Source organism: Amborella trichopoda, chromosome 7 (assembly GCF_054954075.1).
Source record: "Amborella trichopoda isolate Santa Cruz 75 chromosome 7, AtrichopodaSantaCruz75HAP2 v2.0, whole genome shotgun sequence".
In the NCBI taxonomy this organism is placed as follows: Eukaryota; Viridiplantae; Streptophyta; class Magnoliopsida; order Amborellales; family Amborellaceae; genus Amborella; species Amborella trichopoda.
The window spans coordinates 17,146,210-17,218,298 of NC_142342.1; the positions used below are offsets into that span (position 1 = coordinate 17,146,210).

General features: G+C 35.9%; 1 protein-coding gene and 1 long non-coding RNA gene across 9 annotated transcripts; one reads left to right on the forward strand and one right to left on the reverse strand.

Annotated features, from left to right (window-relative positions):
- The first annotated feature begins 5,515 nt into the window (after nt 1-5,515).
- On the forward strand, nt 5,516-36,944 carry LOC18441175 (Peptidase S41 family protein). Of its 8 annotated transcripts, none has more exons than XM_020671559.2 (13): nt 5,516-5,684; nt 14,175-14,523; nt 19,625-19,774; nt 21,144-21,226; nt 21,351-21,559; nt 23,546-23,617; nt 23,753-23,880; nt 24,594-24,669; nt 24,759-24,800; nt 30,253-30,361; nt 35,698-35,795; nt 36,445-36,538; nt 36,632-36,944. In XM_020671559.2, the coding sequence occupies exons 1-13, from the start codon at nt 5,565-5,567 to the stop codon at nt 36,755-36,757; spliced, it is 1,656 nt and encodes a 551-aa protein (XP_020527218.1). In that variant the 5' UTR covers nt 5,516-5,564; the 3' UTR covers nt 36,758-36,944. The 8 variants fall into 8 exon arrangements, with proteins under 8 accessions (XP_020527218.1, XP_011625922.2, XP_088728969.1 ...); XM_011627620.3 differs by having other exon boundaries at nt 5,517-5,684; nt 23,762-23,880; XM_088872843.1 differs by having other exon boundaries at nt 5,519-5,684; nt 21,347-21,559; nt 23,762-23,880.
- Nucleotides 36,945-67,340: 30,396 nt separating this feature from the next.
- LOC148781285 (uncharacterized) lies at nt 67,341-69,762 on the reverse strand. Its single transcript, XR_016059980.1, has 2 exons — nt 67,530-69,762; nt 67,341-67,414 (listed from the first exon to the last, which is right to left on the reverse strand). It is a non-coding gene; the product is annotated as an uncharacterized LOC148781285 (long non-coding RNA).
- Between the last annotated feature and the right edge of the window lie 2,327 nt (nt 69,763-72,089).

The window sequence follows — 72,089 nt, forward strand, 5'->3', positions numbered from 1 at the left end:
TCGCAACATCCTCATATGGTGTCCCGTACCCCATCACAGCACTTTTGGGGTCGGAGCCCAAGTAGAGAAATGACAGGAGTGTGCACCGAGGCGAACCTAAGTTCAGACACCCCTAGCTTCGAAGAGGGGTGGAAGTTTGATGAGTGGAGGTGTAATGGGGGCAAGCAAACTTGCAGCACCAGCATTTCCCCTTAGAACTAAAGCTGTCATTGGCACATTCGTGTTTGCACAATGCAAAGGTGTGGTGAGGGTGGCTTTGGGGCAGACCCGAGTGGGTGAGATGATTTAGCAGGGGAGGTGCCAACCTCTCGATGTGGTCCACGTGGTGGGGTGGCTTTGAGGCCACCATTCATGATGTGCATGAGTTGGTGTGATCGATAACTAGGCCATCGATGATGTGTTTGTGAGTGGGGGCCGGCTGTAGGGCTGCCCCGAGCAAAGCGACTAGTGGGTAAACCAGTGGTGGTAAGCGGTGTGAGTCGAGTGGCCTTTGGGCCACCCTTGTGCATGGGATTGGGGCCTAGGAAGCCTGGCGAGTGAAAGTGAGAAGGGGTGGCTTTTGGGCTACCGCTAAGTGGGAGATTGGCCCCTAGGGGTGCCGATTCGGTTGAATGGGTGAGTGGGGCTGGCCTTGGGGCCACCCTTGTGTGGGAGACCGGCAGCCAGGGCACTTGTCTGAGTGTGGGTGGGGAGATCAATGGCCATGCCACTAGTGTGAGTGGTGCTAGTGTGGGGGGTGGCCTTGTGGCCACCCAAGTGAGAGTAATGTTTAAAAAATGGATATGTGACTCGAATCGTCCACACCATACTTTTGTCGGATCGGTGAATCAAATCAGAGAATCGGACGAGTCGACAAATTTTGTCTCAATTTTTTTCAAAAAATCAATATAAATCTCTAAAAATAGTGTTCTTTTAGTTTTTGAAAGAAATTAAGAGTAGTGCATTATGCACTCTCATTACTTTGTAAAAATAAGTGAATAGTAAGATGTTGTTTCATGTCTGGATGCCTATATAATTATTAAGGATTATGTTAGGGTGCTCATACTATGGAGTAATTTATCCTCATACACAACAAATTTTAGACACTTTTATACCCTTATTTTGCATATGGAGTATTTTTTTAATATGGGTATTTTTTGTCATTAGGATAGGTAACTAGTACAGATAATATACTAAGAGTTAATAATAGTGAAGAAAGCAATAATAAATAATGTAGAAAAACATATTCAAGACTAGAACATTCCAAAGGTCTCAGTTTATGATGTAGATATAAGAAAGGATCTTGTGATTTTAAAAGTGATTATTCTATTAAAACAGTGGAAAAAAACAAATTTTGTCATGGAAATACATGATAAATTTCATTTTCTATCCAAATCCACTTTGGAAGAACATAAAAGAAAAAAGTTTAACTATTTACATATCCCGGTAGTCATAAAACATCTTACTAGGACAAGATTAAATAATTATGTTCTATTATGCCTTAGGGATAGTAGACATAAAAGGTTCACATATTCCTTATTAGGAATTGTACAATCCAGTTTATGTGAATGACCAATATACTTTGATTGCTATCCAAATTTTTCTGTAGCCCTCTCCGATCCATATATATTAAAAGCCCTAGCCTTAAACCTCAAGACTGAAGGGTTTGACATGGAACATGGATCACAGAATTTGGTTATAATTTATAGAATATGCTATAAAGTAATGACTACTTTATGTCCTGATGCTAAAAGAATAGACAATAGGGGACAAACAATATTTTTTTAGACAAATAATGAAAAATCATATCTAGTGATACCTAAAATGGTATCAGAACAGTACACTCTACGGTTCAACCTAAACCCCTAGAGAATAAAGATGTAGGACAAATAATAGAATATTCGTACGGAGAAGTTAAAATCCAATTTTTAACTGCTAGGAAAACAAGAATAAGCATAGCTAGAAACCCTCATAGGATACTAGCAAGAAATTCATATTCTTCCATTCTTCAGATGAAATATGAGAAGGATCATGAAAGAATAATATTAGAAGGATCGAGAAAACCCACTGAACAGGTAAGGCAACCTTATTATAGGGTTGATACCCTAGGCTCTTCCCATAGAACAAATCAAGAACTTATGGAATCTACCTTCTCGGATGTAGAATTCCAAATGAATGTCATGCAAGAAGATAAAGAATTTATAATAGATAAGGAAGGTCTTAAAAGAGACTTTTACTCTGATCAAAATAACGAATTAAGAGAATGGTTTATGAATGAATTTAATGAAAAACTATGGATAAAATTCTATAAAAAATATTATGATTTTATATTAAAAAATAAATTTAATATTCGATTTTTAAATGGTTTGAGTGGTTCTGCAAAATGTATAAAATTACATTCTGGACTTTTCTAGAAAAGAAAAGGAAATAAATACGGTTGAAAATGCTTTTCAAACTTTTACAACTAAAGAGGGGAAATGTATTCAGTCTATACATCTACCTGAGATTGATGTGGATGTAAAAGGCGTAAAAGTATCTCCTTATAAAATTGAACCCAAAATGTTAGACTCACTTGTTAATATTGAAAGTATAAGCCATCTTATAACTTATATCTATAATCCCTAGGTAGATAGACAACAAGGACTAAAAACCTCCTTAATAAGAAGAATACTAAAAAAGAAATGGGAAAAGAACCCGTAATGTTCAAACCTCTCCCGAGTATGAATAAATACACTTTTAAACTACATCCTGACAATAAACAAAATAATGAATTTATAGATGACCTGGTCAGTAGGTTAGCTAAGATGAACCTTTAAAAAGACCCAACAACTTCTGGAAAATGCAAACGCCAAGTTAATATACTCTGAAAGGATGGCCATAGTTATTCGAAAGAAGAATTAAACCAGTTAGAACAAATTTTTAGTAATACTGAAGTACATGATTTCAAGATAAATAGGATTTCCTATAGGAGAAAGACGATTCCGACGGCCCCTACAAAAATGTGTTATACTAGACCAACCCCAATAGACTTTTAGATTGAAGGAAATTATATAAATAAGGTAGCCCAATATGGCGGTAGATCTATTGTTGAATGAAATATAGACGGAATGTCTGAATACCAGGTAATCGCCCTGATGAAGCATATGATAATGTATGCTACAACTTCAAAACAAAATGATAATAAAGACTCTAACATTGCCAAAGCTATAGTCTGTAGTTTTACAGACTAATTAAGAGGTGGGTGAGACTTCTACTTAGGAGATAATGATAAAAACCAATTTATAAGAGCCAAGAAAAAATATAGTGTATGGATTGAAACTAGCCCAGAGGTTAAATATGAAGTTCCAATAGAAGAAGAGGATGCAATTAATACCCTAATCTATACTATCACCCTACATTTTATAGGAAGTACCATATTACAGATGGACAGATCCAAGGAATTACTTACAAATTTAAGGTGTCCAACCCTGTCATTTTAAGTGGTACAAAGATGTATTTTGGTCAAAACTCTTAACTAGAGAAGACTCTAAGGCAAATTATTGGAAAGAAAAATTTATCGAATGTCTCCCTTACCTATTTTCTGAAAAGGTAAAAACCATATTTAAAAACAAAAATAATGGAGTAATACCCCACTATGCAACACTTTATGGTGAGTTAGTAGCATAAAGTTTTGTAGAAGGCTTAGCCTTGTGTACAAATTTAAGATTAAAGAGACAATCAGAAAAAGAAAAAATGTCTGGGAAAAAAGAGTTCAGAGATTTCTGCAAACAATTTGGATATAATGCTTTATCGTCTTCCCAGCCTAAAAAAAAATTACATGCGAAAGAGAAGATTTATATGAAAAGGAAATATTTTGGCAAGAAAACACAAAATCCTTTTAATGAGAATAAAATGAATAAATATTATAAAAGAAATAAAAAGAAAATCCCAATATATTTCAATTGTGGAAAAGTAGGGCATTATAAAAATAAATGCCGCACTAAGAAACAAGTTAATGCTCTAGATATAGAGGAAGATTTAAAGAAGCATTCATGTCAAATCTTCTTAAAAAATCCAGACAGTTCCTCTGAAGAATCCTCGGATGATGATAAAAATGAATTGTTTATAGGAACCATTGAAGACGAACATTTAGTAATGACCAGTTCCCATTCTGACTCTGATTCTGATTTAGAATAAGTGAAGATTAATAAAAATCAATGTAAATGTGACCATTATAAATGAATCCTAACTATGCGTGGGTTAGGAGTAAAAGTTATTACTAGAGAAGAAAATCTTATCTTAAACTGATTGACAAAATTGAAGATCAGCACACAAAAAAAGAAGCATTGTACCAATATATTAATATGACAAAAGAAAACCCTCAAACTAGGGAAATAAAAAATTTCAATAAGCCTTCTCAAGAGACATATAGTTTTAAAACCATAATGCAAAGAATACAAGATAAAACCTAAGTAAGAATACTATACTTTTTAAATTTCATTTCACTTAAGTACCTTATTAAAAAATATTTTAAAAATAATCAAATTGTCTTTATTCAAGATTGGAAACTCTGATCAACTAGGGGACTTTTAATAATTTGAACCACCTTGAACAAGCCCATGCACTCCCATCATTTGGTTGGAGCCTCTTAGGTGAGTCAACTACCCCAATGCCTTCACTTGTTTAGGGTTCCCAACCTTTTACACCGGCATTTAAGCATTTTTAAAACATATATTTTTTGAAAAAGTACCTGAAATAAAAAATTGAAAGCAAGCACTCCTTTGTAAATTGAGATTCTTTGATCCCTTTTACGATTTTATAAGGGTTTGACCTCATATTTTTCTTTTCCAAGACACTTTATTTGCACTTCTAACATTATTTTATAACGAACCTGGAAACTCAAATCTGATAGAAATAGCGGATGTTATTTATTATGCAAAGTCCTTTTGTTGCCATGACTCCCTCTACCTTTATAAAAAGCCAAGGCCATAGGATTATGGTAGCTGTTATCACGTTATAACGGCTGGTCTAAACTCTAAACCATTATAACTGAAAATAATGGTCGTTACAAAGGAAACTTAACCCTGCCCATGATGTATATAAACTAAAGGGTCGCGTTAGTCATATAAAACACGTTCTGTGATAACTGATGCCATTTTCGATATAACAGTTTTTATATAACAGCATACCTTTCCTTGCATTGAATTCTAACTTTCAACAGAACAATAATCTTGAAACATCAATAAAGTAAATAACAGCCTTGATAAAGAAAAGAAAATATCCCTTTTGCAAAAAAATAATATTATTTTACATATTACTCCATGTTTTCAGTTTTTTTGTTTCATTACTTTCCCTATTTTGCAGTTTTCTTCGATTTCAAATCATTTTCCGTTTTTGGAAATTTTTTTTTTTTTCATAACCGCCCTTGCTGTTATAAAATGTTAAGGATGAATCCCGTTTTCTTGTGCTCAAAGCCGTTACCGTTATTTGACTTAGGTCCCTGGCAAATATCGTAACGGTCTTTTCAAACTTGATAGATATGGTCCAATTCTTGAATCCTGAAAAAACAAAGACCTGTGGCGCGCGGTTTGGTAGTGGATACGGTAATGGCGTCCATGGGCTGCATTCTCTCTCCTACTCTTCTCTCTCTAAAAACCCTAAAAACCACCTGCTCTGCTCCCTCTCTCCTCCTCACTTTCCGTGCTCGCAAGCCTCTGAAAACCAAGGTATGACAACCCATTGATAAACTCTCTCACTTTTTCGTGGAGAAATGTCTGTTTGTATTAATGTTAATATCTTGTTAATGGGCAAAAACCAGAACCTCGGAGGATTGGCAACAATTTCCTTGAAAAATGACTTTATGTGTTTGTGGTAGTATCTTCTTAGTGGGTGAAAACGAAAACCTCGGAGGGTTGGCAACACTTCTGACTGGTGTGTACGTAGTTTTCGCAGAATTGGATCCTGGGGAGTTTTGTTTTCAAAATTGCTCGCCTGAGGATTGAGTTTTGAGTCTCGCGCAAATGTGTTTGATGGAAACTTGGTGTGTTTGAGAAATTTAAAAAATCTGGTGAAAAATAGGTATCAATTTCCTGGATGAACTGATTCTAGTTTTTGCTCAGTTAATGGTTTTTAGTAACTCCCTTTTGAACGAGCCCTAAATTCTGTTGAACTCTTGTAGTCCGACCAACAGGGCCTTAGCCTTAGCTTCAGTGGCATTGTTCACCAGAATGTTGGCTTTTGAAAGATGTCTGCAATGCCGGCCAGGCCTCCTTTGCCAATGGTGCCGCCATCAAAATTTGGTCGACAGCTAGGAGGAGGACTTAAGATTTTTGTGGTCTGTAGTCCAAAATAGGGCAGTGGCCTTCATGTGTAGGGGACCAGATCATCTGGTCTTGCCCTACTCTGGGAATGAAGTGCGAATCTAGCTGGTTTCGCAAGGACAACATTCTGAATCTAGGAGTTAAAGATTCCTTCTATAACCAGGGGGCACCAAATGGTGTGTCCTCCAATTTCTTCACAATTACTCGATACTAGAACTTCCTCGTTTTTAGTAATGATGAAGAGATTAGAGAGGACAAGTACTATGGTTTTGTTTCCCACCTGCAAGTCCTTTCAAAGCCTAATTTCATCACTCATTATAACTTGGAATCGAATTTGGGAAGAGAAATCAGTACATGTACTAGCAATGGCTTTACAGGTCCTAGAGGCATGTGGATCGGCTGAACCCCTTGGGAGTCAACCAGAACATCTGAACATACCTGTGCCTAATCTCCTGCTGCAGCAGGTGGCCTTCTTGAGTGGCGTAGTGCCACCACTTCTGATACGCTTGCCTTGTTCCATATTTTGAATATGTAAGAAGTTGTTCAGGTGAATATCTTGCTTGGTGTCAGGAGATATTCAATTTGAATAAGTACATTCAAATGTTTGAATAAGTAGATTCACATTCTCAAAAGAAAAATAAGTAGATTCAAATGTTTGAATAAGTAGAGGCCGTTAGGTGAATAAGATAATTTTGTCATATTTTCTTCTAAGGTCCCTCATTGTCTTGTAGTCTTTGGAAAAATATTGGAGATTTTTCTGATTTTCTGTGACAGTAGAAGAAACACCAACCAATGGGACTAATAATGGAAGTGCTGACCAGATGAAGACAGTGTGAGTAGATTTTCCCCGTTTTGATGGTGAAGATCCTACCGGCTAGATTTGTTGAGCCGAGTAATTTGGTGAACATAACAATATTCAAGAAGAACAAAAGGTTTTAGTGGCATTTTTTCATCCCGAAAAAGAGGCCATACAATGGTATCATTGGCTAAAAAGGGCCAAGGGACCATCATCTTGGGAGTAATTTGCAAAGGCATTATGTTCATGATTTGGACCGTCTTAGTTTGAAGATTTTGGTGGTGCAAACCACATTGGTTTGCGAGTATCATACACGATTTGGGAGGCTACCTAATCGGACCTTTTGGTTGTTAGAGGAGTTTCTCATCAGTGATGAGGTCCAGTATGACGTTCATATGCTAAAGCCTCAAACATTGGTCACAGCTATGGGTCTTGGGCGATTGCAAGACAATAAGTTGGAATACCAATGGGTATCCCAGCAAGGGCAGAATAAAGTCACCGCCAGACAACTTACAAATTTTAGCTTGGCCTCAACACCTAAGTCCAGAATCCCACCCCTTAGGTATCTTACTCTAGTGGAGATGAAACAACGACATGACAAGGGTTTATTTTACAACTGCGATGAGAAGTACAACGCATGACATCATTGCAAATCCCAACAATTATTTTTGATGGAGGAGAATTGGTTGGATGAAGGGGAAAAATTAAGGGGAGATAGTTGTGGAGTTAGGAAATTAGTATGGCTTCAAGGATGCAACTTGGTAGCATCTCTATTAAGCTAGAATAATAATCTCTACACAACCTTGAGGACGAGGTCGATTTTATTTGGGGGGGGGGGGGGGAATAATGTGGTTGCATTGTTCCATATTTTGAATATGTAATAAATTTGTTAGGGGAAATCTTGCTAGATGTTAGGAGATATTTAGTTTGAATAAGTAGATTCAATTTTTTGAATAAGTAGATTCAAATGATTTGAGTAAGTAGAGGTTGTTAGAAGAATAAGATATCCTAACATTTAGTTTGAATAAGTAGATTCAAATGATTTGAGTAAGTAGAGGTTTTTAGGAGAATAAGATATTTGGTTTATATTTTCTATTAAGGTTAAGTTTATATTTCTATTAAGGTCCCTTATTAGTGGGAAAATAAGAGAATAAGAGGTGTCTTGTAGTTATTGGAAAAATAATGATGGTTTTTATTATTTGGGGCAACCTGAAGAAGGCCTTCTTCCTCCCTTGAAGTGGGCTTTTATCTCTTTTTCTTCCGGTTTTATCTCTGATTTTCTGTGGAAAATCTCTGTTCTTATCAACTTTCCAATGTGTGTTGAGCTGCAGTCCTTGACATTTTTGATCCCTAAGTCCCACATTCTTACCTGTTTGTAGATGGTCTTGTATTTGATCATCTATGCTACATGTGTTCCACTAGCACAATTTCACTCAGTTCATCATGAGGCTTTCGAGTTTATTTTCTATGGATATCAGCATCCATAAAATGGACATTTGAAATGACGAGGTGTTTGAGAAGGTGGATTTGATTAGTGTTTTGTGCCCTCCAAAAGACAAGAATTTTCCCTTTTACTTCGCTGGTCTATTATCAAAGCTCTCTATCACCCTGTCCCCTTGGTGTTTGCTAGGTTTTCCAAGATTCAGAGGATGCCCCATGTATTTTTCATAGGATATTAATCATACACCCCCACCTTTGGCTAGGAGGACACTTGAAAGGGGCATGGCCACCTCAATTAATATTTTGAGGTTGGCTGCCAGTTCGAGTCACCTAGGAAACAACCATAGGGTATTGACCATAGTTGTTGGGATCGGAAGCGGGAATGGTACCGGGATCGGGATAGAGAGCGAGGGATCGTGAAATGCTAGAAGATCCCTATGGTTGGGATTTGGGAACACTGTCCGTACAATACACATGTTAGGGATCGAGATTCCCAAATGTTAGGGATCGAGATTCCAACCTTTTGGGGATCTTGATCCCAACTTTTGGGGATCTTGTTACCATCCTTAAAGTGTATGATAATCAAGGATTATGTATACTCTTTAAAGTAAGGATCTCATTATTTATAGCAAGCAAGCAATATTTGTGTTGCTAGTTGGCTATGAACAAAGAAAATCATCAGTTTGGTTGTTGTCTCAGTCTTTAAGGTTGTGATCGAGATCCCTAACAACAAGAATCGGGATCCTTATCTTTGGGTTACGAGATCCCAAAATTTAAAATTCGAGATCCCTTAGAGATCCATTCCAGGAGCGACAGAATCGAGATTCTAGAAGGGATCGCCTGCCAGGAGATCCCGGTAGCTATGGTATTGACTTGAGATGTGTCTGCATCCCAGAAGACAAGCATGTCATCTTCAATACGCAGATGAGTAATTGGAGGACTACTTCTTATTGAGAAGCTTGAGCCAACATTGATTGTACAATCTACTGAAGATCTTTGTTAAGATGGCGAAAGAGGAAGAAGGATAAGTGGTCTCTTTGGCCTAGGTCTCTCATTTCCTTTTTTTTGTTTTTTTGGGTGGCGGGAGGGGGAGTTTGTGTGGGGAGAAAATCATTAGGACGACTGTTATTAGGATAGAGAAGTAGGGGGATGATATGTAGCCTTTGATTCTCCTTTTGTCCCAAATCTGATGATACCCGTGACCTCCTCGAGGATCCTCTAATCCACATGATCATAAGCTTTCTCTAAGCTGAACTTAAGGATAGGCCAGGGATAAATTGCTTGGTATTTAGTGTGGGTGCACTCGTGTGTACTCACGGCTTGAACAAACACACCTTGTGGGGTCAAGATAGCATGGTTCAATATTTGAAGTGATCATGATAAGCTCTTTCACAATAATTTTGAAGAGTTATTTATAAGGCCTATCTGGTCTAGATCCTTTAACTCTTATGCTCCCGGCTTTGGGATTAGTGTGAGGAAGGTAGCATTCATCCCCCTGTGGATGATTCCTTATGACTCTGTCAGCTGGACATCTGGGGCAAGGGAGTCCAAGAATTTGTGGAAAGAGGGCAAACAGAAAGCTGCGATCCAGGAGCTTTCTCATGCTGGAGATTGGTCATGAGTCATGACCTTCTGAATTTTGAATTATGAGAAAGGGCATTCTGGCCTGCTGTACTCCTTATTGATGCGTTTGGAAATTTAGGCTGTCAATCTTCGATCTGGATTAAAGCTTTAGTGATAACCATATTTTTGAGGTAGGCACTTATGATTTGGTTTACACCTCCAACACTTTGAAGATTTGTATGAAGAATGGTGCTGTTTCGTTGCCGACAGTTTGCTGTCTTGTTAAATAAGGCGGTGTTATAATTGCCTTCAATCATTTACTTCATCTGTCCTTGGACCGAGAGGAATTCGGTCTCCTTCTCTCATTGGGTATTAGATATGCATGCTGTTTCTGCAGTTAGGTTGAGATTCATAATTTCCTTGAGAAAGCATCCTTTTTCATCATGAGATGCCCAAACTCCTGTTGATTCCATTGCTTTAGCTTGTTCTTGTGTAGTTGGAGCTTCTTATAGAGTGTGAAGCCGGCCCTCACTGAGGCAAATAATCACCGAAGGGGTATTAGTCGGTTGTGGTCACCATGTTCCAAATACATTTGTATGAGGCAAAAAGGCCGTGGTCTGACAGCGATGGTTTTGATATCAAGGAGAATGGGGTTTGTGTGAAGACCTAGGAGAATATTGTTCTTCTCAAAGGAAATTAGAAATTATCTAGTTTAGTGAGGGTGGGGGAGTCTTAAGGATTTGAATAAGAGAAGGTGTCACCGTTTTGGGGAAGATCAGAAAGGTGGACATGTTGGCCATGATACGGCTGCCTTCGTGTTTCATGAAAGACTGTTTGGTGATATTGAAGTCTCCTATGATGCACATAGGGGTTGGTTTAGGGCCATGATGTGGTCATGCTGGGCCCAAAACTAGGTCTCAGTTATAGTTGTTGGAAATGCCTGTGATTTCGAATTGTTTCAGGGATCGAAACTACGGAATTGCAGGTGGACAAATGATTTCTTTTGTTGAAGTCATCGTCCAAACAATGCATGAAGCATGATTCCTACCATTTGGGAATCACGCTTTGATCCAATAGGAATCGAGATTCTTACATTGTTGGAGTCATGGTCCCATCAACTTGAAATTGAGAATCCTTAAAAAAAAAATAAAGGGAGTCAGTGGGGATTTGGGCCCCTACCGTTTGGTGAGAATAGAGTCAGAGACTTCATCATAGGGCTCCATGGTACTACCGCCAAGGCCTTAGCCCATTCTCTAAAATTGAGAATCCTATTTATAGGAATCACGGACTAAACCACTCAGAACTAGACTAGAATTTTTTAAGAAAAGAGCTCTGAAAAGGCAAAAGACTTAAGATTTTAGGTTATTTATACGCGAGAATTCCTTAATATTGGACTCCATATATTTTTCTTCTATAATTGGACTTGATGTCTTTGACAGCCCTCTCCTTTATTGGGTCGCCTTTATCACATTTCTCCATGAGTATTAGGAACAAGGCTGAGTACCCTTAACTAAGTACTTTCCCAGCATTTTTAGATTGAATAAAAAAATAAATTACTTTATTTATTAATAATGCATTTGTAAAAAAATATGACATTTATTACAAATTCTTGAAATTTTGGAATTATGTAAACTAGAGTTTGTTGACATGTATAGAGTTTTTAGATATCCATCATATATTAATTATTAGTAAAATTTTAAGGAACAAGCTGGTGAGGGAAGAAGGAATTTCCACTTGTAGGGTTTCCTCACCCATATCAAGCTGGTGAGGGAGAGGTATTGGGGGTTGCTGTTTGTTTCACTAATTGTTAGAATTTTTGGGTGGTATTTTGCGGAGTACTTGATGTCAGACTTTTCTTGATGGGTTCGTCCAAGCTCTGAATATTCCAAGTAAGTATCGCCATTTGAGGAAGCGGATTGTGTTGGGTTGACACTCAGAGGAGTGCGTGCGGGGTTGGTTAGAGATTTTTTTTTTTTTTTTTTTGGGGAAAGGTGCAGATTAATTTAGGAGGACCAGATATGGAGGATTCTGTTTTTTTGGTAATTTATGTGTCAGTCTAGGTTCTAAACTCTCTTCCCTTTCCTCCTCTTCTTCGCTTCGTGGTACTTTTATGCTTTGGTTACATCTCTGTGTGAGCGTGTGTCTGTGTGTGGGGGGGGGGGGTGGTGCGTGTGTTTGTGCGCGTGTGCGTGTGTGTACTCTTTCATTATGTAATGTGCATTGCGTGTGAATTTTAGCTTCCTAGTTTTAAAATTTAGCCCCTATGTTAACAAAATTTTTGTTTTGCATTCTTTATCTCATTGTAGAGATATATTGGACTATAAAAGAAACTAATTTGAGAATTTATAAACTAAAATCTTGTTGAGCACTTGAAAAAAAAATTCTTGTGTCTAGGTTTGTTGATCATTTGATTCAAAGGTGTGCATATGAGTATGTTGCTCCCTTAGTAGGTTTGGAAGCTATCATTGAGGTGTGTTTGTTCGTTCTAAACTCTAAAGTCTGTTTCTTTAACAAAACATTAAGGAGAATGTTGGATTTGGCTAACTATGAGATGAATCAAGAGTAGATATTCTTTTTTGGATTCTAACAATACCTTTTATTAAAAAAAGAAAGAAAAGCCGAACTACCAAACTACAAATGGCATGGAAACATGATTCATCTCTCTAGAAAACAATGTATCTTTCTAAGATAAGGTATTTAAAGGTTCTCATACTCTTTCGCACTAGTATCTAGTATCATGGAAATCCAATCCTACCGGTTGCATAGAAACATGGATTGTGACAACAACGGACATTTGTAGCGGGTATCCAAAAGTTCTCACACCCTTTTGTACTGATACCAATATTGCGTACTAGTGCCGTTATTTGGGGTAGTACTTGGTAACTCGTACCTAGTACTGAAGCTTATCTGAGAGTATCACACATTCCACTGATCTTGTAGTTGAAAGGAGTGGCTATGTAAACTCAAGGTAGTGAATTAAAACTTTTTTCTTTTTCTTTTTCTTTTATTCAATGTAGCTGAATTCCACTTACATGGGTTACTATACACTGCTGTAAATCAAAACTAAAATCCTAAATACAACCTAGGATGTTTATTTTCATTGGCAAAACAAATAAATATTATCCAAGAGCAATAACCGATCTTCCACTATAATTTAGGTACAAAATATGTTCCTGAAAAGTTTCAGAAAATATAAAAATCACAAAAATATTTCTAATACCAAAAATAAAATATTTAGAAGTGGGTTGATACCATCGACTCAAAATTAGTGACAATGAGGACACTTTTTGACCCAAACCATGATCCACTATTGTTTTCTCATCCAACCCAACAAAGACCCACAGTCTCAATGTAGGGGCTCATGATTGGCTTGTCAAATCGTTAATAAATAACGGAACGATGATCTTGGAATGTGCATTTCAGTCCCCCTTTAAGAGTAAGTCTAACACTTGTCACTATAGTGCAAAGGGGGCTCTCTCTATGCACTATACATGTGTCCTTCTATAGGGCTGCTTCTAAGTAATGTGGCTATCATGTACATTCCGTAGCAAAAGTTTGTTGAGGCTTCGGCCCTTGCTCTCACAGGCCTACAACCGCACATCGGAGACTACACATTTCTCTTGGCCTGCAAACATCATCCCTGGGCATCTCTCCGACTTCAACAAGGGATGACTCTTTGCAAACCCTTCTCGGTAGTGCCACGTGCTCAGAGGTAAGGTTTTGGATATAACCTGAGCCATAAACCTCCCAACCTATAGTTAGTCAACACACATTAGTGCATATTCCACTATAAAGTATCATTTTTACAAGTTTTCTTAGCCTTTAAAGAGCACAAAACCCAACAGTAGTTACCTAAAATTGTACTCAAGTTATTATTTCTTCTTCTTGATGATGTTGTCTGAGGTTCCTTTAGTTGTTATAATTTTCACATGCACATCTTATAGAGCATCTTACGTAACAGTTAGTTTTGTTTGTAGTGTGCAGTGATACTTTAATTGAGGTAAATGAACTATGGAACTTCTATAATTAGAATTTCTAGATCTTATCCCAACATTTTATTTGTTTGTAATGAATGGAGCGTAATTTTTCTTTTGTAGATAATCCAGGGGAGATCCACAAAATTCACGGAGACTTTAAAAATTGTTAACAAGCCGAAAAGCAGACATATTCAATCAAGTGGAGAAAAGGGGTTCAAGTTTTTCTTGAGAAATTTCAAGTACATCTCAATATTTCAGCCATTATGGAAGTGCCAATACTTTGTGCTGCAGTTTTGGTCGATGCTTGACTCCAAAAAAATGAAATTCAGCAGTCATTTTATTGCTCTTCCAAAACTAAGGAAATTTAGAGAGATGGTCTACAATAGTTTCTCAAAAATTGTTGCTCGATCAATAATATACTTGATGATCATAATGTTAGTATCCGTTGCTGTCAGCAAAAATCCATCATGTAAGTACTTTACACTAAGTTTTAAGAGTCTTTTAAAATGCACCATATATATATATAAGAAGAGACTACACAACGGCTATAGATGAAATGCTACAGTGATTTCGCCTATAGGCTCATCATCGTCGAAAAAAATCAGACAGCGTGGATAAAACGACTGCCACGAACCTAGCATGTCTGAGACGGTTATGTCTGTGATGGTAAAAAATTCACACGGAAGCGTTACAGACATTGCGCCATCCGTTCAATAAACCGCCACGAACATAGCAAGTCCGTGGTGGGGCGAAACATATTCATTTTCGCCTATAGGTCTTTTTAAGAATTTTCCATATATATATATATATATATATATATTGGGAGTGATTTCATGCAACGATTATATAATAATATAATGAAACGATCTTCAAAAACTATGTTAGAGCCATTTGTTTGACCCCAATTTATTTATTAATATACACTCTTTTCATTCCAAAGAACAATCACAAAAAGCAAAATTTGAAAACGCAACCTAGACAATGTTTTTTAAGCCTCATTAATGTTCCATCCGTTTTAATAAGATGCTTAGATCTAGGTCTTGGAATGATTTTTTCCTTTCCAATTTCTTTAGATGGCTTTATTATCATTAAATGAACAATGTGGGAAATGAAAAAATGATTTTGAGTTTATGAAGGCCTAGATCTTGAAATTCACCAAATGAATAGTCTAAATTTGTTGTTGGAGGGGACTCATTTTGGCCATATCTAGGGTGCAAATTGAATTTTATTTTTTTGGGGATTGATTACTAGGATGAAATGAAGGTTTGTGCAAGTTTTGGGGTCATACTAATGTCGAAAACATACTAGAAGTGAGGTTCCATTATATTATAACGGCACAGTGACATGATATCATTCCCCTATATATATATATATATATTAAAAATTCTTCCCAACGCCTATAGGTGAAAATGAACAGTGATTTTGCCTATGCTCATCACCGTCCAAAGTTCATCGCACTGTTACGATTGTCGGTAGTGTTTCAATTTTCATTTTTTTTTCTTTAAATCAGAATGACTTGAAATTTGGAGCGTTTTTACATCTTAGTAAGGCACACTTGATAAAAATATGAAAAAAAATATTTCGCAAAATATAAATTGACCAAAATACCCCTGTAAATTTTCAGGGGTATTTTGGTCAATTTATATTTTACGAATTATATTTTTTATATTTTTATTAGATTCTCCTATTTTTGATGAACACATGCAATTTCAGATCATTCCGATTTGTAAAAAAAAAATGAAAATCGAAACACTGCCGGACATCTGTGACCGTGCGATGAACTTTGGACGGTGATGAGCATAGACGAAATAACTGTTCATTTTCGCCTATAGGCGTTGCGTAGTGTTTATATATATATATATAGATATATATATATATGGAAAAGATGCTGTTGTTAGCTCATTAGCTAACAACTACAGTGTTCGTATTTGAATTTTAATGTTTTTTTATAAATCGAAATCACTTGAAATTTTGAGCATCTATTATTTAAAAATAGGAAAATCTAATAAACATAACAAAAACATAATTCGCTAAAAATAAATTGACTAAAATACTCTTGAAATTTTTTAGAGGTATTTTGGTAAATTTATTTTTTACAAATTATTTTTTTAATTTTTTTATTTGGTGCACTATGATGAGAAGAATGGATACCTAAAATTTCATATAATTTGGATTTGTAGAAAAATATTAAAATTATATTATGAAATGAGGTCGTTGACATCAGATCGGTCCAGATTCAATCTAGACTTTTGGGTTAACACTGTAGCTGTTAGTTAGTATATATATACAACAAAGTGGCCTGACACCCTGACAGGTATCCTCCCCCCCTCTCTCTTTCTCTCTCTCCACAAAACTACACTCAAAAGTGGTTTGACACCTTGATAAGTTGTCCCCTCTCTCTCTGACGTCTCACCCACTCTGCATCGCTCTCTATGCCTCTCTCTGCACCTTTCTCTCTCTAGACTCTCTCTGATACTCTCTCTATCTTTCTCTCTCTGGCCTCTCTCTGCGACTCTGTCTCTATATCTATGCCTTGCTCTCTCTCTCTATATATGTCTGCAACTCTCTCTCTCTCTCTACTTGTGGATAGCTAGCTCTTCAAAATTAGAGACCCAAAAACCCGTACCCATCCACCCAAAAGAGGTTTTGAATTGCCATGAACCTAGCTTCATCTATCCTGAGGTGATTTTGGAGCAAGAGGTGCAAACCTTGTAGAGAAGCCTCTGCATTGATTAGAGACCTCTTCTTAGTCTTCCCATTTTCCTTCATCCAAGTTTTGCTTAATGAGCTGACCCCAACATGAAATACATTGGGTTTCTCTCTCTTCTTGAATTGCAGGTTATGGGGGTTCTTATGCCATGGTGAAGAAGCTGGGTTTTTTTCACACAGAGTGGTGTGATTAGATGGATGTGGAGTTAAGAAAGAGAAAGAGAAAAATTGGGTTGATGGGGATGTGGCGTTCTAGTGAGAGAGAGAAATTGGGTTGATGGGTTGTGGTGTTTTAGTGAGAGAGAGAAATTGGGTTGATGGTTTGTGGCATTTTAGTGAGAGAGGAGGAGAGAGAGGGAAATTGGGTTGATGGGTTGTAGTGTTTTAGTGAGAGAGAGAAATTGCGTTGATAGGTTGGTCACCTTTTAGATTGGTTTTGTGGTTGGATAGAGAGAAAGAGCAAAGGTGGCCTGTCAGCTTTAGAAAAATCAGCTGTGCGTATTTCACCACTATACGCTATGCTGCATAGCGTAGCTTTTCTATATACATAATATACTCGGAGTGGTAATAAGGAATATATATATATATATATATATATATATATATATATGAAAAAGGCTTCTGTGAGCCAATGGGTTCACAAGAAAAAATGAGCCCAATGGCCCAGATTGAATCTGGGCCGATCTAACGATCACGGATGCTCGATATTGTTTGAATTTTAATTTTTTTCTACAAATCCAAATCACTTGAAATTTTAGACGTGTGTTGATAAAAAATAGGTGAATATTTGAAAAATCTTAAACAACTATTTTATATGAAAACAAATGACCAAAATACCCCCGTAAATTTTCGGAGGTATTTTGGTCATTTTTAATTTTGCGGATTATTTTTTTTATATTTTTATTAGGTGCGGCTTGATGAGGAGAACATTCACTTAAAATTTCAAGTGATTTGGATTTGTAGAAAAAAATTAAAATTCAAACACTCTTAGCTGTTAGTTCGGCCTAGATTCAATCTGAGCCATTGGGTTTGTACTATTCTGTGAGCTAGTGGGCTCACCCTAGCATCTTCCTATATATATATATATAGGGAAATGACCTTGTGAGACCCTCCCACACCCATGTGTGTAGGACCCCAAGGGATCACCATTAAATTTTGCATATATCTCTACAAAAGTCAAATCTCACACCCAAATGATAACTTTTCTAGAGATTTGTGTCAAATTTAATGGTGATCCTTTGGGGTCCTACACACATGGGTTTGGGAGGGTCTCATAAGATCATTACTTTTATATATATATATATATATATATATACATATCTATATATATATATATATATATATATATATATATATATATACAAGACAGTCTGAGGTTAACACGCTCGCTGACAGCTACAGTAAACGCCCAATGGCTCAGTATCAAACTCGGATTGGAATGTTTCAACTGTTTAGCATACGCATTTATGAGATTCTTTATTCCATGACAATTTTATTTTGGGAGTATGTTCTTGAACTAAGGTTTTTGGATTAGCTAACAAAAATTTCTGAGCTTCCATTGCTAGTCTTGGTTTTAATCACGAACAATGCCGCCTCTTCCTTTCTCTTTGAGCTACAATAATTTTTAAGCATCCATGTGCTCATCACTGTCAATAGGGAAATAAATAAACCCCTAGATATCTTCTGAGGTGATTCTAGATAGATTACCTTATTAATATTTCATGGCGTTGTTGCACTAGTAATTACAATGGCCTGTGCTTTTCTGGGGTTCAGTATAATTCATGGCTAGTTTCGATAGATGTCTTTTTTTTTTTTTCCTCTGCTTCTTCTTTCTTTCCATGCTTATGGGCTGGGCTTTTTAATCTATAATTGTTTAACACTTCAAAATACTTAATTTGCACACAAAACATTATTAAATCCAAAATCAGGAAACTAAGAGCATATTTGGCAAGTAATCCTATCCCAAAATATGTGTGGTTCTCCAAGTTGCCTTCGTGTTGCCCTAAACACTAAAAACTAATGATGCAAAATAAAGAAAATCTAGGCTAGATACGAAAGAAGCTTATGTGTGCTTTTGGCTATTTCAGAAGCAAACAAGCTCGGACTCCATAGATGTTTGGAATTGATTGATTTTTGTTGTCAAATAGAGTGCTGGCGTGATTATTTGAATTAACTAGGTTGTTTGGGTGTGCTTATGGTGAATTGTACTATAAAGTTGCTGGTTCATTGTAGTCTCTTTGCTAGAGGTCCTTGAGTGTATAATATTATTTTACCTTAATGATTATTTGTAAGTTATCTTAGGTTTTTAGGAATGGGGTCTTGGCCTGAGTGGTTGGGGTGGCAGAGCCACAATGTGATGTCTGGGGTTCCATTCTTACCCCATTAACATGTCAAAAAGATAATAGATCCTAGTTTATTAATAATTTGTTGCGAGGGAAATTCTTTTATTCATTTCAAAGTTTACATGTAATGAGAGCTAGAAGTGATTTTTTTTATAAATAAACACCCTGATTTTGCCTGAATCTTTTTATCTGAAATGTACTATGACTTCATTTAGTTTATGAAAGCAGTATCCTATCTGCTCCTCAACCATCCAATGTCAAACAATAAATGGTAGAGGCAGGTTTCCCTGACTCAAAGTCCAATGTTTTTGATCTATCATCAGCAAAGGTACAACACGCCTCTCAACTGTCTGTTGTTGACATCAGACTATTGAGAAGCTGGTGGCAATTGGCATACTGTTTGAAAATGAAATGCTACCATTGTGTACATTTCCATCTATTAATTAATACGGAATGCTGTTTCCCCACGATTGTTTCATGGCTTTAATGAGATGTATACCAATATATGATGCAATGTAGGGGCCCTAACAGAGGAAAACCTCCTTTTTCTGGAGGCATGGAGAACGATAGATCGCGCTTATGTTGATAAACAATTCAATGGGCAAAGCTGGTTCCGCTATCGAGAAAATGCGCTTCGGAAAGAACCAATGAACACACGAGAAGAAACATGTATGAATTTCCTATAATTTTGACAGGATTGATTTTATTAACTCATAGATATATATCCCTTGGTGCACAAGATGTTCTTATCTTTATTTCTAAGAGATGATCTTTTAAATAAAAGTTGATTATGTCGTATCGTTTTTATTGATTTATTCCATCTGACAGTGAGCACTGGCACTGCATTCGAGAGCTTTGAATTTTGGTTGGAGAAGTTGCTTTTCTAATTGAACTTTTAACAGACTTTCATCATTGCTCCTGCATAATTGATGGAGTTGTTTGTAGTGGTGATATTTTTCATTTTCTTAGTAACAATTTGTCCATCCGTGTATTTTGAAGCTTTGATCTATGGAGCTAAGAAAATTACAATTGGGCCAAATTATTAAGCACAGTGAAGCCTAGAAGATATGAAATTGCTTCAGAATCTATCTTTAAGTACTAATATTCAAATCCGTGGTTTATTAATTTCCTAGGGTACATGAACCACTGCAACAATAATTAAAGGCTATATGCTTTCCTAGGGTACATGAGCCACTGCAACAATAATTTTAAAGGCTATAAGGCCTTCCACAGACCAAGTTGGAGATCCTCCAGTGACACAATCATGCTTCTGTTTACAATGACATGGGTGTTTGGCATGTTTGGATGTCTGTCTTGGATGTGAGACAGACATGTCCACATGCATGCCAAAGAACACCACTACACATTGATCAAGTGTGTTTGCAGCATGTCTTGAAAAATTTCATGTCAGACACAACTCTTGGTGTCTCAAGCATTGATGCATGTGTCCAAATCCTGGACATACGTGTCTATATTTCTGGATGCACGTGTCTGAAATTCAGACACTTGTCCAACATTTTGACATGGGTATCTATCATGTAGGCACACTTGTTCAATCTCTCTGCAGGTATCTTCAATAGCGAATAGGCATGTCTATGATTTGTATGTACGTCTTATCTTTTAAGTTACTTTTATTACAAAAATGTTAAAAACATCAGTTTTATATATAAATCAATATCATAAATGTATATGTTTGTATGTATGTATGTATCTACATAGAAGTAGGGAAAAGGCTCTAATGATGATGATGATGTAGGTATATGTATTTATATGTAACATTGTGTAAACTTGTGTGAACGTGTCCTATCTGACATACCCCTTTATTAGCAGGCATGTTGGGCTTGATGTGGACACGCATGTCAGTTTCTTTGTAAGACAGCTTTATAGGCCATGTCTCTGTTTCAAATTGTGGCTCATAACATAAAACCACCTAGATAATGACCAGTCCATATTTGTGCTTATATATCTTTTCATTTTACAATGGGCATGCTCGAACTGGATTTTGTTATATCCTAAATGATTATCAGATGCCTTCCAGATATGGCAATAAAGAAGATGCTCGCAACATTAGATGATCCGTTTACTCGTTTCCTAGAACCTGATCAGTTCAAAAGCTTGCGGGTATAATTCTTGTACTGATTACTATTATTAATTATTGTTTTAGAATCTTCAAAATATTATACTGCTGTTGCTGTCTCATCTCATGCATTGCTCTTTAAATTTTAGTTATTTGTTTTGAAGGCAGTCCGGCACTCAAGGTGCTCTTACAGGCATTGGTTTGTCAATTGGTTATTCAACTGGTGTTGATGGAGCTTCTACAAACCTTGCTGTGATTTCATCTACTCCAGGGAGCCCTGCAGAAAGGGCTGGTATTACGCCTGGTGATGTGATCATTGCTATTGATGAAACAAATGCTGAAAACATGGGATTATATGATGCTGCAGAGCGCCTACAGTGAGATCTCTATTTACCTGAAAACTAAAGTTTTTTTGCATTTCCCAGCTCTATTTTACTTCTTGTACATAATTATCCAATTCATTAAGATCGTGCCATTCAATCATTTTCTTTGAGTTCAGAGCAATATCTTTAAGTTCGATTAGTTTAATGACATAAATTTTGACATGCCTTGCTTTATAAATGATGGCGGAATGCTTGGATTCCATTTGATCAATGTCATTTTGGCCAATGTACATTTATTCTAGACTTTATAATTATTGAATTTAAAGCCAATTGCTCTAGGGGCTCCGCATGTGATTCATGGCACTATATTTCTGGCAGATTTCTTCTATATTTTGAGCAGGGCCTCTCTGGATGTTTTTAAGTGGATCAAAGTTGAACTTGACTATAGTGATTATATGATATTTCTGATATAATTCTTGGCACTGCAGCTTCTTATGAATGATATGTTTCATTCATAAATAGTTTGTAGGACCACTAATTTATAAGCCTATAATGGGCTTTAATTTCTAGAAAGAAGCCGGCCATAGGAAAGATGTCACGAACCACTTAGCCCGTCAAAGAAGCTGAGAGGTTACTTAAAAAATGGCATAGTTAAGCCCGCTTTCAACTTAGGAACTGACTTAGCTGTCTACAAAGGGGTAAAGCATTCTATGTTGGACCCTATGCTATACATCAAAGCATTCGCTTCACTATGTAGTCGATTCTCAGTTTCTTACAAAATAGCATAGTTAAGGCGGCTTTCAACTTAGAACTGACTTAGCTGTCTACAAAGCGGTAAAGCATTATATGTTGGACCCTGTGCTACACATCAAAGCATTCGCTTCACTATGTAGTTGAGTCGTATCAAAGTACTAAAATATTTAAAATCAACGGCATGGGAATCAAGACAATGACTCTACAGAGTGGTTTAAAATTTTTCAAGAGATTGAAAAACTGTGGAGTGCTATATCAATGGTCAAGGAGTAAGTGGAATCTTCTACAAAGGAGAAGTCTAATACAAAGGAAAAGTTTATTAGGAGGAAGTGGATTCTCAAGGGAAAGTGCTTTGATGTTGCTTCACATGCATTTAGAGGTGTTTTTCCTGTTGGAAAGCCCTCTATGGGCCAATTTGGACAGACCACTAATTTATAAATATGCCCTGTTAACTAAATAGATTTAAGCATTGTTTGGTGATATCCATCTATTTAAGAGTAACCCTGTTTCTCTGCCCATTTACTTGAAGAATAGGAACATCTGTGCCTTGCCTACTTGAAATAAAACCTGTTTTCCCCTCATTCATGATTAACTCCATTTCTTTGATGTAGTTACGGAGGATCCAAACTGGTCATGCGGAGTGATTTGACATCCATGTGTACCCAATTTGTTCCAATTGTGCACCTCATATATTTTACAATTTATTATCTGTTTAGTAATTTTTTACTTTCTCACTCTCTTATTTTATATTTGTTTCAGTAATAGTCATATTCATCATGAAATTGACAGATTGTAGCAATTTAACATAATGAGTTGGGTTATGGTAGGTTGATGATGCATCTAGAGCTATCTAGGATACCTATGGAGTCAACTAGAACTCCCTAGGATCTTTTGATGTCATTACTGTATTCGTCTTAGAACATTGGCCATACCATGGTCATCATTAAATGAATAGATTCTGAAGGAGACTTAAAGCCAAATAAGTGAATTCATTGCATATGTAGAATGATCGTCAGCCTCATTTGGACGATGTGGCTGATCACAAGAGAATCGTCGCATGTGAATATTGATCATTATCCACACTCTGACAGTCAGGCTGATCATTAGAACGGTTCTATGAATCTTGTCACTTGGAGTTACTTTGGTTCATGCTTCAGCAACATATTGTGAATAATAAAGAATATGGCGCTTTTAGTTCACTGGAAAGTCTTTCATATTCCGTAGTCTTTAATACAATACCATTGTTGGTTGCATGCCATTTATATCTCCGCAACTATTGTATGCCAGGGGTCCAGAGGGAAGTTCAGTGAAATTGGAAATTCGTACTGGAGATTTCCAACTAAAGAGCTTAACTTTAAAGTGAGTCTGGTACCATATTTTTATTGCTGACAGCTGATGTCGTTCCATACTTTCACATGCCAGACTGTCATACTTATGAAATTATGCTGCTGCTTTTTGGCAGTTCATACTTATCAGGACTCATAACTCAGTTAGTGAATGCAGGCGAGAAAAGGTTACATTGAATCCGGTCAGATCGAAGTTATGTGAGATTTCTAGTCCAGGGAAAGATCGTTCCAGGATTGGATATATCAAGCTTTCTTCATTTAACCAAAATGCTTCAGGTGAGTGCATGATATGGACTTTTGGAAGCAACATCTTCCCTGTTTGAATGAAATAAATATTTTCTTCATAGAATGGGCACCGAGTATGAGGATTTTGATGTCTTTGCCAATTATAAACCAGTTTTATCTACTCGTAAGATCTGATCCCAGGTCTTATGGTACGTCAATGATAAACCAGCTTTATCTTTGTGTCTGTGTGGTGTTATTCTTTATGTTACTCAATAATGATATTATTGTTTTGTATTTTGTTAGTCATAATATAACTAAATGAAACTATTGTATATTGCCTGACGTATGATGCTGTTCAAACCTGTTTGGAGGATGTCTTGTAGTGCATAATTAATTTAAGCTATAATGTATAGTTGTTGATCAAAATTTTGCCTTAAACTATAAAGTTCTTGATTATAAATTTGTTTCATCAATTACTGGTGAATATCTAAGGAGAGATATACTCCCGTATTATTTAGTCAATGACCCATCCATCTGTTTATTATGCTAGACAGCGTTTTCATTATAGTTCATAACCTCAAGTAACCTTGATTGCTAATCAATGAACATAGTACATGTCACCAAAGGCTTGTATGCATGCCTATAACACTTGCATGCTTCAGTTATATCAAGTGGATTTGCTCTCCTCGAGTAACAAGCTTTGATGAGCTCTCATACATTATGTCTCTTTGATTGTTTGATTCTGAGAAGTTACTGTGTTACAGGAGCTGTAAAGGAAGCAATCGAAACCTTGAGAGGTGATAATGTGACTTCTTTCGTGCTAGATCTACGAAACAATAGGTGAGAATCAGGTAATCTTGATAGATATGTGTGCATTGCTTCAGTAGAGGGTTATGACGGTTATGACGCACTTTGGGTACACCATGCAGTGGGGGCCTTTTTCCTGAAGGAATTGAGATTGCAAAGATCTGGTATGTTCCTTTTTTATTCAAGGCTATATAATTTATGTTGATATTATTCGTAGGTTCGTATCTTATTGTTATGTATGTAGCAAGTCCCGATGCTTTATTTGCTATATCAAGTTCATGTGGCTATACTTTTATTGGCCATCCTATCATAGGTCTTTTTTGGGTTGGTTTGAGAGGACAGTTGTGGATAGTGGTTATTGGGTCAGGTGGAGTGCCCTTATTGTCACTTAGTTTGACCTTTTGGTACCAGTCTAGTTCTAGATATTCTATTTTTGGTATTAAAAATGTTTATGTGAATTGTAGAATTTGTTTATAATTTTCAAATTTATTTCTGTTGTAAAATCTTTGAAAATGGTCATCATCATCATCAAAGCCTTTTCCCAATTATTTGGGGTGGCTAAACGAATCTTGGTTCGCTATTCTTCTTTATCAAGGGCCATACCCTCAATGAGGCCATAAGTCCCCATATCTTTGCTCACTACTTCCAAACATGTCCTTTAGAGCCTATCCCTTGTCTTTTTTGAACCTTCCACTTGAACCAACTTGTACCTCCTAGTAGATGTTGTACCGAGTCTGTGTTGCACATGGCCAGCCCACCAAAGTTTGCTTTATCACATCTTTTCGCCTATTGCAGCCACACTTAAGTTCTCCCCAATGTATTCATGTCGAATTCTATCCTTTCTTGTCTTGCCACTTATTCATCTCAACATCCTCATCTCAGCTACACTCATCTTATGAATATGTTGTTTCCATCCTTTCTTGTCTTGCCACTTATCCATCTCAACATCCTCATCCCAGTTACATATAAGTATGTTGTTTTTTGACTGCCTAATATTCCACACCATAAAGCAAAGCTGGTCTCACAGCTGTCATATAGAACTTCCAATTCAGCTTTCATTGGCATGCGGTAATCATATAAAACTCCAGTTGCACATCTTCACTTTGCCCACCAACTCTAATTCTATGTGAGACATCTTCCTCAATCTCTCCATTTCCCTAGATTATCGACCCAAGATATGCAAGTTCGCTCTTTTTGGTATTTCTTAGTCATCAATCTTAACTACTTCATCGTCTCGACTCCTATTATTACTAAACTTGCATTCCTTATACTCTGTCTTAGGCCAATTAATTTTAAAACCTTTAGATTCTAGAGCATCTCTCCAAACTTCTAACTTAGTGTTGACACCAGTTTGGGTCTCATCAATCAAACTATGTCGTCCACGAACAACATACATCACAATACCTCATCTTGTAGGTGCCTAGTTAAATTGAAAAGGGTATTTTCAAAATCTTCAGAATAAGGAAGGACACATGTGGGCCCTTGGACCCAGCCCCACGTGTGCCACCCTCACATGGGTGGGGCATGTAGCCTATGGGCCCCACATGAGGTCCATAGGGGTGACATGCCCCACTTTTTTTTGGAAGTGTTAGTTTTATTTAAAGTTAGTTATAAGTCAAATAACCGTTTAAAAAAAACGTTGTCCTAGCTTTTTGGGAGTTTTGACCGAATAAAAGTTATCTTTGACTTCTTACAATTTTTGATAATTATATTAGGAAGATCTAGACAAATACTAAAGTGGCTATAGTTCTATTTTAACTAGAAAGTTGGACTTGGGTCACCCAAAATCATGATGACTGATTTGTGCGATGGATGGCTCAGATTTAATGTCTTTCACCCTACAGATTTCCTAAGTTCGTATCAGTCTAGCTGTATCATTGGATAGACATACTTAAAGAAGGAATTCTAATCCAAATCGGAGAAGATATTCTTTTTATTTAAACACAATTGAACCCCTCTCTCCCCATATATCTCTCTCTCCTCCACACCCTAGAAAATTATTCTCTTGCTCTTACTTTATCATGTGACCCTCTCTCCTTTCTTTACTAGCTGTGACGTCACCCAAAATAGTAGAAAGGGGGGTGGCACGTTGAAACCCTTGTTAGGGTTTTTTCTATATTTTGAAGAAAAATAGAGGTATGCCCAGCCTAGAGAGAAATAAAGTACTCAAAGCCTAGCCCTAATTAGACCCTAAAGGGTTCCTACAAACCCTGGATAGGTTTCTATGCTCTCAAAAGTATTGCCTGTGAAAGCTTCCTACCTCTAAATTCTTGCAAGATCAAAAGGACAGAAGTGCGCCATCTGTCAAGAAATCAGATGATCAGATGTGGGGTGTATCAAGTCCTATGGGGGTAACTCTAGATCAATTAAGTCTTCCCTGCTGTTTTTATTTATTTTTCAGTTGTATTTGCATACTTTATGTGATTTCCAGGAACATATATTGTACTTAAATTCATATTGGAAAGCTGGATATTGTTCTTGGGTTGTGTTTAATTTCTTTGGCAGTAAAAGGAAAGGTCCTAGGCTGTATTTAGGGTTTTATTTTTGATTTACAGCAGCTTATTGTGGTCTATATAAGTGGGATTTAGGTATATTATTATTATTTTTTATTTATTTTTATTTATTTTTTTTAAATTTATTACCTTGGGTTTCACATAGCCTCACCTTTCACCTCACCCTTTATTATTTAAATGAAATTTATTTAATAAGTAATTATCTTTTATAGCCTGTTTTTGTGCCCATCTTCGTAATTTATTTTGTGGTCTTATTGGAATTTTTAATTTTTTAATAGAATTTCAGTTTTTTCTTAAAATTTTATTTGTTAATTAAATAATTGTATGAAATGTGATCCTTGCATGTGATGATGCCTCGTTCCAGCTCCTGCTTCCAACAATTATGCAATTTCTAGTTAAGAGAGCCACAATTAGGATAAAACTCATATTCAGGGTCCATTAGCCCATAGGACCTACATTTCTTATGATAAATTGGGGTGAAGCATGTTAGGTCTTTTTAAGAAGTAAGTTGGGTGGGGTATCCTTGTGAATTCCACGTGTATTAACAATTTGATCGATGAGGGTAGTTATTGAATAATAAGTAGATAATTGCATGCGTCTCATCCATACGCTTCTTTGAGATACTTGTTGAGGTGATGTTATGGGAACTACAGTGTACTTTGCCCCCTATGAGAAGAGGGTAATCGGTGTTGTGCATCTTATGAGGGATAAACAGATTTGATGTGAAGCAAAGATGTGTTATGGGGAGAAAAATCTTGGGAAAGAAGATCAAGCAATTAAGTAGGTACTTACCCAGCAAAAGGGGTAGTCAATGTTGTAGGTCTTATGAAGGACAAATGGACAATCCAACAGATATGGCTTTTCGTTAAGAAGATGGCCAATTAAGTGAATTACTTATCCAGAAAGATAAAGCATTTAAGTGGAGTACAGTATGTCTTTGTTTTCTATGATCCATATTGCACGGGGTCAATGAATAGCCCTTGCAGTAAAATGCACCTAAGGGATTGGATCCTAGACAGTAATGTTTATTTACTATTAATGAAGAAAAAACTTTAGAAGGGTGGCAAGGGTATTAGGAGTAGAGAGGTCTGGTGAGGATATCTTTTGACTATCTTGATTGCAGATGGAAATGCTAGTACCCATTTTTTCCTTTGGAATTTGGAGAATTGAAAGGGTATCGGCATGGTGATGTGGGTTTTATAGTTTTAATTAAGTTGAAAATTCTTTGGACGCTTTTATTTTGTTGATTACATGGATATATGGATCAAGCAGACCAAAACTATTTTCTTTTCCTTGTCTTTTTTATTTCACCTAGCTGGGAAGAAATCATTGGGGTTTTGTTTGCCTTGAAGAAAAATCTGTGGAATGCTTTTATTTTGTTGATGACATTGATGTATAGACCAAGCAGACCAAAACTATTTCTTTTCCTTGTCTCTTGTATTTCAACTAGAGGTTTCTTCAAGCTGCCTCACTGGGAAGAAATCATGGGGTTTTAGTTTGCCTTGAAATTCTCTAACCTTGGGCACTTTTTTCTGGATTTAGTTGCACTCATCTTTTGAATAAACAGATTGTTCCCGTTGTTGTGTAAAATTTGGGGGTCCTGATTCGTGGCTTTCATTTCTTTTCTTCCTAACTGCAAACTGCCAGTCATCAGCTATATGTTTACTCATGATTACAAACTTCATGAACCTATGTGCATGAATCTTTGAGTTGAATATAACAGTTGAATGCCAGTGATTTAAAAGGCGAACTGCCCGTGCCTGAGCACATCACCTAGGCCTAGGCGGCAAAAAAAGATAGAAATCCCTGGGTGCCCTCCTAGGTGGTCCAGAAGGGCATTGGCGCATCACCCAGGCCGAGGCGCAAGAAAAGGCAGAAATCCACCCGAGAACCCGCCTAGGGCCTGCGCCCCGCCTAGGGGTGGAAATACCACTCATTGAGGTCATTTTTTGGTCATTTTTTTAATATTAGAGGGGTACAATTGTAGGTTTTAGGTTTATTTGAAACCTAAAACCCATTAGAGCCTATTTTAGGAATAAAAAACCCTCAAAAAAGTAGTTTTTGGTGATTTCCATATGATCGAAGGGTTTCTCAAAGTTACGAGAAATTGATGTGAGCATCACCCATTGATATTATATTTAATTTTTGATGTTTTATAAATCTATTAGAGGGTTTTTTAGAAGATTTTGAGCCCTTAGAAATTGGGCCGCCCAGGTTTTGGGCGCCCGCCTAGGCGCTGGGCGGCCTGGACCCCCCCGGTCTCCGAAGCGCCGCCTAGCGCTTTTTTGAAACACTGTTGAATGTATTGATTGCCTAGGATAATTCTATATGTTAGTGAACATTAAAATGTTTCTTTGAGAAACATGGATGCCTTTCCATGAGCTGCTGAAGTTATCTTTGGCATGCATTCGATATCTGGCATTTGTTATTTTGTCAAACACTTATGGAAACATTGTTTCCCCATGCCTTTTGGCAACTATGTATGTCTATATCAAATAGCACCATGATTGAGCTGTTGAACTCGTTATACGTAATCAAACCTTTTGGCTATTATTTGAAGGCTCTAGCCATGGCAGACGTAGTTCTTGTTATCTCATAGAAATGTGTTAGATGTTGCAGTTGCCCCAACTTTTACCATAAGTTAAGAGGTTTAGTTTCCAAAAGACCTACCTTTATGCACCTCACTTTTTCCAAGAAAGATGGCTCTTTTGTTTTCTTTTCTGGTGCGTCCTTTAGGCCCAACTGAAAGCATATGAAGTTATCAATCAATAAGCAATATATTTAACATAGCCGTGCTCTTCTATCTTATGGATTCGCTTACTATTCTATCTTATGGATTTTCTTACTATTCTATCTTATGATTTTGTTTCATTTAGTGCGTATACCATATGCACTGTGTGTAGTGGATGCTTTTCAACCTCCATAAAGTGTGTTTCATCTTTCCTTCAGAATCATATCCACTTTTGACACACTTTTTGCAGTTGTTGAGTCTGCTTCTTGAGTTGTGGTTCTTAAAGGTTTCCCTGCTGATATATCATGCTTCTTCAAATAACAATCTGATTTTGTGGGGTTCTAATTTCTTAGCTCTTTTATTATCTTTAAGGCTACAGAAAGGTGTGATTGTATACATATGTGATAGTCAAGGTGTTCGTGATATATACGAGGCAGATGGAAGCAAAGCAGTTGCTGCATCAGAACCTCTAGCTGTGCTGGTACTGAATTCTTGACTTTTTAATAGAACCTGTATTTTTTAAATTATGTTCCCTCTTGTAAGTGTGAAAGAAGAAGCATGACATATTCATCTAATGTAAAACTAAAAAGTTATGTGGAAAATACTATTTATCTTTTTGGATTTTTTTATTCGACTTCTCCAGTTGTTGCTTTTCATGGAATGGAATGGTATGCTTTTTTCCTCAAGGGGCCTTCAAATTAGTTATATACGTTTCAGTTGACAATATTCCTAAGAGTGTTTCTTTTTAGGTCTGTATGATTGTGGTAAAGCAACAATATTTCAAATATTGGTGACAATTCAAGTATGCACTGAATTTTTTATCGGAATTAAATTTGTGATTTTCTTGGAGATGCTGTTACATGTCCCTAATTTGCTTGTGCATAAGTGGATCATGGTATGTTCTTTCTGAATCTTATGTGATAAGAGTGTAGTTTATCTGTTTCCTAGTTATCATTTATTGCTATCAGTTATCATATATGTCGGTCATGTTCAATGGCTGAAATGCTATGGATGGGTGACGTCAGTTGTTCAGAATATTGATCAAAGTCACATTCTCAGGTACCCCTTATTTTCTCTTTGATTCTTCCCCTTCTTGATCATTTCTTCCGTGCTCACTACCTTACACTATCAAATTCCATAAGTTCCATAAAATGGCATTTGAATCACCACTTGTGGGTGATCCATTCTATCTAGAGATGTATCTCTTGAATACATGGAAGTGAAAAACGCATTCCAAGTTCTACATCGGCACTTTCTTTAGTGTTTTCTCTTTCTAATTGATAGAGGGCCAGTATGTGTGCGTTAGAGGATAATTTAAATTGTGTTTGATGGTATAGTTCGCAATCCTGATCTGCATGACCCTAACTTGCCTTGTCAATGGGCCATATTTCAAACCAGATCAGATTACTGTTTGACCTGGTGTTCATTGACTCATTAGATGGACTTGGCCACCCTGTGTAGAACAAACTGTGACGTCTTCACCGCAGCCAACTGTTGCGGGTTTGAAGGACTCAATTGTGGTTTTTTACTTTTTCCCAAAACCAAGTTAGTTTGTTAGTTTATTCTTAAGAGTCTAATATAAATAATGAACAAAGTAGAATATATAATGAATATTTTTTGTGAACAAACTTTGCAGGTTTTTATTTATTTATGTTCTTGTACTTTCTATTGGAGATAATGGGTCAATTGAGTTAAGAATTGAGATTGTGAAATTTCATTTCTGTTGGATGTTGTGATAATTCGTCTTTGTGAACGAGTTTTTGCACAAAGGATCAAATTCTAAAGAATGATTTGGCTGAGATTTAGTTCTCTCAGTCTCTAAAAAACCAGGTTTCAGATGGCTGGGGCATGAGAAGTTACGTGGGCTCCCATTAACTCTTCGCAGAACTTTCCCCCTCTCCCAGGTTGTAGTCAACCACATTCCTACCATCCCTTCCTAGGTCATACATCCACACATAAACATGGGAGGCAGATCTACCCACCCCCAATACCATGCAAACCGGACCAGACAAACTCCAACCACCCAACCTTTGTCAGCCATTCCCTCCTGGACACCCTCCAGACCTTCTTCCCTTCACCCAGGGTACTTGCTCAGACACTATGTAAACTGCTTTACATCTTCCTTCCTTTAGTCACAACCCTGAGCTTGTCATTCTAAATGGCAATTTCGTCTCAGAGAGGCTCACAACTCTTCAGCGCTCACTCATTGGTACCTGTCATCCAATGTGAGATGACATCAGAGGCATTAAAAGGTGGGATAAGAAGCTCTGGAACGAACCTTCCCCCCCCCCCGGCAAAAAAGGGGGGACCTGTTCATTTTGATCTGAAGCTTTCACTATTGCAGCAATGACCTCCAGGAACCAGCTCTTTAAACGAGCCAGGTTAACTCTATCCCCCTGGATTGCCAGTGTTGGTGCACTCATAAAAGCAAAAGACCTGGATCACAGCCTCATATACCGCTGCATGCCTGGCAAGCTAATAGGTGACAGATGCGGGACCCTTCATTCCTACCTTGTGAAGGTCCTTCGACTACCTCCCACTGGGGTCGATACAAATCCTGGTGGAACCAGTGGACCTGAGCACAACCCAAGACAAACTGTGGGCCACCATTGGAGACTTCACCTATTGCATTCGAATTGTTCAAGAGAAAGCTTGAGATGGAAGCACCAAGCAGAAAGATGCTCAAAAACTGGGGATCAGGCTGACTCATATGTCATGACTGCAGTTATCCGCAGGTGCAATAAGAAAAGCTATATTGACTGTAGATCAACAGATCTCAAGGGCGACTGCAGCCACAATCTCCACCACTAAATCTCCACTATAAAAACATATCACACATATCAAGGTTGTCATCAACCAAATACTCGCTGAAACAAGGAGGGCGATCCCAAAACAATGATATCATGCTGACATCATCTGCTTGTGGGGCACATGGACCCCTCTTAGACCCATGTGAGGCCCGTTGACCCCTTGGGCCTCACATGTGTCATGGCCCATCATTGTGTCCTCAAAAGTTATTATTTGAAACAATAAGGCCATTTTAGTCCATAAGAAAATTATATAGAATTTCTAAATTTCCTCAAAAATCAATTTTAAGTTTATCTTACCAAATTGAAAAGGTTAGGCTGTACAAAAAAATATGAAAGAGAAACTAGGTACCTACAGGCTTGGAATCACACAACACCAGGGCTTTATGCTAAGCTTATCTTGGAACTCTCGACCAGGTCTTCAAATTGACCCAACGGAACCCATAACCCACAGTCTTAAGCACGAGTTCATGCTTGGTTCATCAAAGATGACTAGGCCCATAGATGATGGAGTTGCAGAATCCAAAGCGGATTTCAGGTGTACACCCAGGAGAAGTACAAGCACCACACATGGATGCGGTGGTCCTCTCTTAAGCTCAGGTGCATGGCCTTCCCGATAACTTCCTTGGGAAGGAGGCTTCGCCAAAATGCGACTCTCGTATGCATGTGTCCTAGGAAGATAGTTGTTGAGGCATTTGGCCTCATCCTCATAGGCTAGCCTCCCATCATGGAGTTTCCACTCTATCCTCCAGCCAAACCACAGGATATCTCTGATCTCGACCAAGGGATGACCCATTGTTTTAAAAAGCAGACTGCCCAATGCCTAGGCAGTCCAGAAGGCCTTGGCGATGTGCCCAGGCCTAGGCGGCCAAATTAGGCGGGCTATCCCTGGGCGTCAGGGAACCCGCCTAGGTGGGAGCCTTAGTGTGGAAATGCCCCTCGTTTTGAGGGCATTTTTTGGTTTTTTTTAATATAAAAGAGGCAAAATCGTGGGTTTTAAGTTCATTTGAAATGTAAATCCCATTATAGCCTATTTTAGAGAGAAAAAAAAACCCAGAAAACCCAAAATATTTTATATTTATATGGTTAGACTATAGGGACATTTTTCTTTCCCAAATATTTTATATGTATATTGTTAGACTATAGAGACATTTTTCTTTCTACTAGGCTAGGCCGCTCAGGTGCACTGGGTGGCTTGGACCCCCTTGGCCGCCTAGGTGCCGTCTAACGTTTTCTGAAACATTGGGATGACCCTAGATCCTCATTGGTACATGCTGGGCCATAAGCTCGATCCCTATGGGCATAGGTTTTCCATTGACTCAGAGTTCTTCACTCCCGGGCCTAGACCGCCCAGGCCCTGTTAGTCACCACAACTGGCCCCCTTTCAGGTTCCCATGCTCCTAATGAAACCACAAATGAGCATGTGCATAGTGATGTTTAGGCTTTGAAAGGCCAACGACATCCAACAAAAACCACCTTTTTTTTTTACTTCTTGATTGGTGCACCGGTGTGTCATAATGTTTACTCAAGAAATTAAATTCATCTTGTTGCTATTTTTACCCTTATTTTGAGTTTGGTGTTCTTGCTAGTTAGTTGTAGACCAACTATTAACATTCCAGGATTTGGAAGACAGTACGATGTTGGGCAATCTCGTGATAAGGCTTTTGTAAACTTGTGAGCTGTCTGTTACTCTGCCTGCACAAGAGCATTACATTGATGTTACTATTTTCCCTCATTATGTGACATTCAACCTCTATATATAATTGGTTCAGTTTGACATTGACAGCCAAGTAAGCATTAATTCAAGTGATGTAGGTTCAAATTGATAGTGATGATATTTTCCATAATTTGATATAACCAACAAACATTTTTTTTTCTTTTTTATAGGTTTAGTTTTTAACTTTGAATGTCTCTGATGTTCAAATCATAAAGTGCAGGATATCATATTATTGAAATTGTTTGTTTAGCCTTGCAGGTCTTAAACTTTCTTAATTCATTTCATTTGCATTCAATGCACTTGGCATTAAACTACTACTATAAGATAAAAGGAAAGAAAAAAGGGTCAAAAGATGATCACTCCCAAAAAAAAAGGAAAAAAAGAAAGAAGAAAAGGTTAAAAGATAGCTCTAGTATTTTAATAGTGGATCGGTGTGTGGTTTGCCAACCCATCAACCCGGATTAACCCTTAACCCTCTTCTTTTTGAAGTTCAAAAGGTAATTGAATGTTCTTGTTTCTTTATGGTTCAAAAGCACAAAGGCACAGATCAAACCTCTGACATTTTGCCTCAAAGCCAGATGGTCTGATCAGCTCGGCTGTTCAATCCATGTGCTAAAATTGCATATATGTTTTACATTATATAGGATATATTTTTGATTGACGTTAAAATAAAAAGGGGCGTTGGGAGGGTTCGAATCTCCTAGACTTCAGCTGATAGCCACATGTTATAGCGAGCATGGCTATTTCGACATATTTTAGGTATATATATCATTCATTATATTGTTGTGAAATCACCGATTTGATCCAGTTTTGGCATGGCCTCGACCGATTCCCGATTTGGGTCGGTGATTTGGATTGACAATTTTCTAGATCCTAGATAGACCAACAAAAAGATATTCAGCGTGCATGGTCTGTCCATGGTTTCTGGTGTGCTGGTTTTCTATATGCCTCATTCCCAAATATTGATCCAACTAGTAAAATTGTACTAGCCTGTGGTAACCGGAAACTACTAATGGACATGGAGTGATTGGAAGTAAAATCCTCTAGTTGTTGCTTTCTTTGGGTTGTTTCCCAGCAAAAGGAAGCTGGGAAAATACTCAAGATAGTATTTTTTTGTTAATTGTTCACTGTGCAAATCAAAGATCAATTAGACTTATTGATCACCGGCCATATAGTTCAGAGTTAAAATTGGAGAAAGTAATCATATATTCAGAAACACTGTGATGTTTAAGTGATGGATATTTCTGTTCCTCATCGTTGGTTTTCTTTGTTTCATTTGATTCCCATACGTAGGTAAACAAAGGTACTGCAAGTGCTAGCGAGATTCTAGCTGGAGCATTGAAGGACAACAATCGTGCAGTATTATTTGGAGAACCAACATTTGGAAAAGGGTATTCTTCCTGCCTCATAGAGCTTTCTTTATAAAAGATGCAGTTTCTACTAGGCCTAGACCTCATGAAAAGAAAAAGAAAGTCTCACCGCAAATCATCGTCTGAAAAATACTTTGGGCATGGGAAATTTCTATGATCGCTTTAAAATCAATCTTCACAACTGATTATGAAATTGGAAATTGTTTACAAAATTTAAAATTTCATAATTCGGGTTGAACATGGATTTTCAAGCCATTGTATGTTTTTGGATACCAAAACTACGTCTTCCAACAAAATTTAGAGGTGCACCTTTCTTGTATAGTATAAGGTGGGCACCTTATACAAACGTCACCCTTATGAGATTTGCAACTCAAAAAATGGGACAAACCTGGCGAATCCGTCAACATTGAAAATGGACGGTCTATATAATGTGTTATAATATCAACTATTTTTTTGGGCTTGAAATCAAAAGTTTGTCACAACCATAATGAACAAGGTCAAGATGATCGATTTGAAAGTTTTCTAATGCTGGAAATATAATTTCCATGAGTTTTGAGATGAGGCTTTGCTTATTATGATAGGGCTACATCGCTATCAAAGCATTTTCCTTTTTTAAAATTTTATAGAACAATCTTGATAGTTACTCCACATTGTTTTGCTTTATAATCAGTAAGATACAATCAGTTTTTGAGCTATCAGATGGCTCTGGTTTGGCTGTTACTGTTGCTCGTTATGAGACTCCTGCACATACTGATATTGACAAGGTAATTTTTAGCCTTATGACGTTTTTAGTTTTTCTTTTTGTGGATTTTCATTTGATTTTCATGAAATATTTTTTATCTATTTTTTTTTTGAAGGTGGGGGTTATACCGGATCATCCCCTACCTGCATCATTTCCAATGAAGATGGATGAATTCTGTACGTGCCTCAAAGATCCTGCTTCATCTTGCAATCTCAGTACAGCCCAGCTATTTTCTCGATGACCGTCAAAATTGTGAAATACTATTCTTTTGATGTAGCGATATGACACTAGTGAAAAAAAGAGGGATAATTATCACACTAGCTCTGCTCCAGAAATTTGATTTTAAGGACTGTATGCACTGAAAGTTCATTGATTTGTTCATGTATGCAACACATTTATACACAGCTATTCAAAATTTTCCACCCTAATAGTGTTATTCCGTGCTTAAAAGAGTTGATGATGTCGTCCTGCAAATGGCAATTATTTAATGGGAAAGGTTTTTATACTTCCCCTACAACATAGAAGATCTATGCTTTTCTTACTATCCAGCCGTCCAATTTTGATCAAGAGAGCCACTCACTGTTTGATCTTAGATCCGATGTCTCAAAGTATTTTATTTTTTAGTTTTTTTTATACAAATTGTATGAATATAAAATTTGGTATATGCCATCTTCTCATTGGAGCGCACCTATAAAAATTATTAAAAATAGTTTTTTGGCAAAATATAATGACCAAAATACCTCATGAAATTTTTAAGGGTATTTTGGTCATTTTATTTTATTGGAAGAGAAATGATACTATGAGATATTCCCATACCCATGAGAGTAGGATCTCAAAAGATCACCATTAAATTTTGATATACATCTCTAAAAAAGTTATGACATGGATGTGGGATTTGGGTAAATGGGTTTTCTAGAGATCTTTGTCAAAATTTAATGGTGATCCTTTGGGGTCTTATTCACATGGGTGTGGGAAGGTTTCATAGTATCATTACTCTTATTGAAAATATTTTTTATATATTTTTTGCCAGTGCAAGTTTAATAGAGGATTGGACGTCCAAAATTTGGTGTCAATAGTTTATAGAAAATAAAATTAAAAACAAAACAATGTAGAGACGTGACATTGTGATCGAGACAATCTTTGTTTTCTATTCAGAAAGGACGATTGGATAAAGGGAAGTATATAAGTTTTATGTTGTAGGAGAAGCATAGAAAGCTTGCCTTTATTTCATATTCATGAAATAATCTTATGCCATTGAAAAAAGCCAATCAGGACGGTACAGCTAGGTGTAGTCAGGGAAGCAAGTAATCTGCATGATTTGATGAGGAGCTTAGCAATTTTAGGGGTGCCATGTCGCCATATCTCTTGTAACTTGTAAACCATCTTCCTTAGAGTTTCATGTTTCCTCTAGAATCTATGACTTTTATTAGCACAAATATGTATGTACTATTCTCTCCCTTAAAAGGTGTTTTGGAGTTTTAGTTTTTTTTTATTTTTTTGTCTTACTTACTAATTCATCCTTTTTTAGAAATATCTCCTTAAAATGTAAGCCAGTGTTTCAAAAAGCGCTAGAGGCCCTCAGGCGGCCATGGGGGTCCAGGCCGTCCAGCACCTAGGCAGCCGCTTAGGCAGGTGTCCAGAACCTGGGCGGCCCAATTGGAAACAAAAAAAAAAAAAAACTAAGACCATAATCCCAGTATTTTGATAATCCATAAGACTATAATCCATATTTTTCATACAATGCTATAGAAGCATACACTGATGGTCTGATACACTGTAGACTCTACACACAAAAGTTAGATTGCAGAACTAGAAATTAGAAAGTAGAAACTAAAAATAAGAAAAAGAAAATATATAGAAATTCAGAAAATATACAGGCACAATAGTCAACACCTAACACAACAGTCAGCACTCAACACCAAGAGTCTTCAGTCATCATCATCAGAAGGAATAAGGTCAACTTCATCATATGCATTGGAATCGAGGCCAACATCATCAGAGTCATCTCCCTCTTCAATATAGCACTCGTCTTTCTCTGTTTCTTTTGAATCTGCTTCTTTCTTCTCTTCTTCTGCCTCCATCTTATTAGTATGTGCGGACGAGACTTTAGGAGTCTTGGCTGCTCTACCATTTTCTATTTTTTTGCGTTCTTTGAACTCAAATATTGTATAATTTCCTCCCTAGTAGCCTCATGAACATTTTTACATGGGGCAACATCCCCTTCAGTACCGACAAAGTATTTTTTAAAACAGTAAATGTCCCCTTTAGTATCATTTCCACAATAATTACATTTAATACGATTTTTGTCATTCGGATTAGGGTTATAACCATACTTCCAACCTGGATCACCACTTCTAGAAAACCCTGGAGAAGATATTTCTATAGAATAAAGCTCATTTTCATCATTTTCTGCTTCTTTTAAATTCAGAATTTGTCTAATCTCATCCCGAATAGCTTTAGAAACCTTTTTACAAGAAGCAACATTCCCTTTAATACCAGCAAAGTGTTTCTTGAATCGGTCAATACCCCAATGGGTATCTTTTTCACAAAATTTATATCTTATACAATTTTTATCGTTTGGTTTTGGGTTATAACCATACTTCCAACCCGGATCACTTCTTCTAGAAGTAGCAGAAATAGATTGATTCAAATGACAAGGATTTTGTTTTACAAAACTCATATATTGTTTAATCTCATCTCTGATAACTTCAGTAACATTTTTATTAGGGGCAACATCCCCTTTAATACCGACAATATGCTTCTTAAACTGGTTTATTCCCCCTTTTGTATCTTTTTCATAAAATTGTATTTAATGTAATTTTTGTCATTTGGATTTGGGTTATATCCATATTTCCAACCCGGATATCCACTTCGATTATATCTTGAAGAAGGCATCAAAATAAAATAAGCAATCTAAAAAATTAATTTTTGCATTAACTTTGAATGCTCGAACTCCAAATTCCCACCTCTGAGATGTTTTATGGTGCTAAAATAATAAAAAACACCATATATTAGGATTATAAATCTCCAAAACTAAATCAAATCTACTTAGGTGATGTTTGGATATGTTTTTTGTAACTTTGAGAAGCACTTCGATCCAATGAAAGTCACAAAATTTAGTTTTCTTAAGGTCTATTTCTATCTAAAATGAGTTCTTTTGAGTTTAGCTTTGAGATGAACCGAAAACCATCATTCAAACCTTTTATATTTTAAAAAAAATCAATACAACTTAAAAAATAAAAAATTCCTCCCCTAGGCGGCCACCGAGGGTCTGCCGCCTAGTTTGGCCGCCTAGGCCCGTGCAATGCGCTCAGACCTTCCGGATCGCCTAGGCTCTTGGCGGTCCACTTTTTGAATCACTTATGTAAGCCACTAAGATTCCCCTTGCACTACTCAATGAGAATAAAGAAGCTAAGGCCAACCTGTAGAGCTAAGGGCAAACTTCTATTTGCCTTGTTATTTGCTTGGTTACTGTTCTAGCTTTGCCCTACTGTTCTTATTACCGTACAGACTCAGTTATTGCCCCATCCATGACTCTCTCTATCTCTCCTCAAACACACACAAGGTACATTTCTTTATCATACATTAATAGTAATCAATCAATGGAGCAAAGAGTGCACGAGTAGCACAAAAATGGTGCAAATTGGTTTTGTGAGATTTAGTGTCGCGGTCCCACACAGAAATGGCAGTCTTATTCTTGTGTTTTGAACTCCAGATTAAAGAGTTATGCTTATGGGAGAATTTGGCTTAAGAGTCAAGGGGAAGTTATCATGATCCTATTAGAGAAAAGAGGATTGAAAGAGAGACCAGCTGCTGCGGAATTCCCCGTGAAAAGGAGGAGAGGTGTTTCTTTGGGTTAGACAGTGTTATTAGGACTGGACTCGCGACCGAACCGGTTAGTTCGGTTGAACTGATAGAACTGGGCTGGACCGGTCTCAAATTTATAAAGAAGACCCGGAACAAAACGTTCATACCCTCTCTGATTTTTTTTGTGTTCAAACCAATGGTTTAAAAAACGGATCGGTGACCCGGATCGGGCTTTCAAAAAACCGATTCGGATCGGCGAATCGGCGATTCGGATCGAGAATCGGGTGAATCGGTCAGAATAAAGCTTAAAAAAAATCCGAAAAAGTATTAAAATTAATTATAAATATTGTTTTTTAGGAATTCAATAAGAAATGAGGGTACTCCATTAAGAATTTTCATGTTTTTTAATGAATATACGAATATTGATATGTTCTTTCCCTGCATGAACCGCCATTCAGCATTTAATTTACATCACACAAAAGGATAAACATATAATTATCATGGAATAAGTATATCAACATACATGGACTACAATAAAGCATAAAATTAGTAACATATGATCTAAAAATAAAATGATAGACGACGTTATTGTTCTTCTTGGTCACGCTGGTGCCATTGATTGAATTCGTTTAACAATTCATTGATTCGATCTAAAAACGAATCATCGATATTAGCAGGCGTCTGACTATTCCCAAATCCCTAAGTGTTAGTGTTTTGTTGTGTCCCAATCTAAAATCCTCGAAGATTGTCTATCCTTCATGCTCACTTGCACTGTCGTGCTCATCCCTACACTGTTGCTGCTGGGACTCGATATGTGAATAATATGGCTGGGATAGGATGGCCTCAGAATCATCATCTCTCTCATTTTCTCTTTGAATAATATGGATTAAAAAAAAAAAAACAAATTTTCAAAAAAATTGATCATGGATTAAAAAAAGAAAATCACAAATTTTCAAAAAATTCTATCATGGATTACAAAAAAAAATTCGATCATGGATTAAAAACAAAAATCACAAATTTTCAAAAAATTCAATCATGGATTACAAAAAATTCGATCATGGATTACATAAAATTCAATCATGGATTACATAAAATTCGATCATGGATTAAAAAAAAAAACAAACAAAAAAAAACAAAAAATTCAATCGTGGATTACAAAAAAAGAAAAAAACAATTCGATCATGGATTACAAAAAATTCAATCATGGATTACAAAAAACTCTATCATGGATTAAAAAAAAAGCAAAAAACAAAAAATTCGATCATGGATTACAAAAAAAAAAACAAACATTTCGATCATGGATTACGAAAAAAAAACAAACATTTCGATCATGTATTACAAAACATTCGATCATGGATTACAAAAATTTTTATCATGGGTTACAAAAAACAAAAAAAAAAACAAAAAATTCGATCATGGATTACAAGAAAAAAAAACAAACATTTCGATCATGGATTACAAAAAATTCGATCATGGATTACAAAAAATTCGATCATGGATTACAAAAAATTCTATCATGGGTTACAAAAAAAAAAAAAATTCGATCATGGATTACAAAAAAAAAAAAAACAATTCGATCATGGATTACAAAAAAATCGATCAAGTATTACAAAAAAATCTATCATGGATTACAAAAAAAAAAAAAAAAAAGAAAAAAAAAAAAAGAAAATTCCGTATGGGACTCGCCGATTCACTGTACGGACTCGCCGATCCCGTACAGTGAATCGGCGAGTCACTGTACAGAATCGTCCGGTTCTCTCTAGAACCGGACGTTTCCCGTTTTTTTCGCCGATTCGATCCGTCCATGGCGATTCCCGAGTCGAACCGGGCGAGTCCGGTTCGACTCGACGTTTTTTTAAACACTGGTTCAAACCATTCAAAGTAAAAATAATAGAAAAGTAAAAGAAAAAGAAAGAAAGAAAATTCAATAAAAAATAAAAAACAAAAAATCAATAAAAAATAAAAAACTCAAAAAAAAGATTTTTTTTTAATTATGTTTTTTTCTTTTTTATTTCTGTTTTTCCTTTTTCTGTTTTTTTTGGATTAGATCTTTTTGTGCATTTTCCCTACCAAAAATTGAAAAAATAGTAGTAGAAAAACAAAAAAGAAAAAAAGGTGTCCCAACCATATTTATTTATTTATTTATTTTGGTTTTAGTGACTTTTACAAAAGATAAACTAATCTAAAAGTTCTTGCAATTAAAATTTACAATTTGAAAATATAAAGTACAAAAAAGAGAGTACAATTTTGGACCCAACAAATTTCTTTATTTTCTTTATTTTTTTCGGATTCTAGAATTCACCCTTTGGGCCCTTACAAATTACAACTTATATATATATATATATATATATATATATATATATATATATATATATATATATATATATATATATATATATATATATATATCGGTGTGGTTTGTATAGAGCCGAGGCTCTAAACAATCAAATTAGAGCCTATCTTTAAATAGTGTCAAGAAACATGGTTTCAATATTGGAAAGTTTTGTGGTAGCCTTAAATTATATTTTCATCTTTAGTTATAAAATTTAAAGCTTAAAAAAAATGTAGATCCAGCAGATCTATGAAAACTTGAAAGTCTTGAAAATTGACGGTCCAAAAGGCGTTATAAGATGCACTATTTCCAAAATTTAAAATCCATTTTTTTTTCTCGTTTCCATGCATCTTGATGCCGAGATGATCAATTTGATGATCTTTGGGCATCAAAACAACCTCTTCAAGAGAAAGTTTTGAGATAGGCCCTAATTTGATTGTTTAGAGCAGGGTTTAAAAAAAAGCTCGGGAATCGCCACAGAACGTGCTGGCTCCACACATAAAATGGGAACCACTCGTGTCTAGAGAGAACCGAGAGATTTTAAACAATAAACCGCCCGATGACATCATCAACCGACGGTTCTGACGTCACCACTCCGACACGGACACGTGTTCACAAAATCACGTGCCACATACCACATGTGAAGTTGCCCCATGTTTCCGTGCGTATACCTTAATTCATGTTACATAGGTATTTATAAGGTAAAGTTGAATACCCATCATTCGATGTGGGATAATTCTCAAATATCATAAAATGAAAAAGGAATGTAAATATATTATATTAATCAGCAACTATAATCACATCCAGTGAGACGGCGTGATGGTTATGACTTCTGTTTTTGGCTTTGATGTCCAAGGTCGAATCCGCTTGGGCGTTACGGCTTGTAGTTTTTGTTGTATATATGTTGTATAGTAGTTTTTGTTGTATATTTTGTAGTTTTTGTTGTATATATGTTGTATAATAGTTTTTGTTGTATATAGTGATATATATATATATATATATATATATATATATATATATATATATATATATATATATATATATATATATATATATTTGTAAATAATATACAAGGCATAAAAAAATAAAAAAGAAAAAAGTTAATTTTTTGTATAGCAGTTAATTTTGTTGTATATAGTGGTATAATTATTTTTGTAAACAATATGAAAGGCATAAAATAAAAAAAAAAAAAAAAAAGTTTATTCTATTTGAAATCTCCCTCTTTCTATTAACAATTTCTTTCACTAAATTTATTATAGAAACCTAAAAAATTAAATTTTTGAAAAATTGAAGTGTTATTTTCAAAATTTGTACGCATTTTATTAATTTTTACATTGATAACCAAATATTTTATTTTATTTATTAATTTTTACATTATAAATCGTGTAATGTACTATTTTTCTTACAGTTGTCAATAATACATTTTAAATTAGATAATATTATAAAATATTTTTAATTTGTTATTATTTATCTAATAAAATAATTATAAAATGTAAACTAATAATTATAATTTCAGTATATAATATTATAATTAGTTAAGTTGTAATAATTTTGGATTATTTTTAGTTTGGCTGTAATAATTTGGGTTTTTTTAGCGGATTAGGGATTTTCGCCAAAACGAGATTTTAATGGCCATTCTTTCATTGATTTAGTCTACTATTTATTATAGTCCATGTATAATTATATATTTTATCCATGATAATTCTATGGTTTTTCTTTTATATGATGTAAATTTAATACTTAAGTTTATACAAGGAAAGAGCATCTCAATATTCACAAATTGATGAAAAAAATGAAAGTTAATAATGTAGTACCCTAATTTCTTATTGGATTCCTAAAAAACAACATTTATAATGAATTTTAATAATTTTTTTCAGATTTTTTTGAAGCTTTAATCCAGCCGATTCTCGATCCGAATCGCCGATTCGCCGATCCAAATTGATTTTTATGGTGCCCGATCCGAGTCACCGATCCGCTTTTTAAACCATTGGTTTAGCGCATAGGCGCTATATAAACTTTTCACTATATATAAAAAGCATCGATATTGTGAAAGAAGGTCCAATGCTCATGATGGTAGTGTGATGCTTTATTATTTATTTGCTTTATGTACCATGATACAAATAAAGAGCATCAAAATTGTACAACAAAGTCCAATGCTCTTGATGATATTGGACTGGCCGGTTCACATGTGGACCCGCCAGTCTAGATATTGGACTGGCCGGTTCACATGTTCGGGTCCTCCTTGGTTCATCGACTGATCCAGGCTAGTCATGTCACCGGTCCACCGGTCGTAAGGCAGAGAGAGAGGGAGAGAGGGATGGTTTTCATTTGTTTGAGATTGAAACATGTATGGATCTTGTTTATGATGTTACTCACAGCCATGAACAAGGAGCATTTTGTATTTAGTGCAAATAGAGAAAGAGTTCTTGAGCTTTTCTTTTCCAAATAGAGAAAGAGTTCTTAAGCTTTTCTGTTGCAAATAGAGAAAGAGTTCTTGGGTATTTTGAGAGAGAGAGAGAGAGAGAGCACTTATTTTTTCTTTCTTTTCTATTCAAGTTACATACTTTATTTTATAGTTCCACCTTCGTATCGATGTTGAGAGAGCGAGAGAGCATAGGTTTTCCTTTTGTTGAGATTGAAACCCTCAGGAATCTTCTTTTGGGATGTCACTTGCAACCTTACTGAAGGGAGACAATGTGTGTGTTTGGACCATAGTTATCGGGAGCGGTAGCGGCTCTGGTTTCAGAAGTGGGAGCGTCAGATCGATGGTTGCCCGAAGGTCTGGAGCTTACCAGTGAGGGTAGAGTTACGGATCGAGATTCCGTTTGAACAGGGAGCGAGATCCCGATATATTGGGATCGAGATCCCTATTTAACAGGAACGCGTTTCATATATTTACGGAATGAGATCCCGTTTGATTAGGGATCCCGTTTGAATAGGGAGCGAGATCTTGATACATTGAGATTGAGATCCCTATTTGATAGGAACGTGTTACATGTAACATGAGATTGCGCTCCCATGTCTATTAGGATCGTGCTCCCGTCGACAACAAGAACGAGATCTCACCCCAATCTAAACAATACCATGTTCCTATTTGGCTAGGATCGAGCTTCATTCATTGTAGGATCGTGTACCACACAATGGTGGTCCGCGCCCCCATCGCAGAACTCCACTTGTATGAAGAACGCAACTCCATTACACATGGATTCGTGCACCAACAAAGCACGACAGCCCGTTCCCATACAAATGCGGTCTCAATTTGGCTAAATTTAGAAACCATTGTTCTATCTATCAATGGCCCATGCAGCTAGATCCATGCACAACCAATCTTATGTCCATGGATTAATTAAATCCCATTAATCTAGTATGCAATAAAGTTTTGTAATGCTATGAATAATTAATGTTAGTATTGTTCAAATTCGCATACATGATACGAAAATGAGCTTTACGTTGGCATTTGTATGCATGAAAATATATTGTCTAGGATTTGGGTACCATTTGGATACAACATAAGCATATATGGTTAGGCTTAAATTCGGGAAATGCATCATCATTATTTTTTACTATATGAAAATTTTACTAAAAATATTAATTTTTATATTTAAATGTTCTTTTTATTTAAGAAGTTTCTTTTAGAAAGTTATAAAATAGTAAAATAAATTTATTCAAAATGTCAAAAAACTTATTGTCATAGAAAGAAAGGTAATTATATATATATATATATATATATATATATATATATATATATATATATATATATATATATATATATATATATATAGGAAGAAGATGGGATTAACCCACTAGCTCATATGAACATATGAACCCAACGTCTCAGATTGATTCTAAGCCGATCTGACGATCACAGATGTCCGGTAGTGTTTGAATTTTTTTTTTTTTTCTACACATCCAAATCAATTGAAATTTTAGGTGTGTGTTCATAAAATAGGTGAATCTTCGAAAAATATCAAAAAAATATTTTACATTAAATAAATTGATCAAAATACCCCCGAAATATTTTGTGGGGTATTTTGGTCATTTGGTTTTTGTGAATAATTTTTTTAAATTTTTATTAGGTGCGCATTGATGATAAAAACACACACCTAAAATTTCAATTGATTTGAATTTGTAGAAAGACAAATAAAATTCAAACACTACGGGACATCCGTGATCGTCAGATCGGCCCAGATTCAATCTGGACCGTTGGGCTCATATGTTCATATCAGCTAGTGGGCTAATCCTATATATATATATATATATATATATATATCCAAATTTGGGCACTTATTTGAGAATTATATAGTATTTTATAAACTCAAAGATAAAGAAAAATGCTTATATGAGGTTGCAACAACTAAGGATTCACCTCAAAAATCCATCGGAAAAGGTGTTTTAATGTTGAAAAAGTCTCTTATTGATCATCTCGACATTGGGAAAGGTTGTTTTAATGTTGAAAAAATATCTAATTGATCATCTCAACATCAAGATGTTTGAGTGTAAGAAAAAAAATAAAAAATTTTGAGTGCCAGAAATTGTGCATCTTGCAACATATTATCTACACCGTCCATTTTAAGAATTTTCATATGTTTATAGATTTACATGATTTTAACCATTTTTGGAGTTTAAAAGTATTTAATTAGATATGAAAATAAATTTTCAGATAATCCTAAGAATTTTTTGCACCAAAATTACATGGCATAATAAAATTTGGTGTTGCGCCTTAATTGGATTGTTTAAGGTTTTGCAACCTTATAGAAACCATACCCAAGAGAAAGAACCATATATCCACAGGGTTTTGCTCAATATTCAGGATATTCAAGAAATGAAAACAAAATCTGGGTAAAATTGTAATAAAAACGTAAACAAAAATCTAGGCAAAAAAAGCTATAAAAAAATCTGAGCAACAAATTCTACAGAGAAAGAACCATATTTTTGCCCAAATTTTGCTCAGTATTTGGGATATTCAAGGACAAAATGCTCAAATTGGGTGCTATTATTTGGGGCTTGGGGATTTTGTACTTGAAAAGAGTTAAAATCAAAAGAAGAGACGGAAATAGAAAAACTAGAGAGAGAGAGAAAGAGAGAGAGTGTTAGCATACATTTAATGAGAGAGACCTTCTGTGCGCCCAAGGGTTTGAGGAGCAGGGACAAATGGTAGCAGCAGGGTGCGAGATCTGCGGGTCTGTGGACGTGAGAAAATATATAGAGAGAGGAGAGAGAATACGCAGACAGCTTGGCCGTAGAGATAGAGCGAGCAGAGAGCACATAGACAAAACGGGAGGAGAGAGAATTTTAAAGAGCGAAAGGAGAGAGAATGCATAGAGAGATCTAGAGGAGAGAGAGGGAGTACTCTTCTTTTCATTTCTCTGCGAGTGTCAATACCCTATCTGACAAATTCATATTAAAATATGTTTTAAACGTTTCAAGCAACTCCCGTGTGGGATCCCATCCTGGCCCTCCATTACAAAGCATTAAATCAGCGCCCTTGGGTTCATTTGAACCATATAGACGAGGCGACCAAGCCCATATTTTCTCTATATATATATATATATATATATATAGAAAAAATATATGGTGCACAACTTAGTGTAGATAAGCGAAATGCACCAACGGGGCCCATATTAAATCTGGGCTGATCTGACGATCAGAGATACCCGGTAGTGTCCAGTCGTATTTGAATTTTAATTTTTTTTCTACAAACCAGAATGACCTAGAATTTGGAGAGTGTGTTCATAAAAAATAGGCGAATCTACGAAAAATAATTAAAAAATATTTTACATGAATAAAATTGACCAAAATACCCTCATAAAGTTTAGGGGGCATTTGATCAATGTTGTTTCTTGTAAAAAAAAATTTAATATTTTTTGTAGATACGTCAATTTTTTATGAATACATGCTCTAAATTTCAGGCATTCTTATCTATAGAAATAAAATAAAATTTAAACACTATCGGGCATCTGTGATCGTCAGATCAGCCCAGATTCAATTTAGATCGTTGGCGTATTTAGCTTATCTACATTAGGCTGCGCACCATATCTTTTTTCATATATATATATATATATATATATATATATATATATGGGAAAGGTTGCTATGCTTCCCCTACAACATAGAAGTTTTATCCCCCCTTATCTAACCGTCCATTCTGAATGGACGGCTAAGATTGCCCCAATCATAATGTCACGTCTCCATAAGGTTTTATTTTTTAATTTTTTTTATAAACTATTTTGATACCAAATTTTGGACATTCATTCCTCTATTAAATTCGCACTAGTGAAAAATATTAAAAAAATATTTTAAATAAAATAAAATGACGAAAATACCCCTAAAAGTTTCAAGGGGTATTTTGGTTATTATATTTTATCGAAAATTTATTTATAATATTTTTATAGGTGCGCCCCAATGAGACGACGACACGTACCAAATTTCATATTCATACAATTTATATAAAAAAATTAAAAATAAAATACTTTGAGACATCAGATCTAAAGATCAAACTGTGAGTGGTTTTCTTGATCAAAATTGGACAGTTGGATGGCAGGGGGAGGATAGAATGTGGGAGAGAGAGGGCGAAAGCTCTTGAGAAATGCTCTATTTATAACAGAGAAAAGGGTAGCAAATGACAAGTATCATTCATGCAAAGCTAAATGACATGTATGAGGAGAGAGATAGAACAAGCATGGAGACATAATAATTATGGGTAGAGCAAGCATGGGAAACAAAATGATTATGAGAGAGAGAGAGAGAGCTCCCTATACTACCATGCATTCAACCACTCACGCACGGGGGTACACAACCGGCACTGGCCTCTCACACAACTCCAACCGACGCAGGCCTATCCACACAACTCTAACCGGTGCTGGCCTCTCACACAACTCCAACCGGTGCTGGCCTCTCACCCAAATCTAATCGACGCTGACCTCTCACACAACTCCAACCGGTGCTGGCCTCTCACTCAACTCCAACCGGCATTGTCCTCTCACACAACTCCAACCGACGCTGGCCTCTCACACAACTCCAACCGGCTCTAGCTTCTCACACAAGTCCAACCGATGCTGGCCTCTCACACAAGTCCAACCGGCGCTGGCTTCTCATACAACTCCAGCCAGAGATGGCTTCTCACACAACTCCAACCGGTGCTGGCCTCTCACTCAACTCCAATTGGCGCTGGCCTCTCACACGACTCGAACCGGTGCTGGCCTCTCACACAACCAGGAAAAGTTTGGGTCATCATATTATCCCCCCCAAAAAAAAGATTTTGTTCTCAAAATCGTATATTTGATCATCAAATCAATGGGGGTTCAACCATGACACTTCTTTCCAATCAACGCCTAGAAAGGTGTCCAAAAATGCTAAGCATCTAAGAGAGTCAAATTCTATAGGCAATACTCTAGCACACAAACACACCACACATCATTCAGAGTCAAACACCAAAGAGATTCCTCCTGAATTCATTACAGGTTAAACACATAAGCCATGAATCACAAATCAAGCAATACATACACTCAAGGTATGCCAATCAAATCTCATATCATAAGTCAGACAATGGAATTCGCTCAAAATATTTTTTAAAATAAATATTAAAAATTTAATTTACAAATTCACTAAATTTTTTTAAAAAAAATTTAAATTTAAAATTTATTTTCAATTTAAATTTTAAAATAAATTTTTAAAATTTAAAATTTTAAAATTTTAATTTTTTTTAAAAAATTTTAAAATTATTTTTTTAAAAAAATAATTTATTTTAAAATTTTAAAATAATATTTTAAAAATTTTAAGAATTATTTTAAAAAATTTATTAACATTTATTTTTTAAAATATTTTCATATTTTAAAATAATTTTTAATAGTTTTAAAATATTAAAAATAATAATTTTAAAATTATTTTAAAAAATATTAAAATTATTTTAAAATTATTAAAATTATTAAACTTTTAAAATTTTTAAAATTTTTAAAATTATTAAAATTAAAATTTTAAAAATAATTTTAAATTTTTTAAAAATAATTATTTTAAAAATTTTACAATTTTAAGAAAATAATTATTTTAAAAATTTTAAATTTTTTTAAAAAGTTTTAAAATAATTTTAAAATAAATTTTAAAAATTTTGAAGTTATTTTGTAAAAAAATTATTTTTAAAATAATTTTAATAACGTAACCATTAAAATAAGTATTTTAAAATTATTTTAGAATAATTTTTAAAAATAATTTTATTTATTTTAAAAATCTATTTTAAAAATGTCATTATTTTTTTTAAAAAAAATTATTTTAATAGGTAACTTAACCATTAAACAAGTGTAAATTTGAAATTTTTACAAAAGTACAATGGCATTTTGGAAGTTAGTGTCCTGATATTTTATTTGTAAAGTATCCTTGTCTTTTTGTAAAAGTTTTAACTTTAGCTTTTATGGAGATGACAAAAGTGCTCCTTGTCTTGTAGTAATATTTATAAAATTACCCTTACTTAATGATAGAGATATCACAAAAAGTAACTTTTTAGAAGAAATAGACTACAAAATTAGTAAATCTGTCCTTCACAACTCTCTCTATCTTTAACCTTTGTAATTTAAAGGGTTGTGATGTTTAGATTATATATATATATATATATATCCGTTTACATAGATACTGCTTTCTTACCAGATATAACCATTTCTGATGCTCATGCACAACTAGACCCATATAAAATAGCTCCCCTCTACCTTGCAAATCACTTGAATCCATCTTATGGCATTAAAACCCGTGAATGGTATGAAGCCATTCTCATGGAAACTGGTTCAGCTTCTATTGTTCACTTCTACCAAGGTACTACTAAATTATACGCATACTCGAAATTCCAAATCAAAAAATTGCTTTCTTACGAGGATTGGGGATGTAATCCCTTCCAGGGAAAAAGGTTATTAAATTCAGAATTCCAATATAAATCTTATAAATATTCTGAATACATTGAAACATGGCATAAAGTATTTGCCTACCAAAATCCAAATAATACTCATTCCTGGTATATCCAATTCAAACTCCTTGTCCTAGAAAGATTCCCTAATTGGTTTCGCCATTGGTTTTTGTTATGGGGATCTCAAACCCAAATATTGCTCCAAACTCATGAAATAATACAAAAAATACAACTACTCAAACATTTTATTGAAAAAGAAATATGCAATGAATTACCCAATGCTTTTTGGCATAGAAAACAACATATTGTTGGATTACCATATGAACCAAGTTTTAGTGAAACAAAGATACCAACAAAAGCTAGACCAATTCAGATGAATACAGAATTATTGCAAACATGTCAATTAGAAATAAACGATTTACTCCAAAAGAAATTAATACGTCCTAGTTCATCTCCTTGGAGTTGTTCTGGTTTTTATGTGAATAAAAATGCTGAGCAAGAACGAGGAGTTCCAAGATTAGTCATTAATTATAAACCTCTTAATAAAGTCTTAAAATGGATTCGATATCCCATTCCAAATAAAAAGGACTTACTTGATAGATTATTACATGCTGTAATCTTCTCCAAATTCGATTTAAAATCTGGTTTTTGACAAATCCAAATAAAAGAAGAAAATAAATATAAAACAGCTTTCAATGTTCCCTATATATATATATATATATATATATATATATATATATATATGGGTTTGTCTATAATTAACAACCTCTTAAAATACAAAGGTTAAAGTTAGAAGGGATTGTGATGGGTGTATATATAAAAAAGATGATTACTTTTTGTTTAAAAATTTATTAAGCAATGGAAAATTTGAAATTTTAGAAAAATACAATGACATTTTGGAAGTTAATATCCTAGAATTTTATTTGTAGGGTGCCTTTCTTTTTAGTAAAAATTTCAACTTTACCCTTTATGAAGATGACAAAAGTACACCTTGTCTTATAGTAATATTTACAAAATTGGCTTTACTTAATGATGAAGATATCATAAAAAGTAACTTTTTAAAAGAAATAGACTACAAAATTAATAAATACACCCTTAATAACTCTATTTATCTTTAACTTTTGTAATTTGAAGGGTTGCGAAGTTTAGATTATCCCTATATATATATATATATATATATATATATATATATATATATATATAAGATACTTCAAAACGCTTATAAATAAAAATGAACAGTGATTTCGCCTACTTTCATCACCATCCAAAGTTCATCGTATGGTCACGATTGTCTGGTAGTGTTTTATTTTCATTTTTTTTCTGCAAATCAAAATTACCTGAAATTTAGAACATGTATTCATCAAAAATAGGCAAATCTAAAAAAAAATATATAAAAAAAAATTTTACATGAAAAAAATTGACCAACATACCTTCGAAAATGTTTCTAGGGTATTTAGGTCAATTTGTTTTCGCGAATTATTTTTTTATTTTTTATTAGGTGCGTCTTACTAAGATGTACACACGCTCCAAATTTTAAATCATTCTGATTTGTAAAAAAAATAAAAAAAGAAATACTACAGGACAATCGTGATCGTGCAATGAACTTTGGACGGTGATGAGGGTAGGCGAAAAGCCCTAAATCCTAAAAATTTTAAATGAATAAATTCTTTTAGGGCCTGTTTGGGTACATGGATTTTAAGGCACGGATTTGTAATATTTTGGATAATGTCAAAATTCACTGTTTAGATTGTTTAATGACTATGATACTTAAAATCAGAAAAATGAAAGTCATGAAAATCAGACCTATTTTTTCATGATTTTATTTCCACACCAAAACCTGCTTTGTTACATTTTCAATGGCTGAAACATATGGGTAGATATGAAAATTTTAGAAAGAGAGAAACCATCTCAAAATTTTTAGAGAGAAAAACTATCTCAAATTTTAACTTTTAGAGAGAGAAAGTATGTTAAAATTTTAGAGAGAGAAAGTACCAATTTTTTAGAGAGATGAACTATCTCAAAATTTTAGAGAGAACGTATCTCAATTTTTAACTTTTAGAGAGAGAAAGTATGTTAAAATTTTAGAAAGCGAAAGTACCAATTTTTTCAAAGAAATAAATTCTCTCAAAATTTTAGAAAGAGAAACTATCTCAAATTTTAAGTTTTAGAGATAAACTATCATATTTTAAAGAGACAAAGTACATGAAAATTTTTAAAGAGAGAAACTATCTCAATTTTTTAGAGAGTGAAACTATTTCAAAAATTTTAGAGAGAGAAAAAATCTCATATTTTAATTTTTAGAAAAAGAAACTACATCAAATTTTAGAGAGAGTGCCTAAAAAGATTTAGAATAGAAACTATCTCAAAAAAATTTAGAGAGAGAAACTATATTTAATCTTAAGTTTTGAAGAGAGAAATTAATCTTAGAAGTGCAGAGAGATAAAGTATTCTTAAACTTTTGGAGAGAAACTATTATAAATTTTATAAAGAGAAACAACCAAAAAAATATTAGAGAGAAATATCTCGTTTTTTAGAGAGAGAAACTATCTGGAATTTTGAGTTTTAGAAAGGAACTATCTCGAATTTTTAATTTTAGAAAGAGAAAATAGATTAAAATTTTAGAAATAGAAATTATATCAAATTTAGAGGGGAACTACCTAAAACTTTTTAGAGAGAAAAACTATTTCAAAAATTTTGGAGAGAAACTATCGCAAAATTTATATTTTAGAGAGAAAATGTATATTAAAATTTTCGAGAGATAAACTATTTCAAATTTTAAATAGAAAAAGTACATGAAATTTTTAGAGAGAGAAACTATCTTAAAAACATTTAGAGAGAAAAACTATCTCAAAATTTAAGTTTTAGAGGGAGAAAGTATCTCAAATTTTAAACTTTAGAGAGAGAAAGTATATCAAAGTTTAGAGCGACGCTACAACAAATTTTAAAAAGTGCAACTATTTCAAAAATTTAGAGAGAGAAATATCTCAAACTTGAAGTTTTAGAGAGAGAAAGCATCTTAAAATTTAAGGGAGTAACTATATCAAATTTTAGAGTGAGAAAGCACATAAAACTTTATAGAAAAAGAAACTATCACAAAATTTTTAGAGAGAAATTATCTCAAATTGTTGCTTTTAGAAAGAGAAAGTATCTTAAAATTTGAGAAAAAAACTATATCATATTTTTGAGAGAAAAAATATTTAAAAAAGTTTAGAGAGAAAAACTATCTCAAAATTATTAAACAGGGGAACTGTCTCAAGTTTTAAGTTTTAGAGAAAGTGTATCTTAAATTTTAGAAAGAGAAACTATATTAAATTTTAGATAGAAAAGCACCTAAAATTTTTAAATAGAGATATTATCTCAAAATTTTTAGATAGACAATTTCAAATTTTAAATTTTGGAAAGAAATCATATTAAATTTTAGAGAGACAAACCATATCAAATTTTAGAGGGAAAAACTATCTCAAAATTTTTATAGATACACTATCCCAAATTTTGAGTTTTAGATAAAGAAAGTATACAAAAATTTTAGAGAGAGAAATTATATCAAATTTTGTTACCAAACAATGGACAAAGAAGTGATTGTAAAGAATCTATGAATTTTGTGTAATTTATCCAAACAAGAGATTTGAGGAATCCATGAGAAAAATCCTTGATATTGAAATTCCATAGATTTTCTTGAATTTCAAATATCTAATATTCCTAATTTCCTCCTATCCAAAACAGGCCCTTAAAAAAATAATTTTGAGCAAGTCTAAAGGTAGATCGAACACTGCCCCAAATAGACCGCTGCAAGTGTCTCAATTCCTCTCTCATAAGACAATTACTTATATTTGTTTTTATGAGAACATTCACTAGGGTCGAGATGAAGTGTGTGCAAAAAATTATCTTGAACAAATACACCTGACAAAAAAAATTGAGGGTGGCAAACTTACACAATATTAGAGTGCCGGCTCACACAAATGTTATCTTTTCTCCATACTTGAGGGAGATGCTTACATCAACTTATATTAGCATTTGTCAAGAACATCCCAAAAAGTGGGGAATGGCATGACATTTTCATTGGTTCTTCTGTTTCTAAATATCGTTTAACCGTTCTTGGGATGAATACCCAGAATCAAATTCCAAATATCGTTTAACCGTTCTTGGGATGAATACCTAGAATCAATTGATCCACATCAATCCTATCAAAATTAAGGTATATTTTTATAGGAATTCGGCTTGGGTTAAGATAGTAGAGGCTAGGTTTTCACAGCAGCACGTCTCTAGTTCCATTCCTATAATCTTTTAAAATAATAATAATAATAATAATAATGATTTGAGGTGGGATGCCCAGGCTCATGATCTCTTTGATAATGGAGCCAATTGCTGGTGCACATGAGCTATTGAAGAGCTTTTTGGTGGATAATTTTGGTGGATAATTTGAAATGGAGCCAATTGTTGGTGCATAGGAGCTATTGAAGAGCTTTTTGGCGGATAATTTGAAGAGAACAAGCAGGGAAAAGGCCCCTGCTATTGTTGAGAGACCTAGAGAGAGAAAATCCATCCCAAACTATGTAATCAGTTTAGAGAGAACTAGAGAGAGAAAATCCATCCCAAACCATGTAATCAGTTTGTCGAGAGAGTTAGAGAGAGAAAATCCATCCCAAACCATGTAATTAGGGGATTGAAAGAGAGTTAGAGAGAGAAAATCCATCCCAAACCATGTAATTAGGGGATTGAAAGAGAGTTAGAGAGAGAAAATCCATCCCAAGCCTATGAATATGGAGAAGGTTGAAGTGTGATTCATGACCTAGGTGCTCTTAGATTTGGGGTTCTCTAGTCTAGATCTTGGATTCAAGGTTTTTATTACTAAGGGATTATCTACCATAGAGGTGAGCCATTAAAAGGCAGAGGTGAACATGGTGATGGAGTTTTGTGAGAAAGAGGATAAATTTCAATAGCGATGGAGGTTTTAGAGAGAGAGTAAAAGGGGCAGCAGTAGAGTGGCAGTGGTGGTTTTAAGAGAGAGAAAAAAGGGCAGTATTGGTGGTGGTTTTAGAGAGAAAAAAAAGGGCAACAACAATAGAGATGTGAAGAATGGAGGAGTCCAAGGTTTCTGATGAGGATGGTGATGCTGAAGGTGGAGATGGCGTGACTGTGGTCAGTATTAGGTATTATCGTTCAGGAGGCATTCTTTCAGAGGCACAGTTCCCAGTGGTGGGATCTTTCTCTCCCCTTTCAACAGATATTTTCGATCTTTCTGACTAGGCTAGAAGGAGTTGGAGATTGTAGTATGCTCCAAAGGTTAAAGTTATGGGAGAGAACAATATCATCTTTTTCCTTCTTTCTAAGATGGACTCTGGTGAGGCTTTGAAGAGTCATTTTGTGCGTATTAGAGGGAAACTGTTATCCCTTAACCCTTGGAGCCCAGATTCTCATCAATCGTACCTACAAAAGGGAAACTGTTATCCCTTAACCCTTGGAGCCCAGATTCTCATCAATCGTACCTACAAAAATGTAGTCTGTGGATCAGACTATTGGGTGTTCCTGCCCATGCTTGGTCGTTACAAACTTTTCGTAAACTCGCTAACAAATGTGGTAAGTTATGTGATGATAAGTCTGCTTTCACTGGGGCTGATCTTAGATCTGTAAGAGTTCGCACATGGAAATTGGAAGGGGCACACATCCCTAAAATATTGACCTTGCGAGTGGGTCAAGAATATTTCTCTATTTTTGTGATGCAAGAAACTGTTGAGAGAGGCTCTTTTCATTCAGGACTACAGAAGGTTGAGAATGACCCTGATGGAAAATTTGGGTGGAAGGAGGTCGTACACCGTCGTAAGCCTAGGCCAGAAATTGGAATACCGGCTAGTAGTGGGTAGGTTCGCGTAATTTCGGTAAGTCACAGAGGAAATTTGAAAATTTGAAAATTCGTAAGCGTTGAGTGCCTGTGGGGTGTTTTACGAATAATACAGCGGGCTTGGAGCAATCCGTTATTGACCATGTTGCGGGACCAACAAAAGTGACTGAAGGTCCATCAAAGATACGTTCGCAAGTTCTAGGGAAGTTTCCAAAAAGGATGAAGGTGTAGGTATGGGAATTTTATCGAGCCGCCTAAACGAGCAATTTTCATTGGGATGGGCGCAATCTACAGTAGTTAGACACCTGGAGCTCCCTGGCATTGCTAAGAAGGGCGACGATCAGTTCACAGAGGTGAAGGCGGTCGATTATGAGAGGTTTGCCTCTCATCCCTTAAGTTCAAAGAAGGTGCTCCTCCAACATCTCAAATATTTGGCTTCACAGTGGGAGATGCAGAAGAAGGTGATAGTTATCCAGCTGATACTATTCTGGCCACCATGTATCCTTTGTGGCATCGACGTGTGGTAAGGAAGACCCGAGATATGAAGAGGTTGCCTTTCGATCCTCTGTTGGTCAACCGGCTAGCTTTGGTGATTATAGATTATGTTGAACCAATTGCTATGGCGGAGGCTGGTAATGTTGAAGACGTTATACTAACCTTACCAGAGAATGTTGTTGTGCCTCAAGAAAAAGAGCAGGAGTTGGTGTTGAGAATATAGGTAGTGGACGTCGCGCCACTCTCTATGATTCGTGAGGAACGTCCCCTACTTCTTCATCTCTCTAAGACGGTGCCTGGTTCAATGCCAGAAGATAATCAAGATGGAGAGTCACATGGGATGGACTTGGCTTCTGCGGTGGATGGTATGGTTGATCAAGCAGAGAAGTTAGTGGGCTCGATAGTTCATGACAGTGGCATGGACTTCGATTTACCTATTGGGGTAGTTTTTTATGATATCATAAAGAAAATCAGGGTTGGAAAATTGGCTTCCACTGGCGGTGAAAATCAAAAGTCTAATTCATTGATGTCTGGTGGAGATACTGAGACTCTTACCCTTGTTAAGGAGAAGAGTACGAAGAAGAAAAAAGGTAAAAGCCCTGTTAAAGGTACTCGTTCATCTGCTAGATTGTTAGCGAAAGGGAAGCGTGATACGGCAGCTGGAGTGGTGATCAGAGAGGCTCAAATTAATGATATTACCACCACTTCTTCTTCTTCGAAGGATGCTGATGATGTGACCATGGAGGAGGCGATGATGCTCGAACAAGTCTACTTTGGACCAAGGGAGGATGGTTTAGGTTCTTCCCATCCCCAAATCTATTGAGACCACAGATCAAGTAATGCAGCAAATAAGATCTTGGACTATAGAGATGGCTGCAGAGAGAAGTGCCAAGTTGAATGAGTTACAAGAGCTTAGGAGGATGGAAGAGGTGTATTGGAAACAGAGGTCTAGGGTCAAATGGCTGAAAGAGGGGAATATGAATACAAAATTCTTCCATGCTATTGCAAATGCCAGGAGGCGCCAAAATGATATTTCTGGCCTAGTAGTTGATGGTGTTGATGCGGATGATGGTGAGGGTACAAGTCGTGTTATTATTAACTACTTTCACTGTGCTTTTACCTCGGAAGTGAGTTGTACCCTTAGATTGAGCCGGGTAGGCTTCAAAGTTTTACCGCCTCACCTGAGTTCTATCCTGGATTGAGATGTTTCTTTGGAAGAGTTAAAAAAGACAATTTTCGCTTTACCTGGTGACAAGGCAACTGATCCTGATGGCTTCCCTCTAATTTTTTTTCACCAATTTTGGAGTTTGATTAGTTCTGAGCTATTGAAAATGATCAGGGGATTCTTGCGAAGTGGAAACCTTGTTAAAGGGGTTAACTCTACTTTTATTGCCTTAATCCCAAAAAAGTCTATGATTGCTGCATTGGGGGATATTAGACCAATTAGCCTTCTTACGAGTCTATACAAAATTGTGGCTAAGGTCTTGGTTGAGCGACTAAAGGAGGTTTTACCTGTTATTATTTCTGGCCCGCAATCGGCTTTTATTAAGGACAAAATGATATCTAATAGTGTTCTGATTGCACAGGAGTGCATTCACTCTCAGATCCTTGATGGGAATTCGTGAGTGGTTATTAAATTGGATATGAAGAAGGCTTATGATAGGGTGGAATGACATATTTTGTTAGAAATTATGAAAAATATGAGTTTCAGTGAAAAGTGGCAGCAGTGGATTTTGGGATGTTTGTCTTCAACTCACTATTCAATACTTTATAAAGGAAGCTCGAAGGGATTTTTTAAGGCCACCCGGGGACTACGTCAAGAGGATCGTCTTTCCCTTTTCCTTTTTACTATATATGCAGAATGCTTCAGTTTGATGCTTACCAATGTAATGAGGAATGGTCACTTTGTAGGCTTTCAAGCCAATGGGGGACTGTGTGCTTCACACTTGCAATATGCTGATGATACCCTTCTTTTTTGTGAAGCACAGTAGGTGCATGTTGCAAATATTATTATTTTTTTGAAGTGTTGTAAAGTTGCATTGGGTTTAAAGGTTAATTTTGGGAAAACAGGTATGGTGGGTGTAAATTGCCCTGATGCGGAGGTTTCTTCTTTTGCACAAGAGTTTGGTTGTAAGATTGAATTTTTCCCTATTACCTACTTGGGTATGTCAATTTCATATGGTCGTCTCGCTATTGCAGTTTGGGATAAAATTTTGCAGCGTATCCAAGTTAAGATAGATTTGTAGAAATTTAAGTATTTAACTTTTGGGGGGAGGATTACGCTCATTAAGGCATGCCTGTCAAACTTACCTATTTATCAGATGTCTATTATCAAATGCCTGCTTCGATAGCAAAGAAAATAGAGTATGATAAGGAACTTTCTGTGGGGGTCATCTGTGAAGAAGAAGAAGTTCCATCTCCTTCGCTAGGATAGAGTGTGTACGCCTAAAAAGGAGAGGGGGCTTGGCATTAGGAAAATCAAACTGGTTAATCAAGCTCCGCTTTGTAAATGGTGGTGGAGATGTCTTACTCTTAAAAACCACCTTTGGTACGAACTGATGGCTTCAAAGTATGGAATTGATAGGTTTCGTATGTGGGTGGGGAATAGGAATGGAGTAAGGGGCATGTCAGCCAGCTGGAGGGCTATCCATTCGTGTAAAGGCTTTATACATCGTGATATTCGGTGGTGTATGGGTAATGGCTGCAATATCTCCTTTTGACATCATAAATAATTAGCAAATTGCTCATTGAAATTAAGTTTTCCTTTGATTTATCATTTGATAACTAATCAAGAAATCACTATTGTCCAGGATTTTGTTCGTAGGGGTAGTAATGTTGAGTGAAATATTACTCTGCCTTATAATAGGGTTTCTGATTTGATTTTCTCTTAGTTTGCTGATCTTCATAGACTATCGAAAGACGTTTATATCCCGCATAATTCTTCTGATGAGGTAGTTTGGGAAATGGGATTTATTCAGTTAAATCTATGTATCATTTACTCTACCATGATAGGGTGCGATGGTCTATGCATGAAATAGCTATATTGTGGAAATGGCCCTACCTCTCATAGTGCAAGTTTTCTTTGGTTGGCGGTTCAAAACGGAGTTCTCACGGTTGATAATCTGATTAAGAGAGGGAAAATTTTATCGAATGTATGTCTCATGTGCAAGGAAGACGGAGAGACTAGTGATTATCTCTTTCTCCATTATCTGGTTGCCAGTCGCATTTGGAGGTCGTTTTTTGACAAGCTTGGAGCTGCATTGGTAATGCCACTGTTGGTGATTGAGGTTCTTCATAATCTTTCAGTTACTTTACCAAGGACTGAGAGTGTTGTATGGCAAATCTCTAGAGGTGTCATTCTGTGAGAGATCTGGAGAGAGAGAAATAGAAGAATGTTTGAAGGTATCTCTTTGTCAGTTGGAAAAGTTTTGGAGAAAATCTTGCATTCCATCTGGTTGTACCTCTCTATTACGAGTTGTGGACAGAATATTTTTGAAGTGGATGTGAGATGTAATCTTTTTAACCTTTTCCATTTGGGTTTCCAAAAGTGTAAGCCCAAAGGCACATGGATGGTCCCACCTTTGGGGGTTTATATGCTCAACTTTGATGGTAGCTCATTGGGTAACCCACGTCGTGCTGGTTTTGGAGGGGTTATGCGAGATTGGATGGATAATGTGATCTTCTCCTATGCAAGGCCACTTGGGGTGCAGACTGTGAATTATGCAGAGATCTTTGCCCTTCTCTTTAGCCTTCATTCCCTTGTGGAGAGGAATTTGGGGACTTCTTACACATTATTGAAGGGGATTCCCTCAATGTTGTGAAATGGTACAACGACGGTCAAAAATTTCCTTGAGAGTTGAAATCTTTGTTATTTCAGATTTTGGATCTTCCTCCTCCTTTTGTCTCTTTTATTCATGTGTATATGGAAGCTAATATGCTAGCTGATTCCCTAGCCAAAGGAGGATCTACCCTCTCTAAAGCCGTTATTTTGGATTCTGTAATCTCGTTCTAAATTAGTAATATCTTTGAACTTTCTCAAAGAAAAAAAGAAGAATCGGGAATCATATAGGTTACATGGTAAAAGGTGGGACAAAAAAGACGTGATTGAAATTAGTCCGAAAAGATACGAGGTTTATGGCTCCATTGAGAGTAAGGCCTTTAATAGAGCAGAATGGCTGACCAAAACTTGTGTAACCGACTCCAATTAATTGGGAAAAGGATATGATGATAATATTGATGATACGTTAAATGGTATCCGAATAAACACATAAAAACACAACATAATAAAAAGTTTAGATGACATGTATCACACCACAACAGAGAGAGTTAAGATATGATTGACTAAAAAGGATTCATTTAATCAAGAACGGTTAGCTAATCTCATGAGGATACTGATCATTGTACCCTATTAGTGAAGGTATCAAGGGGGCTCTAATTCGGTCACCAAAGAATGTTTTGGCTTCTCGAGATTTGACATTATATTCAACACCTATGAGGTACTAATGAGGCTCAAATTCATTATTAAATGAATGAAGAAGTTGCAACTTAATGTTAACAAAAAGGGTAAAAAAGGTTTAACATTCTTTAAAAAAAGCAAAAAAAAAATACGTTAAAAAAACAAAGAAAAATTGTTTCATGCGGGCTGGACCGCATTTCTACATATACGGTCTAGAAAGTGTAAAGCATCCATCTTAAAGATGGATACAAGTAGGTGTTCCATCTAAAAATAATGAAAACTATGGGTCCAAATGGTTTTTTACTAGAATTATTATTTCTAGTTTTTCAAATTTATTTATTTAAAAAAGATGTGGTCATATCATATGAGCTTACACATATGGATGGTATATAGCGTCCACAAGATATGGACGCTTGAAGGGTGCACAAGCATGCCTCAAAGGTGTTCACATTGAACCTAGCATCATCCATAGGCCACAAGCTATTTCATTTTTTTATTTCCAGTTCACAAATCCTCTAATGCTCCTTGCCATGAGTTCCCATTTTGTCCTTTGAAAGTGTTGAACAAGGAATGCTTTTCTTGATAATGTTAAACTTATTGAACTAGGAATGTTTTCCTGTCATAAAAGATAGAAGCTAACCAGCTTAACACAAGGTCAAGGACATTTGCAGAAAGATGGGAGGTAACTTCTTATGTGGAGCACGGGAACAAAATGTGTTGGCCAAATGCGACAACCAAGATCTTCTCTTCCTTGAGATTTTCTGGAGACAAAAATCTTGAGCAAAATGTCCCCATAAATAACAAAGACACAATTCTCCATTCCTCTACCACTTCAAAATTTCATTATTCTCATTTAAATTGCTTACTTTGGATGTTATTCCTCAACGGATCATGGGTGGTGGTTCGTTCTCCAGACATTTCTACCAGGCTCATCTGAGCACTAACAAGAAGGACCTAGTGTTTGACTGTCCACTATGTCTTTCAAGCTGACATTGTTGCTATATCCATGAACTCATTATTTATTATTTTAATCGCAAATGTTTTTTCACCAAGGTCTGTCCATGAATCAAGACATGGATGCTTTTTCAATTTATGGTAGAAAATTACCAATTACCATCCTCAGCTCCATCAACCTGTTTCAAAGCCTCATTCGATTCCATCCCGGAGTGAGGCGACAAGTACAGTTCCCGTCAGCTTTGTGGATTGGCAACACCCCCTTGAAGATCTCTTTCCTTCTCCCTTTCACCCAGGTCAGAATCAACTCTCCTCCATCACGGACGCGATACCTTTGTCGGGCCCCTCTAGAGCTTGGAACCCCTCTCTTAGAAGACCCCTTACCTACTCTGAAACAACTAATTTTATCAACCAATCATTCGTTCTCCATTCAACCTTTCTGGCTCCTCTGGGCCTTACAAGATTGTCTGGTGTCCCTCACTGTTGGGGACCTTCTCCATGTCCTCTTTTTACAAAAATCTATTTAAGCTACCCACTTTCCATCTCTCTCCCACCTCAGTTATAGCCCAAGCTTGGTCCTCCATTGCAACTCCAAAAATCCAAGTCTTTAATTAGATAGAGTTGTCAGAAAGGACCTTCACGGTCAACCAGCTTCAAGGGAGAGAGGGCTGGCTATTCCCAATAGGTGCATAATGTGCTTGGCCAATGACGAAAGCAATACCCAGCTATTCTTACACTGCTCTTTGGCCCATGAGATTTGGGGTGCTATTGGCGAGCTGTGCAATTGGCGATGGGTAACCCTGCAGCCCATCCCAGCTCTCGTTAGCTCTCGTCAACCCTTCCCTTGGCCCAAAGCCAGTAACCACTTGTGGAAGGCCTCAGTAGCAGCAACCCTATGGGTCATCTGGACTAAAAGAAATAACAGAATTTTCGTGGAGAAAAGTGCACGCCAGCTTCCATATTCGATAAAATCAGATCTCTAGTCATCTTTTGGGCGACCAACCATAAATGATTCAAGGGTTCACCTCAAGCAGTGGGCAAGTCGTACTGTTTACGAGACTGCTACGAACCCCCAGTGCCTCCCGGTGGTCTCCACCTCCTCTTGGACAGACCAAACACAATTTCGATGGTTGCTTTCTTGGCAACCCAGGTCCTGCAGGGACTGGTGGCATCTTTTGGGGATTATGAGGGCCATACTCTTACCTCTTTCTCTAAACACATTAGCCACACGAATTCCCAATTGGCTGAGGCCATTGCTCTCCTAGAAGGCATCAAAGTGTTCAATGCCCATTGGAGCCAGTCTTTAGTCATAGAGGGAGATTTTATGAACATTATTCGATGGGCCTCAGGCTCCTCTCCATGCCCCTGGCGTCTTACCCATGTGTTTGACAAAATTGCTCACATCCACTGGCATATAGGCATTTCATGGAGGCATATCTAGCTGGAGGCCAACATAGAGGCTGACACCCTCGCCAAGGACGGACCCTACAGAAGCACAGCATGACTCCCTTGAATCCTCACCTTCACTCTGAGAGGATATTTTTTGCATCGATCTGTCTATACTAACCTTATTGATGAATTTTTGTACGAGGCAACCTAGCCAGAGTTAGCCTCTACACTTTTTGGTATATAACTCCAACTTGGACGGAGCTCTTGTAACTCTCTTTACCTTTATAGTATAGAACGGTTAACAGCTTCCAAAAAAAATAAAATTTATCTATTACCATTTTGCCAAAGCTTCTCTTATAGGTACAATGGAGCTTTTGTCAAAACTAAGACATATCAAAGAATATTTAGATTGATCATGTATTAGTTAGAAAAAGGAGTCACGAAACCCATGGGGGAAATGGGGTCATCAATATTACATGCCATAGGCTTATGATTCATAAGACTAGGAGGCCATTATTCAAGTATGGGCACTGCAGCTAATTTAGAGACCAGTAAACAATATTGGTACGCGGGTGCTTGTAGTCTGCCAATTTCTCATCCTTGTGGTATGCCAGTTTCTAATCTACATTTGGTGGAGTATCCTGCAGCTCCTTTAAGGCATCAAGGGGCCTGCAGCAACGAGACCCTCTATTGCCAATCTCTGTTATTTGAGCAGAGCTGTTTATGCAAGCATATTAATTACCTAGTAATGGAAGGAAAAATTAAACCCCGTATGTTGTCTCATTTGCCTTTAGCAGATGATATAATCCTCTTCATGGAAGGGGTCAAGAGGTAGATTTCCGAGATTGAGAACTTTATTATAGATTATGAAGTAGTGTCATGCCAGAGATTTAACTTGGGGAACAACAATCTCATGGTGGGAAGGATACAAAATCACAGAGCTAGGATAATTTATAGATGGCTCAAAATGATCAAATTTATAAGGGAAGGCTACCAGATTAATATATTGGTGTCCCTCTTTCATGTGAAGATTCAAATCATCTTCCATTAACATCCATGTGGAAGACTCGAGATTAAGACCAGCACATACTCTGAAGCATTCCCACGTTTCACCTCGCAAATTTTCTGATCCCAAAGTTAACATTTCTCAAAAAAATGTCTGATCCCAAACTATGGCTTAAATACATAGATATTTTCATAAATTTATTTTAGTCATGTTCTTTGAGCTGGCAGATGAATCAATAGCTAGCAGCACAACAATTGATAGACCTTGCAAGAAAGGTGGACTTGACGTTCGGTGATGGAAGAATGTTAATGGTGGTGACTTGATAAGGCATAAGGAAAATAATAGCATAGTAGTCACTTAGGATTAATCTTTCTGGCCTTAATATGTGAAAAAGCCGTACTTTTGGCACCTCTATATGAATCTACTCAGACTTAGTATGGAAAGGACAAATTTCTGTTTTTGTAAAGATACATAAGAACATATTTTATCTTAGCATTTGTGCCCATTTTTCCTTCTCATGTATTCCACGTGTTGCTTATGCACTGGACTTCATCATAAATGCAGATAAGCGAGGTACTATTGCCAATGTATGATGTTAAATAATGTAAGGAAGATGCTACAAAGCCTAAGAAACACTTCTTCCAAACTCTTCATGCTCTAGTATCTACTGCCTTTTCTAGTCATCAATTAAGCAGATCTTTTCACAATTACGCACTGAATGCTAATGCATTTGAAATGAATTGTTCACAATGGTAAGACAGTGTGGTTTTGGGAGGATAACAGCACTATATTTGGATTATAATAAGCTTCACAGAGTAGAAGTACATGGATTTTGATGTCAAAGCCTGATTTCTTCAGCACTACAATAATGGCATGATCAAATAATAAACTCATTGACTGCACTCCAGCAAGCCCCATATGATGACCAGTTCATCTGGACCTATTAAATGAATGGCCATCTGATTTCTCCTTCAAGTCATCCAGGGATGCAACAAGTGTGCAAAAACAACGCATTGCACCAGATCTTTGCATCATAGTAAGCTATATGGAAAAATTTTATTCTCCCTAATGGTAATATTATGTTGGCATCACTGTCAAGTAGAGTGAGAGTGGAAATGAAATAAGTCCCAATGCAATTCGATGTTGTCTATGATGTTAAGCCAGAGCCGAGGAATCTATTGAAGATGTATTGATGTATTGCCAAATGCCAATAAATCCGACAAATATGGGTCTATATCTGAGAATCTATGGGGCCAACACAAAAACTAATATGGTTTACCTCCAAAGAAACCATGGTAACACCGAGCGAGTCAAATTGATTTCATGGCAAATATGCATTACAAGAAAGTCCTTTTTCAGCATAATCATGTGTCAACTAGCTAATATTATAATGAAGTAAGGGCCACCAAGGTCCAGTGACATAGTGATCTTTACAAGTAATCAGGGTCGTGCACCCAAAATAATGACAGTTTATGTTGTAGTTCAGGGACAGGTGCATTTTTTTAATAATTCAGGTTGGTAAAAAGGTGGAGGCCTAGTCCAGAACCACCATAACCAGTGGCTCTTCACTTATTCTCATGTCCACAATGGACAGATTTTTGTGGCTGAGTTGAAAAGTGCTGCAATCTCAATGTTACATAGAATGCAACTTGCTAAGCCTTTTAGTAGCAAGGGAAAAAATCGATTGTCAAATGGAAATGATCTCCATGGTAGAATTTCTAGTGGCCGATCTCCTGCATGTGTGATTTTTCTAGCTTAAGCAAGATATTACCTCATACATTGCAGCAAATTCAAGAGCAAGATTGCTATCACTATCCAAATTCTAATGGTTTGTTGAATTATACTCACTTTTTACTCCCCTATCCTGCTGCAGCCAGGGATCCCTTGAGTATATACCTTAGCCTTCAAAATCATTCAATAACTACCGAAAAAAAAATTAGTTTATGTTATAATTATTTACTGACTACCCAAAAAACTAGAAAAAAAGGGTTTGAACTAATAAAGAGCATTGTAGGCATTACAAGAGTCATGATATTCCATCCATAAAGTAGTATCTAGTTTCAAATAAAATTTTGATGTTAGAAAACACGCAACCTCCTTCCTCCATGTGTGAAGATAGATAGGAAATGTTGCAATAGATGAAAAATGTTATGATGGATTCACTTCAAAAACATATTTCTAATTATATAAAAAATTTTGCATGAATATATCAAGACTGTAAAATGACTTTATCTACCAAACATGTTGACAAAATGTATAATGTTTTAAGCCATAACCTAGAAAACTGCATAAAACATTTGCCAAAAAATTTAACAGGTCTTTCCACAAACAGAGCGTAAACAGTAACTCAAATAAAAAATTTAACATGTTGAAAGACATAAGGCTCTCAAGAATAATACAAACTGAATCAGTGAAATGCAAATACCTGATATTCAATGAACCAACAACATCAGGCACAATGACTCCAGCAAGTTACATGTGAAGCTCTTTCATGAATTTTAATAACAAAAAACTATGAAATTATTTCTTATTCAAGAAAACAAAAAAAACTATAAAATTACTTTTTGCTCTAAACAGAGCAAACTTTGAGCTTATGTTATTAGGATTCGCAAGTGATTGGTTGATAAGCTAAAACACCAGTGATCAAATAAGGAATAGCTGTCAACTTATCTTTCTTGCCACTCTTCACATTGCACATTATATATCTCATCCAATTGTGCAAAATCAACGTTTCTCCAATCCAGAGAGCTGGGTAAACATTCTTGATCATCAATTGCTTCAAATCCGCTTTCATAACATTCACTTCTACCCATTTCCTCTTTTCACTTAAAACCCATATCTTTGCCCTCAAATATCGAGTCACTAGCAACAAGCAAAGCTTGCGATCGCGCTCTTGGACTCTGGCGAATCCCTTTACTACCGTAACTGGAGTATCAATACTTTCCCATTCTTCTCTCTCCATATCAAAAGCCATTGGAAGGTGCACCTTGCCGGAAAATACATAACAAGTGGACCCAATGCATACTGAGATCTTTTGTTTTTGCAGTTGAATTTGTGGCAGTGGTCTCCAATTCCTGATCGAAGAATTAAATAATTGAAATGTGCTTAAACCATGGTTTTCTTGGGATGCATAAGTAGAAGTATCAGCCAATATCTTGAAGTTTTGAGTGATGGGGTTATAAAAGAACCCAAAATTAAGAACATTGAAATCAAGCTTTGGAAGAGGGGTGAATTCCTTATGGGTTATTGGGTTTCCAAGGGTAAAGACATTACTGCTTTCTGATACCATCAAGGAGCATACCATGCCATTACTAGAGGCCACCCACTCTAGGTCTTCATGTGAAAGGAAGGCTCTCTTATAGTAAAGTGGACGGACTATATCAGAAGGGCATAAAGAGGGCTGACTATATCAGAAGAGCAAGCAAAGAACATTTGGTTACCATGAACGCAGTGTCTGATAAAGAGAGAGAAGGGTTGAAGAAGCAAAGAAAAGGAGAGAGAGTGGATTCGTGCAAAATGATGGGAGGAAAGAAATGGTACCATGATTGAGAAACGGCCTTGAATCTGGATATGGACTTCATATGGACTTCAAGGGCAAGGCCGTGAGGATCTCTGTCATCACATCGCCTGGGAGGACGCAGAACAGCGATTCCATCTCTCCTTCTCTTTCTCTACAAGCAATTCACAACTCTCCTAGTCTCTCCATAAACAATTGAGAAGAATGAAAAGGATTCAACCCTTGGTGTGGTGCCATTTATTGAATAGTAGGGAATCAGAACACGTATGTCTCTTACAAGTAACTCAAAATTGGTATATGGACCTTAAAGGCTGACCCGATTAGCCCGACCTAAAAGAATTAAGCCTGGGGCTACGGCCTAAGGGCTAGCCAACTATGATTTGTGGGTCGGCCCCGATGGGCCTAGACAAGAGCAGAGATGGCCGAGTGGCTCAAGGCGCAGTATTGGAACTGTTGTAGGCTTTTTGTTTACCTGAGTCGAAACCATCTCTTTTCATACCTTCATCAAATTTACCAATGTTATCAAGGACAATGTATCAAATGCCAATCAAATTCCTTTATTTTTAGGGTGCAGTCTGTATAGAGAGCTTACCTTCAAATAGTATCAAGACATATGGTTTTAATACAGAAAATCTTTGTGATAGTTTTAAAATATATTTTAATATTTATTTATAAAGTTTAAAGCTTAAAAAATAGTGTAGATCGACAGATCTATGAAAACTTGAAAGTATCGAAAATTGACAGTCTAAAAATGCTTTATAAAATGCACTGTTTCCAAAACTTGAAATCTATTTTTTTCTCATGTCCATCCATTTTGACATCGAGATGATCAATTTGAAGAGATTTGAGCATCAAAACAATTTCTTTTAGTGAAATATTTGATGTAGGTTCAAATGTGATTGTTTAAAGCCTCAGCTCTATACAAACTTTTCCCTTATTCTTATAGCAATACATTTCTTTGGGTACAATTTGTATAGAGCCTAGGCTGTAAACAATCAAATTAGAGCCTACCTTCAAATAGTGTTGAGAAATGTGGTTTCAATACTAGAAATCTTTGTAAGAGCTTTAAAATACATTTTCATCTTTATTTATAAAGTTTCAAGCATCAAAAATAGTATCTATGAAAACTTGAAAATCTTGAAAATTAACAATAAAAAAATGCATTACAAAATACACTATTTTCAAAACTTAAAATCTATTTTTTTCTCATGTCCATGTATCTTGATATTGAGCTCATCAATTTGATGATATCTAGACATCAAAACAACCTTTTCTAGTAAATTGTTTGTGGTAGGCCCAAACTTGATCGTTTAGATCCTCGGCTCTATATAAACTTTTCCCTTCTTTTATAGATATATAAATTTTCTATCCCTTCTGCTGCTTGGTTGTGGTACGGAAAAGATAAAAATAAGAGGGAAGGAATGGACAAGGAATGAGCGATCCAATAGTGTGTTATGTTTTGGGTAAGTAGGAGAAAAATCTCGATCAGACCCGTTAGCCTTATATGAATCTTTTTATGTTTTTTCATCGAAAAGAGGAAGTGGAAAAAGTGTCCAAAGCTTTCTTATTCCTTATTTTAGGTTTAAGTCTAATGAGAATAATATTTTACAGACTAACGATTAATTGATTTTCAAACGGATCCATCTACTTTATTTGGCCCAACCCTCTTTTTCTATGTTTTTACTTTTATTTTTTTATTTTATGTGGTCCCAGGCTAGCTTGGCTTGGCCCCCATAGGACTAAGGGTCGGCCACGGCTTGGCAGGCTAGTTGCTGGCCCAGCAATTGTTACAATTAACCAAAATATACGCTGCACTTGGAAAAGTAATATCTCAATATTTAATAGAGACGATCCAATTTTTAAATAATGTGATCTAAGTGTCAGAAAACTCAAAATTCATATTCTATTTTTTAATTTTTTTTTAAAATAATGATGTAGTGTTTATTAGGTGATTCCCAAATTTTCAAATTGAAAATATCATCCCAAGGAAGTCTTCTATAGCCAACGGTGCAGACATACACTATGCTCCTTCCCCTCAGCAATTAATAAAGAGTCTACCCGGTCACCAATTACTAAAGGCAAAAACTGTCAGACAGCCCATGTGCCGAGCATCCAGGGAGTGGGGTCCATCCTTACGCAAAGTACATTCAGTTTGGTGAATCTTAAACGGCGATTTTTACATGTAGTTTACCCAAATAAAAGACGATTTTTATATGTAAGAACTAAAGCGACCAGCCTGAAAAAAGGAAAAAGTAAATTGCAAGCTTGTCCTTTACAAATTTTGTTATTATAAAAATTCTTTCTAAAGTTCAAAATTTACATTTGCACCCAATCTCTTTTTTTCTCCCTCTTTTATTTTTGAAATTGCCCTTTACAAGATTTCAAAGTTTGAAACTTATTTGGAATTTTCAGAGTCTTCAAAATCTGAAAGTTCATTTACCCAATTTCGCAATTTTCCTCCAGAAGTAGGGCCAAGAGAATTTTGGGATTTTTAAAATCCAAAAGGATTTTTGCATTTTGAAAATTCAAAAATAGAAGTGGAAAAATAAAATTTAAAAGTTTCAGATTTTCAAAATCTAAATATGCTTCTGGCCCTATGTGACTGAGGGTTAAAGCATTTTTGGAATTCGGGTTCAGGCCCCAAAGGCATCTGACTAGGCCTCGATAGACTGGGTTACAAGCCCCAAAGAGGCCCCCAAGTGTCAACCGATTTGAACCTCGGGGAAGCAACTCATATGTCCAAAAAGGGCTCCAACTGTTAAACCAAAACAACTTCTATTGGATTAGGAAGGAAGCCATTAAACAAGGCCTCCATCAGTGGAAGTTTTGTTGGATTAGGAAGGAAGCCATTAAACAAGACCTCCATCAGTGGAACCAAAATTGAAGCCTAG

What these genes read in the sequence shown, in the direction of transcription:
- LOC18441175 (XM_020671559.2), top strand. Translation starts at nt 5,565, where the DNA reads ATGGCGTCCATGGGCTGCATTCTCTCTCCTACTCTTCTCTCTCTAAAA. An exon ending in GATGCTGCAGAGCGCCTACA is followed by an intron (nt 21,560 to 23,545) that starts GTGAGATCTCTA and finishes ATTGTATGCCAG; the next exon opens with GGGTCCAGAGGGAAGTTCAG. An exon ending in CTAGATCTACGAAACAATAG is followed by an intron (nt 24,670 to 24,758) that starts GTGAGAATCAGG and finishes TACACCATGCAG; the next exon opens with TGGGGGCCTTTTTCCTGAAG.